Source organism: Salvelinus namaycush, chromosome 6 (assembly GCF_016432855.1).
Source record: "Salvelinus namaycush isolate Seneca chromosome 6, SaNama_1.0, whole genome shotgun sequence".
NCBI lineage: Eukaryota > Metazoa > Chordata > Actinopteri > Salmoniformes > Salmonidae > Salvelinus > Salvelinus namaycush.
Genome location: NC_052312.1, coordinates 15732932 through 15804792, shown reverse-complemented (window position 1 = coordinate 15804792; position 71861 = coordinate 15732932). Strand labels below are relative to the sequence as shown.

General features: G+C 43.8%; 4 protein-coding genes and 1 pseudogene across 5 annotated transcripts in view; 1 reads left to right on the top strand and 4 right to left on the bottom strand.

Annotated features, from left to right (window-relative positions):
- Positions 1-42, bottom strand: part of LOC120048974 (thyroid receptor-interacting protein 6-like) — a 3966-nt gene extending 3924 nt beyond the window's left edge. Inside the window, exon 1 of the mRNA XM_038995236.1 lies at positions 1-42. This exon is cut by the window's left edge and continues 163 nt beyond it. Within this exon, the coding sequence (XP_038851164.1) occupies positions 1-42 (42 nt within the window).
- A 13233-nt stretch (positions 43-13275) lies between these two features.
- Positions 13276-25080, bottom strand: LOC120048973 (thyroid receptor-interacting protein 6-like). The gene is made up of 9 exons (XM_038995235.1): positions 24873-25080; positions 24450-24583; positions 24073-24186; positions 23413-23988; positions 23151-23247; positions 22831-23000; positions 22449-22627; positions 13763-13883; positions 13276-13401 (listed from the first exon to the last, which is right to left on the bottom strand). The coding sequence occupies exons 1-9, from the start codon at positions 25078-25080 to the stop codon at positions 13276-13278; spliced, it is 1725 nt and encodes a 574-aa protein (XP_038851163.1).
- Positions 25081-30069: 4989 nt separating this feature from the next.
- On the bottom strand, positions 30070-33838 carry LOC120048972 (thyroid receptor-interacting protein 6-like). The gene is made up of 9 exons (XM_038995234.1): positions 33634-33838; positions 33198-33331; positions 32815-32928; positions 32086-32610; positions 31816-31906; positions 31492-31661; positions 31141-31319; positions 30348-30468; positions 30070-30201 (listed from the first exon to the last, which is right to left on the bottom strand). The coding sequence occupies exons 1-9, from the start codon at positions 33836-33838 to the stop codon at positions 30070-30072; spliced, it is 1671 nt and encodes a 556-aa protein (XP_038851162.1).
- Positions 33839-40625: 6787 nt separating this feature from the next.
- LOC120049693 lies at positions 40626-47822 on the bottom strand (annotated as a pseudogene).
- Positions 47823-52188: 4366 nt separating this feature from the next.
- LOC120049691 (B-cell CLL/lymphoma 6 member B protein-like) lies at positions 52189-57560 on the top strand. Of its 2 annotated transcripts, none has more exons than XM_038996043.1 (11): positions 52189-52296; positions 52674-52760; positions 52892-53118; positions 53220-53465; positions 53773-53964; positions 54107-54499; positions 54637-54758; positions 54925-55062; positions 55271-55413; positions 55684-55821; positions 56125-57560. In XM_038996043.1, exons 2-11 carry the CDS (start codon positions 52728-52730, stop codon positions 56263-56265), a joined length of 1773 nt encoding a protein of 590 aa, XP_038851971.1. In that variant the 5' UTR covers positions 52189-52296; positions 52674-52727; the 3' UTR covers positions 56266-57560. The 2 variants fall into 2 exon arrangements, with proteins under 2 accessions (XP_038851971.1, XP_038851970.1); XM_038996042.1 differs by having other exon boundaries at positions 54925-55071.
- The last annotated feature ends 14301 nt before the right edge of the window (positions 57561-71861 follow it).

Below are 71861 nucleotides of genomic sequence, written 5' to 3'. Positions count from 1 at the left end.
GCTACCCAGAGTCTTCGGAGGCGGCCTGGTAGGACCAGACATGTCAGGGTTCTAAAAAAAGGTTGTCGTGATTAAACTGTTACAATTTAAAACTATAACAAAACACTTACATGTTGGTATTAATACGGTTCTTATAATAAAAAGAAAACAGCTGCACTGTCCTATTTTGGCAAGAAGATTTGTCACTGCCACACCAACTTGCTGTTTGCATATTTATGTCACAGGTAAGCACTGGAACCCAGAGATGCTTCAACCTGGATGTCTTATGTCAACACACATACGCAGTTTAACAATAGACTTATAGTTGAGAAGCAGGAAGACAGCACCATTCCCAACCATCAGGGAATTCCAGGAGACAGAGACAAAAGAGGGGTATACTAGAAAGCAGGATCAATGAGTTTGCCAGCTAACTTGCCTAAATAGTCAGAAAGAACTGTATTCTTGGGAAAGAAACTTTAAAAAGGTATGGCCTGATTCAGGGCTTCCCAAACTCTGTCCTGAGGCCCCCTGGGTGCACGTTTTTCTTTTTTGCCATAGCAATACACAGCTGATTCAAATAATCAAAGCTTGATGAGTCGGTTATTTGAATCAGCTGTGTTGTGCTAGGGCAAAAGCCAAAACATGCACCTGGGGAAGGGGCCATGACTGAGTTTGGGAAACACTTATCTATTTGACTTAACAACCGAAAAAACATATCTAATTTTAATTTTCTTAATGAACCAGAAAATCAAGTTATTTCTGGTTGTTTATCAAAGTTAGCTGGCTAACTCATTGATCCAGCTATGTAGTATACCACTCTGTTACACAGAGTGCGCCAACACACACACACTCAAAAAACAAAATCCCACAGGTGCGAGACTTGTGGCTTTTGGGTCACTATTACCCATGGGTCTGTATTCACTACAATAGTTACTGTCTCTGACGTTTACACTCAACTCTAAATGATACCAAATGTAGTTGTAGCGTATAGTATATGAAGGCACTGTGAGATGTTAAGTCTTTCAGTCTGACAAACCTGTTGTTGGTAGCAGCAGGCTAAACATTTTAAAAGTGTATATGGTTTTCCTTTAATTAATGAGAAAATGTAGCCAAACAATGGTTATTTTGCCACTGTCAGCTGCTGTTCCCATTGTTTCCTTTTGGAGATAGAGGAACAAGATCAAGTAATATAGTCTATAATAAACAACAGTAATCTTGTCAAATCAATCAAATTGTATTTGTCACATGCGCCGAATACAACAGACCTTACAGTGAAATGCTTACTTACAAGCCCTTAACCAACAATGCAGTTTTAAGAAAATAGCTAAAAAAAAAAGAGATAAGAATAACAAATAATTGAAGAGCAGCAGTGCATGACAATATCGGGACTATACACAGGTGGTACCGGTACAAAGTCAATGTGTGGGGGCACCGGTGTCGAGGTAATTGAGGTAATTCGTACATGTAGGTAGATTTATTAATGTGACTATGCATAGATAATAACAGAGTAGCAGCAGCGTAGAAGAGGGGGGTGGGGCAATGCAAATAGTCTTGGTAGCCCTTTCATTAGCTGTTCAGGAGTCTTATGGGTTAGGGGATAGAAGCTGTTTAGAAGCCTCTTGGACCTAGACATGGCGCTCCGGTACCGCTTGCAGTGCGGTAGCAGACAGAACAGTCTATGACTAGGGTTGCTGGAGGCTTTGACAATTTTTAGGGCATTCCTATGACACTGCCTGGTATAGATGTCCTGGATGGCAGGAAGCTTGGCCCCAGTGATGTACTGGGCCGTACGCACTACCCTCTGTAGTGCCTTGCGGTCGGAGGCCGAGCAGTTGACACACCAGGCAGTGATGCAACCTGTCAGAATGCTCTCGATGGTGCAGCTGTAAAACCTTTTGAGGATCTGAGGACCCATGCCAAATCTTTTCAGTCTCCTGAGGGGGAATAGGTATTGGCGTGCCCTCTTCACAACTGTCTTGGTGTGCTTGGACAATGTTAGTTTGTTGGGGATGTGGACGCCAAGGAACTTGAAACTCTCAACCTGCTTCACTACAGCCCCGTCGATGAGAATGGGGGTGTCCTCAGTCCTCCTTTTCCTGTAGTCCACAATCATCTCCTTTGTCTTGATTACATTGAGGGAGAGGTTGTTGTCCTTGCACCACACGGTCAGGTCTCTGACTTCCTCCCTATAGGCTGTCTCATCGTTGTCGGTGATCAGGCCTACCACTGTGTCATCGGCAAACATAATGATGATGTTGGAGTCGTGCCTGGCCGTGCAGTCATGAGTGAACATGGAGTACAGGAGGGGACTGAGCACTCAGCCCTGAGGGGCACCAATGTTGAGGATCAGCGTGGCGGATGTGGTGTTCCCTACCCTTACCACCTGGGGGCGGCCCATCAGGAAGTCCAGGATCCAGTTGCAGAGGGAGGTGTTTAGTCCCAGGGTCCTTATCTTGGTGTTGAGCTTTGAGGGCACTATGGTGTTGAACGCTGAGCTGTAGTCAATGAATAGCATTCTCACATAGGTGTTCCTTATGTCCAGGTGTGAAAGGGCAGTGTGGAGTGCAATAGAGATTGCATCATCTGTGGATCTGTTGGTGCGGTATGCAAATTAGAGTGGGTCTAGGGTTTCTGGGATAATGGTGTTGATGTGAGCCATGACCAGAATTTCAAAGAATTTCATGGCTACAGATGTGCTACAGGCACAGGGACTATGTTGATCTGCTTGAAACATGTTGGTATTACAGACTCAGACAGGGAGAGTTTGAAAATGTCAGTGAACGCACTTGCCAGGTTGTCACCACATGCTCGGTGTACATGTCCTGGTAATCCGTCTTGCCCTGCAGCCTTGTGAATGTTGACCTGTTTAAAGGTCTTACTCACATCGGCTGCGGAGAGCGTGATCACACAGTTGTCCCGAACAGCTGATGCTCTCATGCAGTGTTATTTCAGTGTTATTTGCCTCGAAGCGAGCATAGACGTTTTTAGCTCTTCTGATAGGCTCGTGTCACTGGGCAGCTCTCGGCTGTGCTTCCCTTTGTAGTCTGTAATAGTTTGCAAGTCCTGCCACATCCGACGAGCGTCAGAGCCCGTGAAGTACAATTCGATCTTAGTCCGGTACTGACGCTATGCCTGTTTGATGGTTCGTTGGAGGGCATTGCAGGATATCTTATAAGCTTCCCGGGATCTTTGAAAGCGGCAGCTCAACCCTTTAGCCCAGTGCGAATGTTGCATGTTATCCATGGCTTCTGGTTGGGATATGTACGTACAGTCACTGCGGGTACGGCGTCCTCGATGCACTTATTGATAAATCCAGTGACTGATGTGGTGTACTTCTCAATGCCATCGGAAGAATCCCGGAACATATTCCAGTCTGTGCTAGCAAAACAGTCCTGTAGATTAGCATCTGCTTCATCAGACAACTTTTTTAATAGACCGAGACACTGGTGCTCCTGATTAAATTTTTGCTTGTAAGCAGGAATCAGGAGGATAAAAGTATGGTCAGATTTGCCAAATGGAGGGTTAGGGAGAGCTTTGTACACGTCTCTGTGTGTAGGGTAAAGATTGGTCTTCAGTTTTTTCCCCACTGGTTGCACATTTAACATGCTGATAGAAGTTAGGTAAAACTGATTTAAGTTTCCCTGCATTAAAGTCCACTAGGAGTGTATTTATACCTGCGTTTTCTGTTAGCATGTTGCCAGTTTGTCTTGTCCCGTGAAGTCCTACCCTTGTGTTTTCCCATTTTTGAGTTGCTGTAGTTGCTGTTTTCTAGTCCTCCCGGTTTTGACCATTCTGCCTGCCCTGACCCTGAGGTTGCCTGCCGTTCTCTACCTTTTTTTTTTTTTTAAATGGGGGGGAGGGGGGTAAATATGCGCAAATATATTGATAAAAGTCACCTTGTCCTAGAGAGATTTACACGGTTATCAAAACGTCACACCAGGGTAAGCCTAAATGTTTCTAAACATTCTAAAAAATATATGGTGGGAAAACTATTGGAACCATTTCCTTGTTTGACCACTAGGTTTTATGGGTATTATGATTCATACTGTGTTACTCCATTTAGAATCTAGAATCGGCTTCCTATTTTGCAACAAAGCCTCCTTCACTCATGCTGCTAAACATACCCTCGTAAAACGAACTATCCTACCGATCCTCGACAATGTCATTTACAAAATAGCCTCCAACACTCTACTCAGCAAACTGGATGTAGTCCATCACAGTGCCATCCAATTTGTCACCAAATCCCCATATATTACCCACCACTGCGACCTGTATGCTCTCGTTGGCTGGCCCTCACTACATATTCGTCGCCAAATTCACTGGCTCCAGGTCATCTATAAGTCTTCGCTAGGTAAAGCTTCACCTTATCTCAGCTCACTGGTCACCATAGCAACACCCACCCGTAGCACGTGCTCCAGCAGGAATATTTCACTGGTCATTACCAAAGCCAACACTTCCTTTGGCCGCCTTTCCGTCCAGTTCTCTGCTGCCAATGACTGGAACGAATTACAAAAATCACTGAAGCTGGAGTCTTATATCTTCCTCTCTAACTTTAAGCATCAGCTGTCAGAGCAGCTTACCGATCACTGTACCTGTACACAGCCCATCCATAAATAGCACACCCAACTACCTCATCCCCATATCATTTATCCTTTTGCACCTCAGTATCTCTACTTTTATTTATTTATTTTTATTTTACCTTTATTTAACTAGGCAAGTCAGTTAAGAACAAATTCTTATTTTCAATGATGGCCTAGGAACAGTGGGTTAACTGCCTTGTTCAAGGGCAGAATGACAGATTTTTACCTTCTCAGCTCGGGGATTTGATTTTGCAACCTTTCGGTTACAAGTCCAATTCTCTAACCACTAGGCTACTTGCACATCATCATCTTCACATGTATCACTCCAGTGTTATTGCTAAATTGTAATTATTTTGCCTCTACGGCCTATTTATTGCCTTACCTCCCTACTCTTCAACATATGCACACACTGTACATAGATTTTTATATTGTGTTATATACTGTACGTTTGTTTATGTGTAACTCTGTGTTGTTTTTGTCGCACTGCATTGCTTTATCTTGGCCAGGTCGCAGTTGTAAATGAGAACTTGTTCTCAACTGGCCTACCTGGTTAAATAAAGGAGAAATTAAAAATGTAACCATTTTTTTTTTTTTTTGAAAAGACAATAGCAGTGGTCAAAAATTTAGAGCCAACACTTGTTGGCAGCAACACTAGTTGGCAGCAAAAAAGGACTACACAGTAGATAAAACATAGCAGAGGACAACAGGGAAATATGTTCACTAGACGACAGCAAAGGGACCACTAAGACTCTACAGGAATGGTGAGAAATCAATTTATTCATTTAAAATAGGGTAAGCTACCTAGTGGCCAGGAGTTTGTAAATCCAAAAACTTTCCCTTTGGGAAACAAGGACTACCAGATGGCAAGACACAACAAGTCCTTACACCGTGGCGACCCTGCCTACCTACAGGATATGGGTGTTGATCATGTTCCGGCCTCAATTAGAAAAACAGTATGTGATTGTACTGCATTGTAATGTCAGACATAGTGGAGTCCTACAGACTGAAAAATAACATTTCCATGTAAAATTTATCACAGACATCCAAAAGATACATATAATTAAATTTCTTGATATTATTTCTTAATTATCCACAGAAGTGGAGAAAGTGGACAGTTTTAAGTTCCTCGGCGTACACATCAACAACAAACTGAAATGGTCCACCCACACAGGTGAAGAAGGCGCAACAGACACTGGAGATCTAGGACTTACAGTCAGCTTGTAGTCATTGTTAACTGAGTATACCCTGATTATTAACACTTCACTTGCCTGCCAAGCCAAAGCCTACAGGCATCGACTACAAAACAACTCTTCAGGTCTCAGGCAAGGTTACGCATCACACAAGCGTGGTCAGTCACCAAACCACCTCAGTTACAGTAACACAGTCATACGGCCGGTAGATGGAGTCTCCACGGGCCTGTTCAGGAGGATGTTACATTACAAGAATGTTCAGATAGAAATGTATTGTGTAGATCAAATATGAGTGTCTGTGAGATATAATAGGGAATTGTGTCTGTTCTATACATTATACTGGATTTATAGGTGCAGTGGGGATATTAATCATTCTCAATCAACTTGCGCCACTTAGTTCATAGAACCGTGTGACGCGAGTAACCTCCGATAGACGCTAAATGCAGTTGTGTCAAACTGAGCGGGTCCAGTTTTCTTTGGCTCTAACTATTGGACGGTTGGAGCTATCATTTGCTATTATGGCCCCATCCCTGAATACCCATGTCTTCTGTTTCCCTCTACAACACTCACAAGCCGCGCATGACAGGTTAGAAAGGACTGTGGCAAAAACGCATTTAAAAGCATTATGCACACACACAGAATGTCAATTTGGCCATGTAAATCAAATGTTACTGGTCACATACACATAGTTAGCAGATGTTATTGAAAGTGTAGCGAAGTGCCTGTGCTTCTAGTTCCGACAGTGCAGAAATATCTAACAAGTAATCTACCAATTCCACAACAACTACCTAATACACACAAATCGAAGTAAAGGAAAGGAATAAGAATATGTACAGATAAATACATGGATGAACAATGACAGAGCGGCATAGGCAAGATACAATAGATGGTATAAAATACAGTATATAGATAGGAGATGAGTGATGCAAGATATGTAAACATTATTAAAGTGGCATTATTAAAGTGACTAGTGACCCATTTATTAAAGCGGCCAATGATTTCAAGTATGTATGTAGGCAGCAGCCTCACTGTGTTAGTGATGTCTGTTTACCAGTCTGATGGCCTTGAGATAGAAGTTTTTTTTCAGTCTCTTGGTCCCAGCGTTGATGGACCTGTACTGACCTCGCCTCCTGGATGGTGGCAGGGTGAACAGGCAGTGGGTCGTGTGGTTGTTGTCCTTGTTGATCTTTTTGGCCTTCCTGTGACATCGGGTGCTGTAGGTGTCCTGGAGGGCAGGTAGTTTGCCCCCGGTGATATGTTGTGCAGACCGCACCACCTTCTGGAGAGCCCTGCGGTTATGGGCGGTGCAATTGCCGTACCAGGCAGTGATGCAGCCCGACAGGATGCTCTCAATTGTGCATCTGTAAAAGTTTGTGAGGATTTTGGGTGACAAGCCACATTTCTTCAGCCTCCTGAGCTTGAAGAGGCGCTGTTCACCACACTGTCTGTGTGGGTGGACCATTTCAGTTTGTCCATGATGTGTACAGAGGAACTTAACTTTCCACCTTCTCTACTGCTGTCCCATCGATGTGGATAGGGGGGTGCTCCATCTGCTGTTTTCTTTAGACCACGATCATCTCCTAAAATGCTTTCAAATAACTTATAGAAATGGATAAAAATATTTTACAGTTTGAAATTTGACACATACAAGACACCTGGAACCAACACAATGGCCGTGTCATTAAAGGTTGGGAGTTCGATCCCCTGAGTCCTACCAAAGACTCTATAAATGTAATCTGATGCCTCTGTTTGGCACTCAGCATGAAGGAGATAGATTGGGGGTAAGAGCCTGCGACAGACTAGCGTCCTGGCCAATGGGTGTACTTGTACATCAAGTGGCTTCATGCCACAGAAACAGAAGACAGACTCCTGCCACTATGGACTGTTCTGTCTACAACAAGGCTTACTTAATGGAAGCCTAGGCCATGATATGGATGAGAGCAACTACAAACAGATTGGTGTAAGATATCTGCTTGATAAGATGACAGGGAGTCATCAAAGGGGAATATTGACCAACAGAGCATCTTTGAATAGTTCTCTTCTTTTACAACTCAAAAAACAAGGTTTTTATGTTTTAATTTACTGTGTTGTATATAACGTGCAATATTGGGATGTAAACAGAAACTTAAAACATTTCAACTAAATATCTGACATGGTACAGGGGTCTTCTTCAATTTGAGCCAATAACCATATATGTATGAGGGGTATACTTTTGATACCATGAAGATTTGTAAGACTACCAAAATAAAAACCTGTGTGACCCTGTTTTAGTTCATTGTGACGCAGGGGGGAAACACTATTTGGAAGTGAGCACTATTTGGCATGACAGGAAACTGCCAGTTTCCAAATCTGTTGGTGACAAGTCAACCCAATGAAGGCTCCTTTAAAGGCTCTCTGAAATGTAATTGGTAAACATTTTCAAACCCATTGTCTTTCCTATACTGTCCTTAAAAGTAGACTTCTTACTTATGAACTGCTTTGGCTATTGAAATGAATGAGTAAGTAACTTTAAGGTTACCTTGACTGAACAAGGCATCCTCTCAGCCATTGTTACAACAGGCCTTTCACAAAGCACTTTGAAAAGTGATCTACATTTGTTTTTGTATAGCTGTCCCCTAGCCCCCAATTACACTGTGCCAATGGCTTGAGAGCAGGCTAGCAGCAGGCAGAACGTTGTCATCATGGTGTCTCGCAATCCATGCCATCTGTGGCTGTAATGAAGCCGCTATGAGACGAGAAGCAGGTGAAACGTTTACTAAAACAACAAACAAATACCGAGCCGGGAATACAAGAACACAGGGATAATACAAACAGAGGAAGGAATAAAGGGAGGGACCTATAAAGTGGAGGTACTCAAGTCCAGGTGTGAATCATGATGAGTGTCACGTGTGCGTAATGATGAATCCTCGGGACCGGTAGTTAGTATTCCGGCGACGTCGCACCCCGGAGGGGAGGAGCCGGAGTAGACGTGACAGTGGCTTCGTAGTAGGACTCAGTCAGATGAAGTTACAGTTCCGTACTAGCCACTGGACTAGCTAGCTAGCTACTCTTCCCTAATACCAAAATGTAGCACCACCAGGCGCCAGAAAGCACACCACACAATAGTAATTCAGGAGTAGCCTTATAATTTATTCCATGATTCCATACGGTAATAGTCATCTGTCATCTCTTTACACCTCTGCCTTCAGGCTTCTCTCCTCTCCATCCTCAACCTCCGGACAGTTGGCATAATCAAATCAAAACGATGCTAGCCAGCTAACATTAGCTAGCTAGCAATTCAAAAATTATATTATATTAGAAAATGTACAGCAGCACTCTGCCTTAGACGACCTCACGGTGCCATGGCAACCACAGAACTCATTACGCTCCTCTGGTGGGTTGATCCACAATCTAACATTGTAATTATTAAACGCCATATATGCTATCGTAAAAATAATAACTTGGCTGTGTTTATGAAGGTCTTCGATAACATTAGAATATTGAAAAAATACATATTTCAAATAACAAAATAGCATTTTCATTAGTTTATGTAGGCTAGATGCAAAAACCAAAAAACACAAATTTAAATAAAAAAGTGTTCAATCAATTTTATTTCTGGAGTGTTTAAGTTACAACTATGAAACAGAAAGCATGTGTGTTGAAACAAGGTAACGACTTCCACATTTATTTGTTTGAATATGCACCTGTATCTTTGCCCTCTAGAGAGATGAATGCTTACTTCTTCTGAGAACATGATGGGTGGTTGGGAAGAAGAAGCTAGAGAGTAAGGGGGGAGGGGGTGTTGAGCAGACAGTAGGCAGACCTTCCAATCAACATTTGAGTCACTTCATATAATTAGCAGCTCTGTGTGCAGCTTCAGAACCCCACATCATTCCAGATACACCTGGGCTGGTGGGGCTAATCTCAACTGACGCACACCACCACTGGGACTGGCTGAGAAGGACATCAACCTTCAAACTCCTCTGTTAACACCTTACACTTGATCAACACTACACTGTGAATTAGTCGCAGATGGAACCTTTACTATTCCTAATAGGGTGCCATTTCAGACAGGGCCCTGGTCAAAAGTAGTGCACTGTACAGGGAACCAATCACATCCCTGTATTGGTCCGAGGGAAGATGATCCAAGGATGAAGAAACGTATATATTGGTTGCGCCAATGTTACGTACAACTTCAACGGGGCTGTGTTTTGTATGTGGACCTAACAACCTTCTTCCTTCTCTCAGATCCAGCCATTTGTTTTGTTCTCCACTCTAGGCTGGTTATTGTTGGACATCCAGTCTAAGATTATTGCTGCTGAATATAGCATTGAAGGATACAATCGATATACATTTGAATCAATAGCCAAACATACTGACAGGGTAGATGCTGTGTTCCCAGATACAGGTGTTACTGGTGGCTCTGCTTCAGTGTTGCTAGCGAGGGTCAGCATCGCTCCACACGGAGATGTGCTAAACGGACTACAGAGAGCAGACATAACCAAGGACAACAAGGCGAGTGGTTGACTAACTTGTCAATAGCCTCATTTATACCTAGTTCTTACATGAGTCCTTTGTCATTTCTTATCCACATTCTGATAGTGCCCACATTGTAGCCGTTCCAACGACACATGGTGGTAAAATGTGTCTCTTATCCATCCATTATGTCCGCATTGTGAACAAATGTCCATGTCCCTCCCTGCATTCAAATTATTTGACATTCTTTCAAATCAATAATAATTTATTTTAAGTCAAATATTGATGCCAAGACTCAATGGTTTCATTGTCAAAATCCATCTACACTTATAACATATCCAGATACAGTGGGTGCCTACTTTCTCTGAAGGTGATCAGGAAGATCTCAACACAATCAGATATTGCATCTTTTAAGCATCTACTCTGTAAAAACGTGAAGAAAATCAGGAATAACAATTCATGTTAGAACCAGGTATAAAAAGGGCAATTGTGAATAGTGTTATTTTTCATTCTTGAAAGATATTGTCATATTGTCAACTCAAAACATTTCTAGAGGACTGATCAGATTACATGATCATAACTTCTACTAGTATGTTAAATTCTTTCATGAAGCTTCTAATGTTTAGGTACTTGAATTACTGACAGAATAAGTGGTCCCATGAAAACCCATCATGTTATGGAGTCTAGCAACAAAGATCAAATATACATGGCCATATCCATGGTGCCAGTCAGGTAGTGGTTTCTGTAGTGTTATTTTATTGTTTTCTACTCCATTCATTCCCTATAGGACCTCTCCCGCATCCTCCTGCTAAAGATGTTGGACCTGCTGACCACAGCAGCGGGGGAAAACGAGGCACTCGGGGTGAGGTCGGAGGTGGTGCACCAGCTACCCCTCACCCAACGAGAACACAAGGCAGGATGCCGAAACTTCTTTTGAATGACTTTCACATCATGTTAGCGTGCCAGCACCAAGCAGTCCCTCTTCTTGGATCATTTAAAGACCCATTTCTTACAATGTCACACAGGTACTGTAAATGACAGCTACTTTATTTGTTGCATTAATTAAGGTTTAGAATGTTGGTTATGCTGGACCTCAAATCAAATAAACGTATTTTAAAGTTCTACTAAGTACGTCGCTTTTCCATAGGTCTAGTACAGCGGTCTATCAAAAGACATACACATGGTGTAGTTTGCTGGGAAAAGAGGATGGTTTATTGTCTTTGATCATACTACAAACGGCATTAGAGGGGGGGGAAAAGCTAATCATTCACACACCTACTTCAAACTCGAGTCAAATTGTACGAACCACCTGCTCAGTCTATTCCTCTCATAGACAAATCTGATTATTCTGCAGTACTTATCAATAGGATGCTGTGGAACGTAAAGCATTTACACAGTGAAAACAGTGATGACCATTAATCTCAATATCACAGATTAACATCGACTTAGTGACAATAGCAGTACAAGATGAGTTGAAATAAGTGAAAAATGTAACTCATAGGACTTAAAACAGACCTTCATATAATTGTGCTCATTGACCGATACTATGAGAAGAATCACATACCTAATCAAAACATGATTCTGGACATATTTTAAGGGTCTTGTAGTTAGAGAAGCTTCAAACCCATTAAACCATACTAGCAGTTGTTATATTACAAGACAAAATGAGGACAGCAAGACAAACTAAATGGCCAAACATTTGGGAATAACTCCAACGTCAGAGTTACTTAAACATTGCCAACAAATGTTTAACTCCTAACTCCTAAGGCTAAGCTTAAACAAAAACCCATAAGAGGATGTTCTCAGCCCATGTGGCAAGCATGGAGATCCCAGATTCTCAGTGATTTAAGGGCAAACACTTCATTGCACCTTATTCATCTTCATTGTAACGTATCAAATCAACCTACATGTTAAAAAGCAAAAACATCTGAAAACCACATTAACATTTTAAAAGAGGGGGTTTGGACTGGTATACAAGTAACATTATCTAAAAAGCAGTACACAAATTGCTGTCCAGTGGAATAAAATATTAATGTTATGTTCTGACAAACGGTGCAAGATGTCATTATGACAGCCTACATATTGTATTAACATCCAATGATAAAGCATCGACTTTAGTGATCTCCTTCTCTAACCAATTTCTTTACGTCTACTTTCTAAAAACTCTCCAAACACATTCACTCCACAACCAAAACCACCTGCAATATAAACCCAGTCACAGAAATACCTTGCATATGTGCACTTTGCTTATGAGGCAGTTCAGCACGGTTATTGACTTTAGTGGTATACAAAATATATATGTTCCATTATCTGGACTGGTCAGTTACCCCACAGCCAGGAAGACATTGTATTCCTCATTATCCTCCTCTTCCTTAATATCACCTAATTTTCCTACTTATGATCCTCCACATCGTCAATATATATAGTGTGTGTGTGTGTGTGTGTGTGAGAGAGAGCAGCATGCAGGATAGTGTGTGTGAGACAGTGTGCAATAAGAAGGATAGTGTGAGTGTGCAACAAGAAGGATAGTGTGTGAGTTGAGCAGTCAAGGGTTTGGGAGGGGGTGGGTGCAGATCAGGGGCTCTATCCAGTACTGGTATGGGACTGAGGGGTAGGGAATAGGGTGTAGTGGGAAGGGAGTAGGAATAGAGAATATGTGATAGTATGATGCTGAGGATAAGGCATAGGGGTTAAACTTGTCAATCCATGTTTCAATACCCTGTAATCCTGTACCAATAAACCTGGTCAAGTGAAATTAAATAATGACTTCATATTGAAGACTGTCAATTTCAGGTTCAATAGTAGGCCTACTACTACAGAGTCCTCAGCTTCGGGCATCTGAAGAATAAAGAAAGGCTATAAAAGGATGAAAGTGAAGGGGGATGAAGTTGCCCTTAGACAGTGATCAATTCAGGTTAACATTTCCCCCTTGTGGTTAAGGTTATGAATCAGAGGAGTAGGACTGATTCCAGATCTATTACTTAGGGCAACTTTTACCCCAGAGCAGGTGAAAGTAATGGAAGGGTTGAGGGGTCATAGGTTAAAGGTAAAAGGTGACTTCCTATAGTTGGTTACCAGTCAGTGGAGATATTGGCAGAGAGGTCCTGGATGCGCCGGGCGCTGCAGCCCCTACACAGGATGTGACCATCGAAGGGGTAACAGCCTCGCCCCTCACCCAACAGGAGCAGACCACACTCCTGGGGGGGACAGAGAAAACACACGGTCAATCCAGGAACACTGGATTAGGTTCAACGAGGGGGCTGTGTACATTTGATGTGATGGCCTGCCAAACTGTAAACATCATTCAACTTGAGTGACCTGTTTAACTAACACACACACACACACACACACACACACACACACACACACACACACACACACACACACACACACACACACACACACACACACACACACACACACACACACACACACACACACACACACACACACACACACACACACACACACACACACACACACACACACACACACACACACACACACACACACACACACACACACACACACACACACACAGAGAGAGTGACCACTCACCTCACACACATAGCAATTGACGTGGAAGCTGCGGTCCAGTGCCACTACACGGACCGCAGCATCCTGGCCCGGCTCAGGCATGATGGCCTGGCCACACACTGAGCAGCAAGGGGCAAACGTCCTGTGTGGAACAGGAAGCAGAACGCACCAGCGTCAACACTAGAGCTCAGAGGGTGGAAAACTAACAGATATAATAATCTGTCCTATAGACTAATGTCTAGAACTTGTAAACTCAAATGTAATTCAAAGTTTAATTGATCAAAAGTCTCCCATTGATCAATTAATCTCTAAATTACACTTTACGAGTTTAAGTTTTAGACATGGGTCTATTGGACAGATAATTATATCTGACTGTTGTGCTAGTGTTCCAGTTGATTGCATGCCTAAAGTATAGTCAGTGTTCTCCCAAGTAGCGCAGAGGTCTAAGGCACAGCTTGAGGCGTCACTATAGACCCGGGTTCGAGACCCGTGAGGCGGCACACAATTGGCCCAGCGTCTTCCGGGTTTTTTTATTTAACCTGGTAGGCCAGTTGAGGACATGTTCTCATTTACAACTGCGACCTGAACAAGATAAAGGAAAGGAGTGAGGAAAACACCCCATGTGTAACTCTGTTGGTAACAAACGTACAGTCAATAACGCAATAGAAAAATCTGTATACAGTGTGCGCAAATGGAGGTAAGCCAATAAATAGGCCATAATGGCGAAGTCATTACAATTTAGCAATTTACACTGGAGTGATTGATGCGCAGATGAGGATGTGCAAGTAGAGCAGAAAAACAAAAACAAATGTGGGGATGAGGTAGGTAGTTGGATGGGCTATTTACAGATGGGCTGTGTAAAGCTGCAGCGATCGCCAAGCGGCTCTGACAGCTGACGCTTGAAGTTAGTGAGGAAGATATGAGTCTCCAGCTTCAGTGATTTTTGACAATTCATTCCAGTCATTGGCAGCAGAGAACTGGACGGAAAGGCAGCCAAAGGAAGTGTTGGCTTTGGGGATGACCAGTGCAATAATCCTGCTGGAGCACGTGCTACGGGTGAGTTGGTATGGTGACCAGTGAACTGAGATAAGGTGGGGCTTTACCTAGCGAAGACTTATAGATGACTTGGAGTCAGTCGATTTGGAGACAAATATGAAGCGAGGGCCAGCCAACGAGAGCATACAGGTCGCAGTGGTGGCTAGTATGAGGCTTTGGCGACAAAACGGACGGCACTGTGATAGACTGCATCCAATGTGCTTAGTAGGTTGTTGGAGGCTATTTTGTAAATGACGTCGCCGAAGTCAAGGATCGGTAGGATAGTCAGTTTTACGAGAGAATGTTTGGCAGCATGAGTGAAGGAGGCTTTGTTGCGAAATAGGAAGTCGATTCTAGATTTAATTTTGGATTGGAGATGATTAATACGAGTTTGGAAGGAAAGTTCAGTCTAGCCAGACACCTAGGTATTTATAGTTGTCCACAGTCTAAGTCAGAACGGTGTCTGCATAGAGGTGGATCAAAGAATCACCAGCAGCAAGAGTGACATCATTGATGTATACAGATGAGCCCGCAAGAGAATTGAACCCTGTGGCACCCCCATAGAGACTGCCAGAGGTCCGGAAAACAAACCCTCCGATTTGACACACTGAACTCTGAGAAGTAGTTGGTGAACCAGGCGAGGCAGTCATTAGAGAAACCAAGGCTGTTGAGTCTGCCGATAAGAATGCTGTGATTGACAGTCGAAAGCCTTGGCCAGGTCGATGAAGACGGCTGCACAGTACTGTCTTATCGATGGCGGTTATGATATTGTTTAGGACCTTGAGCGTGGCTGAGGTGCACCCGTGACCAGCTCGGATATCGGATTGCATAGCAGAGAATGTCCGGTGGGATTCGAAATGGTCGGTGATCTGTTTGTTCACTTGGCTTCCGAAGACTAGGAAGGCAGGGCAGGATGATATAGGTCTGTAGCAGTTTGGGCCTAGAGTGTCTCCCCCTTTGAAGAGGGGGATGACCGTGGCCACTTTCCAATCTTTAGGCATCTCAGACGATACGAAAGAGACATTGAACAGACTAATAGGGGTTGCAACAATGGCGGAGGATACAGCACAGCTGATTTGTAGGGGTCCAGATTTTGCAGGTCTTCAGAACATCAGCTGTCTGGATTTCGGTGAAGGAGAAGCAGGGGTGGGGGGCTTCGGCTGCTGCGGGGGATGCAGAGCTGTTGGTTGAGGTTGGGGTAGTGAGGTGGAAAGCATGGCGAGCCGTAGAGATATGCTTATTGAAATGATCGATTATCGTGGATTTATTGGTGGTGACAGTGTTTCCTAGCCTCAGTGCAGTGGGCAGCTGGGAGGTGCTCTTATTCTCCATAGACTGGTGTCCCAACATTTTGGTGAATTAGTGCTACAGGATGGATTTCTGTTTGAAAATCAAGCCTTTGCTTTCCTATCTGACTGTACATATTGGTTCCTGACTTCTCTGAAAAGTAGCATATCGCGGGGACTATTCGATGCTAGTGCAGTACGCCACAGGATGTTTTTGTGCTGGTCAAGGGCAGTCAAGTCTGGAGTGAACCAAGGGCTTTATCTGTTCTTAGTTTTAAAAAAATTGAAAGGGGCATGCTTATTTAAGATGGTGAGGAAAGCACTTCTAAAGAACAACCAGGCATCCTCTACTGATGGGATGAGGTCAAAATCCTTCCAGGATACCCGGGCCAGGTCGATTAGAAAGGCCTGATCACAGAAGTGTTTTAGGGAGCGTTTGACAGTGATGAGGGGTGGTCATTTGACCGCGGACCCATAACAGTGAGGCAGTGATCGCTGAGATCCTGGTTGAAAACAGCAGAGCTGTATTTAGAGGCCAAGTTGGTCATGATGATATCTATGAGGGTGCCCATGTTTACATATTTGGGGTTGTATCTGGTAGGTTCCTTGATAATTTGTGAGAGATTGAGGGCATCTAGCTAAGATTGTAGGACAGACGGGGTGTTAACTTCTCTAGGGTAGGGGGCAGCATTTTCACGTTTGGATGAAAAGCATACCCAAATTCAACTGCCAGCTACTCATCCCCAGGAGATAAGAAATGCATATTATTAGTAGATTTGGATAGCAAACACTGACGTTTCTAAAACTGTTTTAATCATGTCTGAGTATAACAGAACTTATTTAGCAGGCGAAACAGAGGACAAACCATTCAGAATGTTTTTGTTTGTTGAGGTCACTGTCTTTTCAATTACTTTAATGAGGTTTCATTGGGAAACAAATTTCTAAGCGAATTGCTTGCAGTTCCTACGGCTTCCACTGGATGTCAACAGTCCTGAGAAATAGGTTAATGTTATTCCTTTGTGTAATGAAGAAATACAGCCATCTTGAAGTCGAGTCACTCCAGGTGTCCTGGACATGCACTTCAATCAAACAGAAGGCATGCTACATTTTGTTTTAATCCTGTATTGAACACAGATCCCGTCTTCAATTTGATCGATTATTAATGTTAAAAAATACCTAAAGTTGTATTACAAAAGTAGTTCGACATTTTTTGGCAAAGTTTGCAGGTAACCTTTGAGATATTTTGTTGTCACGTTTGAGCAAGTTGGAACCTGTGTTTTTCTGGATCAAACGCACCAAATAACTGGACATTTTGGATATACACTGCTCCAAAAAATAAAGGGAACACTTAAACAACACAATGTAACTCCAAGTCAATCACACTTCTGTGAAATCAAACTGTCCACTTAGGAAGCAACACTGATTGACAATAAATTTCACATGCTGTTGTGCAAATGGAATAAACAGGTGGAAATTATAGGCAATTAGCAAGACACCCCCAATAAAGGAGTGATTCTGCAGGTGGTGACCACAGACCACTTCTCAGTTCCTATGCTTCCTGGCTGATGTTTTGGTCACTTTTGAATGCTGGCGGTGCTTTCACTCTAGTGGTAGCATGAGACGGAGTCTACAACCCACACAAGTGGCTCAGGTAGTGCAGCTCATCCAGGATGGCACATCAATGCGAGCTGTGGCAAGAAGGTTTGCTGTGTCTGTCAGGGTAGTGTCCAGAGCATGGAGGCGCTACCAGGAGACAGGCCAGTACATCAGGAGACGTGGAGGAGGCCGTAGGAGGGCAACAACCCAGCAGCAGGACCGCTACCTCTGCCTTTGTGCAAGGAGGAGCAGGAGGAGCACTGCCAGAGCCCTGCAAAATGACTTCCAGCAGGCCACAAATGTGCATGTGTCTGCTCAAACGGTCAGAAACAGACTCCATGAGGGAGGTATGAGGGCCCGACGTCCACAGGTGGGGGTTGTGCTTACAGCCCAACACCGTGCAGGACGTTTGGCATTTGCCAGAGAACACCAAGATTGGCAAATTCGCCACTGGCGCCCTGTGCTCTTCACAGATGAAAGCAGGTTCACACTGAGCACATGAGCACATGTGACAGACGTGACAGAGTCTGGAGACGCCGTGGAGAACATTCTGCTGCCTGCAACATCGTCCAGCATGACCGGTTTGGCGATGGGTCAGTCATGGTGTGGGGTGGCATTTCTTTGGGGGGCCGCACAGCCCTCCATGTGCTCGCCAGAGGTAGCCTGACTGCCATTAGATACCGAGATGAGATCCTCAGACCCCTTGTGAGACCATATGCTGGTGCGGTTGGCCCTGGGTTCCTCCTAATGCAAGACAATGCTAGACCTCATGTGGCTGGAGTGTGTCAGCAGTTCCTGCAAGAGGAAGGCATTGATGCTATGGACTGGACCGCCCGTTCCCCAGACCTGAATCCAATTGAGCACATCTGGGACATCATGTCTCGCTCCATCCACCAACGCCACGTTGCACCACAGACTGTCCAGGAGTTGGCGGATGCTTTACTCCAGGTCTGGGAGGAGATCCCTCAGGAGACCATCCGCCATCTCATCAGGAGCATGCCCAGGCGTTGTAGGGAGGTCATACAGGCACGTGGAGGACACACACTACTGAGCCTCATTTTGACTTGTTTTAAGGACATTACATCAAAGTTGGATCAGCCTGTAGTGTGGTTTTCCACTTTAATTTTGAGTGTGACTCCAAATCCAGACCTCCATGGGTTGATAAATTTGATTTCCATTGATAACTTGTGATTGTTGTCAGCACATTCAACTATGTAAAGAAAAAAGTATTTAATAAGAATATTTCATTCATTCAGATCTAGGATGTGTTATTTTAGTGTTCCCTTTATTTTTTTGAGCAGTGTATATCGACGGAATTAATCGAAAAAAAGGACCATTTGTGATGTTTATGGGACATATCGGAGTGCCAACAGAAGCTCGTCAACGGTAAGGCATGAATTATATTTTTATTTCTGCGTTTTGTGACGCGCCTGCAGGGTTGAAATATGCTTTGTTTACTATTGTGCTATACTCAGATAATAGCATCATATGTTTTCGCCGAAAAGCCTATTTAAATTCTGACATGTTGGCTGGATTCACAACCAGTGTAGCTTTAATTTGGTATCTTTCATGTGTGATTTAATGAAAGTTTGATTTTATAGTAATTTTAATAGTAATTAATTTGAATATGGCGCTCTGCTATTTCTCAGGCTTTTTGCCAAGTGAGACAGTAGAGTCTTGCCTAAACTCAGATTTTTTAATTTAAATATGAACTTTACCGAACAAAAAATACATGTATTGTGTAACATGAAGTCCTATGAGTGTCATCTGATGAAGATCAAAAGTTAGTGATTAATTTTATCTCTATTTCTGCTTTTTGTTACTGCTCTCTTTAGCTGGAAAAATGGCTGTCTTTCTGTGACTTGGCTCATACCTAACATAATCGTTTGGTGTGCTTTCGTCGTAAAACCTTTGAGAATCGGACACTTTGGCTGGATTTACAACAAGTGTAGCTTTAAAATGGTGTAAAATACTTGTATGTTTGAGGAATTTAAATTATGGGATTTCTGTTTTGAATTTGGCGCCCTGCAGTTTCACTGGCTGTTGACGAGGTGGGACGCTACCGTCCCACATACCCTAGAGAAGTTAAGCATATCCCAATTTAGGTCACCTAGCAGTACGAACTCTGACGCTAGATGGGGGGCAATCATTCCACAGCTTGGAGCTAAGGGGGGGGGGGGGTCTATAACAAGTGGCAACAGTGTGGGACTTATTTCTGGAGAGATGGATCTTCAAAAGTAGAAGCTGCTTGGGCATAGACCTGGATAGAATGACAGAACTCTGCATCGCTAATGTAGATTGCAATTCCGCCCCCTTTAGCAGTTCTATCTTAACGGAAAATTTTGTAATTGGGGATGGAATTTTCAGAAGTTTGTGGCCTTCCTAAGCCAGGATTCAGACAAGGCTAGGACATCAGGGTTGGAGGAGTGTGCTAAAAAAGCAGTGAATTAAGCAAACTTAGGGAGGAGGCTTCTGATGAAAAACATTAATACACCCGAATTACCCCATGGCTTTTATGGTTACAGAAGTCAACAAATGAGAGCGCCTGGGGACACAGGGCCTGGGTTAACCTCTACATCACCAGAGGAACAGAGGAGTAAGATTTGGGTACGGCTAAAGGCTATAAGAACTGGTCGTCTAGTGCTTTGGGAACAGAGAATTAAAAGGAGCAGATTTCTGGGCGTGGTAGGATAGAGTCAGGGCATAGTGTACAGGCAAGGGTATGGTAGGGTGCGAGTACAGTGGAGGTAAACCTAGGCATTGAGTGAAGATGAGGTTGCAGGCGCCAGTGAAGCTAGGTGCGGTCTCCGCTTGTGTGGGTGGTGGGACAAAAGGGCTATCTGACGCATGTTGAGCGGGAATAGGGGCTCCGCAGTAATGGGCTAGGCATCCCTCTAGCGGGACAACTTCCGGTGAAACTGGAGGGCGTGCAATTCAAATAAATAATCAGAATTACGGATATTAAACATTTAGGTACATACAAGTGTCTTATATCGGTTGAAAGCTTAAATTCTTGGTAATCTAACTGCACTGTCCGATTTACAGCGAAAGCATTCCATGCGATTGCTTGAGGACAGCGCCCCACCAATATTTTTACACCGGCATAGGTTTCATAAATTCACAAAGTGATTAAATATTCACTTACTTTTTGAAAATCTTCCTCTAATTTGTCATCCAAAGGGTCCCAGATATAACATGTAGTGTCGTTTTGTTAGATAAAATCCTTTATATCCCAAAAAGTCAGTTTAGCTGGCGCCATCGATTTGCGTAATCCACTCCAACTGCAGAGAAACTAATCTGAAAATCTACCCCTAAACTTTGTTTCAACAAGTCAAAATAAATGTATTTACTCCTCAGGTACCTTAAAATGTAATCAAACTAATATTTCTTACGGAAAGTACTATGTCCAAAACGATTTTAGCAGGTGCGTCTTGTCTTCATGGCGTGCCAAAACACAAATTTCCAAGACTGTCCCTGTAGTACAACTGATATTTCTTATTCATTTTGGAAGTTACAAATCTGAATCCTTGAACAGACTGCTGACACCCTGTGGAAGCCATAGCAATTGAATCCTGGGAGCTAGAATTGAGTATGCCCTTACACTTGACATTGTAAGAGCATGGCCTCAAAAACAAATTCCGGAAGGTTTTTCTTTGAATTTTCTCCTACCATATCTTCTGTGTTATATTTTCCTACATTATTTTAACATTTCTACAAACTTCAAAGTGTTTTCTTTCCAATGGTACCAATTATATGCATTTCCTGGCTTCAGGGTCTGAGCAACAGGCAGTTTAATTTGGGCATGTCATTCAGGCGGAAATGGAGCATAGCCCTAAGATGATAAAACAATGAGAGCTGCCCTTAACAGTATACAAGGCATATTGACATGAGAGACAAAGCAATCACAGGTGTTGATTAGGAGAGCAAAGACAACGGGTAAGACAAAGGGTAAATGGCGATGAAGGGGCAAAGAGGGTCAGTTAGCTACACACAGGGCCTGAGTTCGAGGCTGGTAAACAAAATGAAGTACCGTGTTAATGAACAGTCCAGCAGACATCAGCTGTGTAGCCGAGTGATCATAGGGTCCAATGAGCAGCAATAGATGAAACAGGGAGCCGTTAGGTAGTCGTTACTACGCTAGGCGAGCGGGAGACAAGGTGTAGAGGAAGCTAGCGGGCCGGGGCTAGCAGATGGGTCTTCAACATCCACAACGGAGAGGCACATCGGCCGAATTACTTCAGTAGACCAGCCGTGATGGATCGGCGGGGCTCCGTGTCGACAAAGGGTCCAGGCCAATTGGCAAGAGGTATTGTAGTTGTGTACTTCGTTTGCTAGCCGGGAGATGGGCCTAGCTCGTGCAACTTCTGGACAAGTGCGTTAGCCACAATAACCAATCAGTATTAGCTAGCTAGCTGTGATGATCCGGTGTAATGGTCCAGAGCTTGCAGTAGGAATCCGATGATGTAGTGAGGGTAAAAAATAAGTCCGATATGCTCAGGGCTGATATCGCGCTGTGCAGACTGGCAGTTATGTTCAGCGCTATCCTGGCTGAAGCGGCTGGTGTCTGAGCTAAAAAGGTAAAGACCGCTAGCAGTAGCTAACAATGACTAAATAGCTAGTAGCTAATTAGCTGGCTAGCTTCTGATGGAGGTTCCAGTTATAAGGCCTAAAAAAATCTGTATGGGAGCTGCAGCGATGGGACAAGACTAACTACCAATTGGATATCATGAAATAAATAAGAGTCAAGTCAGTATCCGGCACCGAGTAAGTGTTAAATCCGTGTTGCTGACCTGTGGAAGTCGTCTGGGCAGTAAATCTGGTAGGTGGCATCCACGGTGAAGGGCACGCCAGCCAGGCAGCAGCCACAGACCACGCAGTTGAAGCAGCTCGGGTGGTAGGACCTGCCCATGAAAGACAGGATTTGGTCCCGGAAGGTCTTGGAGCACTTGGAGCAGCGCTCTAGGGTAATCTGAGGGGGAGGGAGAGGGGCAGCACAGGTTCAGACAGAATAGTGTGTGTGTGTGAGAGAATCTAATCGATGGAGATAAACGGTGAAAAAGAGCGAAAGAGATCAACTGAGGAATTGAGAGAATGCTAAAAAGAAATGTAGAACGAAAGAGGGAGAAGAGACTTCTCAATACAGAAAGAGGACAGTCAGTGACAGCCACTCACAATGTAACAGCTCTCGCAGTAGCTCTGCTTGTCCAGGGCATAGAACAGTTGCCACCTGAGATGGGCGTGGCAGGTGACACAAGTGAGACACTTCACGTGGAACACCTGCTCCATGGCGATACAGCTGTTAACGTCGGCAAGGACGTTGTCACCGCAACGCGCACAGCGATCTGGTAGTATGGAGGGAAAGGGGAGATGAGACATGGGAGGGACTTATTGTGGCATTGAAATGAACTGTGTCGCCCAAGGCGAAATTCACGTGTTGACTGGACTGTTATTTACAAAGGACACCATTTTATTAGAAAGAAAGCGGAATGTACCAAAGTATTCTTCTGTAGTGGGATGATTCATGTCATACACCAACTTCTTAGTGAGCTGGTCCAACTCCTCCTCTGGTCTCAAAGCTGCTGACCCCTGCTGGACAAATGCACATTTTCCAGAATAATCAGCATAGAGATTTTACTTTCCCATTTACATCAGTGAAACCAAGAGACAGAAGATACAAGTACTCAAAAAGGACCATAGTTTATCTTAAAGAGGCACCACAAACAGTTGACGTTTGAACTCCACACAGACACTCACCTTACTGGGCTGACAGGCGGAGCTTGGTGCCGAGCGTGACCCTGATTTTTTTGTGTCTGGGCCTCTATTGGACGTGGGGCACTGGGTGACTCCCCCTCCAGACCCTGCGGCACTCCCCTTGTAACCCCTCTCAGAGTGCAGCTCCTGGGCTTGGGAAGCGGGGTTGGAAGGGTACCAGCCATGGGGGACAGTCTGATTCTGGGGCGAGGGCTGCAAAGCGTGCTGGTGGTGCAGGGGAGGGGTGTAACCCTGCTCAGCTTGCCTACCCGTCTGGGAGTAGGTTACAGGCTGGGCTGTTTTGTCCTGAACGCTAAACCTCGGGCCAGTAGCGGTGGAGGCTGTAGTGTAGGAGGAAGGGACAGGCTGGGGGTAGGGTTTTGAGACCTGGGCGTCAGCGTAGTTTGGCTGGGTGATGTACAGGGGACCTCTGGGGAATGGGGGTGTAGGACGGTACTGGGGTTGGGGGTGAGGGGGGAGACCCCTGAACAACCTGCCCTGAGAAGATGCTCCTGGCTGGGCTGAGCGTTTGTAGCGGTCCCCTGTGATGTGTTTGTTGTAAGGCACGTTCTCATACAGCTGCGAAAGAAAGGAAAGGGACCATTAATATATTTTTTCTTTATGCATTCCTCACAGTCCCATGTAGTTAGTCAGGTAGCCTACCTGTGTGCTTTTTTGTGAAATGCTGTCCAGATCGGCCAGCATGCAGGTGAGCAAGGCAATCTCTTCATCGATGACGGAATGGTATAAAATTGGCTTCTCAGGAGGTCCCTGGTGCTGAATTGTTTTTAGCAAGATCACATAAAGATGGGTGACTTTATATAATGTCACAACAGGAAGATATGGATAGGTAGAAAATGTAGAAATCTGAAAATGTGTTTGTCACAATACATTTGAATATTGGATATTATGAGCGATTTCTGGCTTCATAACAAAATTCCATTACTACAAATCTTTGCCTAGAAACTACAATAAACACTATGGTGAAATGGACCAATAGTCAGTGGGAAATCCAGGCTACAGAAGCAATTACAACCTACCATCAGCTGGTAGCGGTCCATGTGAGGGTTCAAGGATTGGTCTTTGAGCCCTTGGGGAGGTGGTTGGTAGTAGTGGTCATTAGATTTAGGGTGAAACCCTGGGTCCTCTTGGTGGTGCTGCTGCATGGGCCCAGCTGTAGAACACATACAAAACAGTGCACTTTACATTTACAAACAAGACTTAATAACCACAGTGTACACACTTAACATTAACCACATGACAAACATTTATTTACGTCAAGAACTAATCACCAAAGGTGTAGGTGTACTCAGTAGTGTCAGGTCCAACGCGCTACTCCAAGGCTTGAGTTACAGATTAACCAACTTCAGATTTTTACAATAGTTCATTACAAGTTCTCGTAATAGCAAGGTTTCACACAAGACAAGCCTAATGTAATGTAAGGCCCGCCACCATGTTCTTACCTGTGGTACCGGTAGCCATGTACCTAGTGGCCATTCCTCCTCCTCCTCCTCTCCTGTTCTGGTCATGGACCACATACTTGGGCCGGGTGTCCAAGGAGACCTTCTTTGGCGGCTGTCTGTAGACAGCTGGTCCAGAGTCGGACATCTGGGGAACAGGTCTCTCTGGGCTACCCAGAGTCTTCGGCGGCGGCCAGGTAGGACCAGACATGTCAGGGTTGTGAAAAAAAGGTTATCAAGATTAAACTTATACTTTAAAACTATAACAAAACTTTAAAACTATTTAAAAAATATTGGTATTAATAAGGTTCTTGTTAAAAAAAAGTTTTTTTAAAACAGCTACACTGTCCTATTTTGGCGAGAAGATTTGTCACTGCCACCCCAACATACATCATTTTTTTTGTTATTTTTTCTCTAGCAATACACAGCTGATACAAATAATCAAAGCTTGATGAGTTGGTTATTTGAATCAGCTGTGTAGTGCTAGGGCAAAAGCCAAAACATGCACCTGGGGGCGGGGCATGACCGAGTTTGGGAAACCCTGGTCTAATTGACTCAAGAACCGAAGAAACATATCTAAGTTTAAGTTCCTTAATTTTAATGAACCAGAAAATCTAGTTATTTCTGGTTGTTTATCAAGGTTAGCTGGCTAACTCATTGATCCAGCTATGTAGTATACCACTCTGTTCCACAGAGTGCGCCAACACACACTCTCAAAAAACAAAACACACGCACAAATCCCACATACGGAGACCTATGGCTTGTCCCACAAGGACAAAGGATGCATGTTAGAACCAGGTATAAACAATGCTAATGTGTATAGCGTTTGTATTCATTCCATTCTTGAAAGATATTCTGTAATATATATATATATTTTTTCACCTTTATTTAACCAGGTAGGCCAGTTGAGAACAAGTTCTCATTTACAACTGCGAACTGGCCAAGATAAAGCAAAGCATTAAGACAAAAACAACCCAGAGTTTCACATGGGATAAACAAACATACAGTCAATAACACAATAGAAAAATCTGTATACGGTGTGTGCAAATGAAGTAAGGAGGTAAGGCAATAAATAGGCCAAAAGTGGCGAAGTAATTACAATTTAGCAATTTACACTGGATTTATGTGTAGATGAGGATGTGCAAGTAGAAATATTGGGGTGGAAAGAGCAGAAAAACAAAAACAAATATGGGGATGAGGTAGGTAGTTGGCTGGATGGGCTATTTCCTCAAAAGTTATACAATTTCAAGAGGACTGTTCAGATTAAATGACCATAACTTCTACTTGTATGTTAAATGATTTGATGAAGCTTCTAATGTTTTGGTCCTTGAATAACTGATAGAATTAGGGGTCCCATGAAAAACATGTTATGGATTCTAGCAACAAAGAAGTTCAACTATCCACGGTAATTGCCATGGTACCAGTCAGGTAGTTGTTTCTGTAGTTTTATTTTACATTCTATTGTTTTCTACTCTATTCGTTCCCTACAGGACCTCTCCCTCATCCTCCTGCTGAAGATGTTGGACCTGATGAGCACAGCCGCGGGGGAGAATGAGGTACTACCGGACCTGGAGGAGGCACTCGGGGTGAGGTGAGGTGGTGCGGCCGTTACCCCTCACCCAACGGGAACGCAAGGCAGGATGCCGGAACTTCTATTGGAAGACCTTCACATCATGTTAGGATACCTCCTCACCATCACCAAGCAGCCCCTCTTCTTCCTGTTGGATCACTTAAAGACCTATTTCTTACAGTGTCACACAGGTACTGTAAATGACAGCTACTTAATTTGTTGCGTTAAGGTCTAGATTGTTGGTGAATGCTTGACGTCAAATCAAATAAACTTAATGTTCTACTAAGTATCCTGCTTTTCAAATCAAACTATTTTTTTTTGTCACGTGCCAAATACAAGTGTAGACCTTGAAGTGAAATGCTTACTTACAAGCCCTTAACCAATAATGCTTTATTAAGAAAAGTTAAATAAAAAATAAAATGAACAAATAACTCAACAGCAGCAGTAAAATAACAACCAAGGCTGTGTACAGGTAGTACCGGTACAGAGTTAATGTGCGGGGGCACTGGCTAAGATAATTTGTACATGTAGGTAGAGTTAAAGTGACTTTGCATAGATTATAAACAGAGAGTAGCAGCAGCGTAAAAGAGGAGTCTGGGTAGCCCTTTGATTAGCTGTTTAGAAGCCTTTTGGACCTCGACTTGGCGCTCCGGTACCGCTCACCGTGCGGTAGCAGAGAGAACAGTCTATGACTAGGGTGGCTGGAATCTTTGACAATTTTTAGGGCATTCCTCTGACACTGCCTGGTATAGAGGTCCTGGATGGCAGGCATTTTGGCCCCAGTGATATCCTGGGTCGTACGCACTACCCTCTGTAGTGCCTTACGGCCGGAGGCCGAGCAGTTGTCATACCAGGCAGTGATGCAACCGGTCAGGATGTTATCGATGGTGCAGCTGTAGAACATTTTGAGGATCTGAGGACCCATGCCAAATCTCAAGTCTCTTGAGGGGGAATAGGCTTTGCCCTCTTCACGACTGTGTTGTTTGGACCATGACAGTTCGTTGGTGATGTGGACACCAAGGAACTTGAAGCTCTCAACCTGTTCCACTAAAGCCCGTCGATGAGAATGGAGGCGTGCTCGGTCCTCCTTTTCCTGTAGTCCACAATCATCTCCTTTGTCTTGATCACATTGAGGGAGAGGTTGTCCTTGCACCACACGGTCAGGTCTCTGACCTCCTCCCTATAGGCGGTCTCATCGTTGTCGGTGAACAGGCCTACCACTGTCATTGGCAAACTTGGTTTTGGAGATGTGCCTGGCCATACAGTCATGAGTGAACACGGAGTACAGGATGGGACTGAGCAGTGTTGAGGATCAGCGTGGCGGATGTGGTGTTCCCTACCCTTACCACCCGGAAGCGGCCCATGAGGAAGTTCAGGATCCAGTTGCAGAGGGAGGTGTTTAGTCCCAGGGTCCCCATCTTGGTGTTGAGCTTTGAGGGCACTATGGTGTTGAACGCTGAGCTGTAGTCAATGAACAGCATTCTCACATAAGTGTTCCTCTTGTTCTGGTGGGAAAGGGCAGCTTTGAGTGCAATAAGGATTGCATCATCTGTGGATCTGTTGGTGTGGTATGCAAATTAGGAGTGGGTCTAGGGTGTCTGGGATAATGGTGTTGATGTGAGCCATGACCAGCCTTTCACGGCTACAGATGTGAGTTCTGTCAGTAGTCAATTAGGCAGGTTACCTTAGTGTTCTTGGGAACAGGGTATATGGTCTGCTTGAAACATGTTGGTATTACACACTCAGACAAAGACAGTTTGAAAATATCAGTGAGGACACTTCCCAGTTGGTCAGCGCATGCTCGGAGCACACATCCTGGTAAGCCATCTGACCCTGCAGCCTTGTGAATGTTGACCTGTTTAAAGGTTTTACTCACATCAGCTACGGCGAACGTGATCAAAATTGTCCTGAACAGCTGGTGCTCTCATGCATGTTTCAGTGTTACTCGCCTCGAAGCAATCATAGAAGTAATTTAGCTCATCTGGTAGGTTTGACAGGTTGTCCTGTGTAATAATACTAAATAGGTACAGCGGTCTATCAAAAGACATACACATGGTGTAGTTTGCTGGCAAAAAAAGAATGTTTTATTGTATAATCACATACTACAATTGGTATTAAGGAAGAAAAATAGCTAATCATTTACACACGTCACCCTCAAAATCAAATTGTGCAAACCACCTGCTCTGTCTATTCCTCGGCATGGGCAAATACAATTATGCTGCAGTACTTTTCAATAGGATGCTGTGGAACACAAAACAATTACACAGTGAAAACATTGATGAACCTTAACCTCAATATCACAGATTAACAGACTTAGTGACAATAGCAAGCAGTACAACAGGAGTTGAAATTAATAAGTGGAAAATTCAACTCACAGGGCTCAAAACAGGGACCTTCACATCATTGTGCTCATTGACCTATACTCCGAGAAGAATCAAATTCTGAAACAAAACATGATTCTGGACAAAGTAAACTAACAAAAATCATACTCCTAAGGCTAAGCTTAAACCAAAACCCATAATGAATAAAAGAGGACGTTCTCAGCCCACGTGGCCAGCATGGAGAACCCGGTTTCTCAGTAAGACAAAAGCAAGCATACTTCATTGTGCCTTATTCATCTTCATTGTAAAGCATCCAATCAACCCAAATGTTAAGAGAAAATACCTAATTAGCACATTCACATTTTAAGAGGGGGTTTGGACTGGCATACAAGTAACATATTCTCTAAAACGCAGTACCAATTATCATTATGCAAATCACTGTCCTGTGGAATAAAATATTGATGTTCTGTTCTGACATGTGGTGCAAGATATTATAAGACAGCCTAAATACTGTATTAACATCCAATAAGATAAAAGCATTGACTTTACTGAACTCGTTCTCTACCCAATCTTTCTTTCCATCTACTTTCTAAAAACTATTCACTGCACAACATTGACTACACCTACTTGGTCTCCATATATTTTCAATTATCTGGACTGGTCAGTTACCTCACAGCCAGGAAGACTTTGTATTTCTCATCATTATCCTCTTCAATATCACCTCATTTTCCTTCTCATCATCCTCCACATTGTCTATATATCAATCATTATTTTCCATAGAGCTCCTTCCATGTCCCACCTTTGTTGGGCAGGATAGTGTGTGAAACAAGCAGTGGTGCAGCCCCTGCTGCCTGCAGGTCAGGGGCTCTATACAGTACTCGTATGGGACTGAGGGGAAGTAGGTGGAGTGGAAAGGTTAGTGGAAAGGGAATAGGGGTAGAGGATAGTGTAAAGCAGAAGATAAGGAATACGGGTTGAACTTATGTCCATCCACGTTTCAATACCCTGTACCAATATACCTTGTCAAGTGATATTAAGTAAAATTAAATAATGTCTTCATATTGAAGACTGTCAGGTTGAGGTTCAATAGTAGGCCTACTACCAATTCCTCAGCTTTGGGCATCTGAAGAATAAAGAACGGCTATGAGGATAAAGTTGACCTTCAAGACTGATCTCAAGACAGGTCTTGAGGGGGTAGAAATGATCCCAGATCTGTTCATTAGGGCAACTTTTACCCCAGAGCAGGTTAAAGTAATGAAAGCGTTGACGGGTCATCGGTTAAAGGTAAGAGGTGATTTCCCCTAGTTGGTTAGCAGTCAGTGGAGATTTTGGCAGAGGGGTTCTGGATGTGCTGGGCACTGCAGCCCTTACAGAGGATGTGACCATCCAGGGGGTAACAGCCTCGCTCCTCATCCTCAGAGGACAGGAGCAGACCACACTCCTGGAGGAGACAGAAATCACACAGGGTCAATCCAGGAACACTGGATTAGGTTCAACTGAGGGGGCTGTGAACATTTAACATGGCCTGCCAAACTGTAAATATCATTCAACTTGAGTGACCGTTTTACTAACACAGTGACCACTCACCTCACATACATAGCAGTTGACGTGGAAGTTGCGGCCCAGCGCCACTATACTGACAGTCTCCTCCTGGCCCGGCTCGGGCATGATGGCCTGGCCACACACTGAGCAGCGAGGGGCAAACTTCCTGTGTGGGACAGAAAGCAGGAAGTACCAGCGTCAATGCTAACAGAGCTCAGAGGGTGGAAAAATAACAATCAGATATAATAATCTGTCCAATAGACCCATGTCTAAAACTTAAACTCGTAAAGTGTAATTCAGAGATCGATCAATTAAACTTGGAATTACACTTTGAGGTTAAGTTTTAGACATCAGTTGATTGCATGCCTAAAGTACAGTCAGTGGCCTCCCGAGTAACGCAGCAGTCTAAGGCACTGCTTTAGACGTCACTACAGCCCCGGGTTCGAGATCCATGAGGCGGTGCACAATTGGCCCAGCGTCATCCGGGTTAGGGGAGGGTTTGTCTGGCCGGGATGTCCTTATCCCATCGCGCTCTAACGACTTCTGTGGCAGACCGGGAGCATACACGCCAACACCCTCGCCAGTTCTACAGTGTCTCCTCTGACACATTGGTGCGGCTTGCTTCAGGGTCACATGAGCAGTGAGTCAAGAAGCAGTGCGGCTTGGCGGGTTGCGATTGAGGACGCACGGCTCTCGACAGTCGCCTCTCGCGAGTCCGTACGGGAGTTGCAGCGATGGGACAAAACTACCAATTGGATATCATGAAATTTGGTTAAAAAAAAATGATATAAGTAGTCAGTATCTGGCGCCGAGTAAGTGTCCTATCCATGTTGCTGACCTGTGGAAGTCGTCTGGGCAGTAAATCTGGTAGGTGGCGTCCACGGTGAAGGGCACGCCGTCCAGGCAGCAGCCACACACCACGCAGTTGAAGCAGCGCGGGTGGTAGGCATTGCCCATGGACCGCAGGATACGGTCCAGGATGGGCTTGGAGCACATGGAGCAGCGCTCTAGGACACTCTGATGGGGGAGGGAGAGGGGCAGCGCAGGTTCAGACAGAATAGTGTGTGAGTGAGAGAATCCAATAGATACAGAGAAAGAAAGCAACTGATGAATATAGAGAAACGTAGAACAAAAGAGGGAGAAGAGACTTCTCAATACAGAAAGAGGACAGTCAGTGACAGCCACTCACAATGTAACAGCTCTTGCAGTAGCTCTGCTTGTCCAGGTCGTAGTACTGTTGCCCCCGGAAAGGGACATGGCAGGTGACGCAAGTGAAACACTCCACGTGGAACACCTGCTCCATGGCGATACCGCCGCTAACGTCACCAACGACGTTGCCACCGCAACGTGCACAGCGACCTGGTAGTATGGAGGGAAATGGGAGAAGAGACAAATAGGAGGGACATATTGTTGAAATGAAATTAACGGTGTCACCCAAGGGGAAATTAAGATGTGTTGACTGGACTGTTATTTACAAAGGACACCATTTCATTAGAAAGAAAGTGGAACATACCAACGTACTTCTCTGTAGGGGGATGATTCATGTCATACACCAACTTCTTTGTGAGCCCGTCCAACTCCTCTTGTCTCAGAGACGCTGTCCCCTGCTGGACAAATAGATGAACATTTCCCAGGAAAATAAATAAAATCAGCATAGAGATTTTACTTTCCCCATTTAGATCAGTGAAACCAAGAGACTGGCGATACAAATATTCAAAAAGGACCATAGTTTACCTTAGAGGCACCACAAACAGGAGTAGATGTTTGAACTCCAGACACTCACCTTACTGGGCTGATAGGCGGAGCCTAGTTCTGAGCTTGCCCCTGATTGGTGAGTCTCTGGGCCTCTTTTGGGAGTGGGACTCTGGGAGGCTCTCACGCCAGACCCGGCAGCACTCCCCTTGTAGCTCCCGTCAGAGTCCAGTGCCTGGGCTTGGGAAGCGAGATTCTGGGGCAGGGTCCGCAACGTGTGCTGGCTGTGTGGGGGAGGGGTGTAACCCTGCTCAGCTTGCCTACCAGTCTGGGAGTAGGTGACAGGCTGGGCTGTTTTGACCTGGACACTGAACCTCGGGCCAGTAGCGATGGCGGAGTTAGTGAAGGAGGCAGGGACAGGCTGGGGGTAGGGTTTGGAGACCTGGGCGTCGGTGTCGTCTGGCTGGGGGAAGTACTGGAGACCCTGGTGGGGATCACTGGGGTTTAGGGGTGTAGGATCGTCCGTGGACTGAGGTGGGAAACCCATAGACAGCTCTCCCTGAAATGGGGCTCCTGGCTGGGCAGAGGGTTTGTTGTAAAGCACGTTGTCGTACAGCTGCAAAAGAATGAAAAGGGACCATAAATATATTTTTATATCCATTACTTACAATGTAACAAACCACCAAGGCCTAAATATCCAGAGGAACCAGTGATACTGCTTTCATATGTCTGAAAGTGTAAACAAAGTCTTATGTTCCTGTATTAAGTCTCAAAAGAATCCTTTATTCCTCAGTCCCATGTAGTCAGTCAGGTAGCCTACCTGTGTGCTGTTTAGTGAATAGCTGTCCATATCAGCCAGCATGCAGGTGAGCGAGTCAATCTCTGCATCGATGTTGGAGAGGTTTCTAATCGGCTTCTCAGGAGGTGCACGGTGCTTAAAAAAAAATTAGCAGGATTTCACAATAAAGGGTGCCTTGATAAAATGTCAACACAGAAAGAGATGGATAGGTATAAAAAAATTGAATTAATGTGCAAATGTGTTTGTCCTTTTCCCCCATACATTTATTTGAATATTGGATATTATGAGCAATTTATGGCTTCATAACAATATTACATCTTTGCCTAGAAACTACACTAAACACCATGGAGAAATGGACCAATAGTCAGTGGGAATTCTAGGCTACAGAAGCAATTACAACATACCATCAGCTGGTAGCGGTCCATGTGAGGGTTCCAGGATTGGTCTTCTTTGAGCCCTTGGGGAGGTGGTTGGTAGTAGTGGTCATTAGATTTAGGGTGAAACCCTGGGTCCTCTTGGTGGTGCTGAATGGGCCCAGCTGTAGAACACATACAAAACAGTGCACTTTACATTTACAAACAAGACTTAATAACCACAGTGTACACACTTAACATTAACCACATGACAAACATTTATTTACATCAAAACGTTTATTTACATCAAGTGCTAATCACCAAAGGTGTAGGTGTACTCAGTAGTGTCAGGTCCAACGCTCTACTCCAAGGCTTGAGCTACAGAACGGACTTCTGATTTTCACAATAGTCCATCACAAGTTCATTATAGCAAGGTTTCACACAAGACAAGCCCAGTGTAATAGAAGGCCCATCACCATGTTCTTACCTGTGGGACCGGTAGCCATGTACCTACTGGCCATTTCTCCTCCTCCTCTCCTGTTCTGGTCATAGACCACATACTTGGGCCGGGTGTCCGAGGAGACCTTCTTGGGCGGCTGTCTGTACACGGCTAGTCCAGAGTCGGACATCTGGGGGACGGGTCTCTCTGGGCTACCCGGAGTTTTCGGGGGCGGCCAGGTAGGACCAGACATGTCAGGGTTCTGAAAAAAAAAAGTTGTCGTGATTAAACTGTTAAGCAAGTGTTTTATAGTTTGTTGGAATTAAGTTTATCATATAAAAAAATTTATATAAAAAAAAAAAACTGCTGTACCGTCTTATTTTGGCATATTTAGGTCACAGGTAAGCACTGGAAACCCAATGATACTTCAACCTGGATTTCCTGTGTCAACTCACATACGCAGATTAACAATAGTCTTATAGTTGAGAAGAAGCAAGAAAATACCATTACCAACCATAAGGGAATTCCAGCAGACAAAGACACAAGAGGGGTATACCACAAAGCAGGATCAATGAGTTAGCCAGCTACCTTGAATAATTATTCAGAAAGAACTATATTCTTCGGGAAAGAAACTTAAAATGCGCGTGTCCTGATTCAGGGTTGCCCTGGGAGCACGTTGTTATTTTTTCCTTAGCAATACACAGCTGATTCAAATAATCAAAGCTTGATGAGTTGGTTATTTGAATCAGCTGTGTAGTGCTAGGGCAAAAGCCAAAACATGCACCCGGCCTTGACTGAGTTTGGGAAACCCTGGTCTAGTTGACTCAGCAACCGGAAAAACACATCAAAGTTTAACTTCCTTAATGAACCAAGAAATCAATAGTTATTTCTGGATGTTCATTACATTTGGCTGGCTAACTCATTGATCCAGCTAAGTAGTATACCACTATGTTCCACATAGCGTACACACACTCAAAAAACAAAACTCGCGCACAATCCCACAGGTGCGAGATCTATGGCTGGTCCCACAACAAAAAAGGACGCATGTAAGAACCAGGTATAAACAGGGTAAATGTGCATAGTGTTTTTATTCATTCTTGAAAGATATTCTGTAATATTGGCAACTCAAAAGTTACACAATTTCAACATGACTGGTCAGATTAAATGACCATAACTTCTACTTGTTAAATGATTTGATGAAGCTTCTGAAAATGTTTTTGTCCTTGAACAACTGACAGAAGTAGTCCCATGAAAACCCTTGTGTTAACAAAGAAGTTCAAATTCCATGGTACCTGTCAGGTAGCTCTGTTTCTGTAGTTGTATTTTATTCTATTGTTTTCTACTCCATTAATTCCCTATAGGACCCCTCCTGCTGAAGATGTTGGACCTGATGACCACAGCCGCGGGGGAGAACGAGGTATTATCGGACCTTGAGGAGGCACTCGGGGTGAGGTCGGAGGTGGTGCACCAGCTACCCTTCACCCAACGGGAACGCAAGGCAGGATGCCGGAACCTCCTCACCATCACCAAGCAGCCCCTCTTCTTCATGTTAGATCATTTAAAGACATATTTCTTACAATGTCACACATGTACTGTAAAATGATAGCTACTTAATTTTTTGCATTCATTACGGTCTGGAATGTTGGTGTATGACTGACATCAAACATCAAATAAACTTAATGTTCTAAGTATGTCACTTTCTCATAGGTTGTCATGTGAAATAATACTGAACAGGTTAAAGGTTAGGGTCGAGTACAGCAGTCTATCAAAAGACATACAGTTGAAGTCGGACATTTACATACACCTTGGCCAAATACATTTAAATTCAGTTTTTCACAATTCCTGACATTTAATCCAAGTAAAAATTCCCCATCTTAGGTCAGTTAGGATCACCACTTTATTTTAAGAATGTGAAACGTGCAGAATAATAGTAGAGAGAATGATTTATTTCAGCTTTTAACTCTTTCATCACATTCCCAGTGGGTCATAAGTTTACATACAGTACACTCAATTAGTATTTGGTAGCATTGCCTTTAAATTGGTTAACTTGGGTCAAACATTTACATTTACATTACATTTAAGTCATTTAGCAGACGCTCTTATCCAGAGCGACTTACAAATTGGAAAGTTCATACATATTCATCCTGGTCCCCCCCGTGGGAATTGAACCCTGGTCCCCCCGTGGGAATTTAACCCACAACCCTGGCGTTGCAAGCGCCATGCTCTACCAACTGAGCCACACAGGACCAAACGTTTCGGGTAGCCTTCCACCAGCTTCCCACAATAAATTGGGTGAATTTTGGCCCACTCCTCCTGACAGAGCTGGTGTAACTGAGTCAGGTTTGTAGGCCTCCTTGCTCACACACACTTTTTCAGTTCTGCCCACAAATTTTCTATAGGACTGAGGTCAGAGCTTTGTGATGGCCACTCCAATACCTTGACTTTGTTGTCCTTAAGCCATTTTGCCACATCTTTGGAAGTATGCTTGGGGTTATTGTCCATTTGGAAGACCCAATGCTAATGATGTCTTGAGATGTTGCTTCAATATATCCACATAATTTTCCATCCTCATGATGTCATCTATTTTGTGAAGTGTACCAGTCCCACCTGCAGCAAAGCACCCCCACAACATGATAGTGCCACCCCCATGCTTCACGGTTGGGATGGTGTTCTTCGGCTTGCAAGCGTCCCCCATTTTCCTCCAAATATAACGATGGTCATTATGGCCAAACAGTTCTAATTTTGTTTCATCAGACCAGAGGACATTTCTCCAAAAAGTACAATCTTTGTCCCCATGTGCAATTGCAATCCGTAGTCTGGCTTTTTTAATGGCGGTTTTGGAGCAGTGGCTTCTTCCTTGCAGAGCAGCCATTCAGGTTATGTTGATATAGGACTCGTTTTACTGTGGATATACTTTTGTACCCGTTTCCTCCAGCATCTTCACAAGGTCATTTGCTGCTGTTCTGGGATTGATTTGCACTTTTCGCACCAAAGTACGTTCATCTCTAGGAGACAGAACGTGTCTCCTTCCTGAGCGGTATGACGGCTGCATGGTCTCATGGCGTTTATACTTGCGTGCTATTGTTTGTACAGATGAACGTGGTACCTTCAGGCGTTTGGAAATTGCTCCCAAGGATGAACCAGCCTTGTGGAGGTCTTGGCTGATTTCTTTTGATTTTCCCATGATGTCAAGCAAAGAGACACTGAGTTTGAAGGTAGGCCTTGAAATACATGTACAATACAGGTACACCTCCAATTGATTGAAATAATGTAAATTAGCCTATCCGAAGCTTCTAAAGCCATGACATCATTTTCTGGAATTTTCCAAGCTGTTTGAAGGCAGTCAACTTAGTGTTTGTAATCTTCTGACCCACTGGAATTGTGATACAGTGAGTTATAAGTGAAATAATCTGTCTGTAAACAATTGTTGGAAAAATAACTTGTGTCATGCACAAAGTAGATGTCCTAACCGACTTGCCAAAACTATAGTTTGTTAACAAGAAATGTGTGGAGTGGTTGAAAACGAGTTTTAATGACTTCAACCTAAGTGTATGTAAACTTCCAACTTCAACTGTACACATGGCATAGTTTGCTGGAAAAAAGGATGGCTTATTGAATTGATCACATACTACAATCAGCATTAGAGAAGAAAGCTAATAATTCACACACACCTACTTCAAACTCGAGTCAAATTGTACAAACACCTGCTCCAGTCTATTCCGCTCATGGACAAATGAGATTATTCTGCACTTATCTGTACGACGCTGTGGAACATAAAACAATTACACACAGTGAAAACAGTGATGACCCTTAACCTCAATATCACAGGTAAACATTGTCTTTGTGACAATAGCAGTACAACATGAGTTGAAATAAATAAAAAGTGGAAAATGCAACTCACAGGGCTCAACACAGGGACCTTCGTATCATTGTGCTCAATGACCAATACTCTGAGAAGAATCAAATACTGAAACAAAACATGATTCTGGACAAATGAAACAATTGTTATTTTAAGGGTCATGTACTTGGAAGAGAAGCTTCAAAATCGTCAAATCATACTACCAGTTTTTACGTTACAAAATGAAGACAGCGGGACGAAGAATCTTAAGGACAAATTACATCAACACAATGTGTGAATAATTCCAATGTCGCAGAGTTACTTAAACATGGTCGATAGTGCTATGAGGGCAGGGATTAGCAACACAAATCAAAGTCCTAAGGCTAAACTTAAACAAAAACCCATAATGAACACAAGAGGATGTTCTCAGCCCAAGTGGCCAGCATGGAGATGCCGGTTTCTCATTAACCTCCAAGTGAATTGTATCAAGAATATGCATATCCTTGCTACAGGCAGTTAGATTTGGGTATGTCATTTTAGGCGAAAATTGAAAAAAAGGGTTGGAGCCTTAAGAGGTTTTTAAGACAACGGCAAGCATACCTCATTGCACCTTATTCATCTTCATTGTAACATATCAAATCAACCCAAATTTTAAAAAGGAAAAACATCTGAAAAGCACATTCACATTTTAAAAGAGGGGGTTTGGACTGGTATACAAGTAAGATACTCTCTGAAATGCAGTACCAATTATCATTATACAAAACGTTGTCCTGGGGAAAACAATATTGATGTTATGTTCTGACATGTGGTGCCAGATACCATTATATGACAGGCTACAGTGCATAAGGGCTTCCGAGTGGCGCAGCGGTCTAAGGCACTGCATGAGGCGTCACTACAGTCCCTGGTTCGATTTCAGGCTGTATCAGATCCGGCCATGATCGGGAGTCCCATAGGGCGGCGCACAATTGGCCCGGCGTTGTCCGGTTCGGCTGGGGTAGGCCGTCATTGTAAATAAGAATTTGTTCTAAACCGACTTGCCTAGTTATAAAAAAGGTTGAATTTAAAAAAATAAAATACTGTATTAACATCCAATGAGATCAAAGCATTGACTTTACTGATCATGTTCTCTGTAACCAATCTTGCTTTCCGTCTACTTTCTAAAAACTCTATTCTTATTCACTGCACAACACACTGACTACACCCACTTGCTCTCAAATGAAAGGTCTCCAAACACATTCACTCCACAACCAAAACCACCTGCAATATAAACTCAGTCACAGAAATACCTTGCATATGTGAACTTTGTTTATGAGGCAGTTCAGCACGGTTATTGACTTTAGTAGAATACAAAATATATATGTTCCATTATCTGGACTGGTCAGTTACCCCACAGCAAGGAAGACATTGTATTCCTCATCATTATCCTGCTCTTCCTCAATATCACCTAATGTACCTACTTATCATCCTCCACAGAGCTCCTTTCATGTCCCACCTGTGTCTGGCAGGATAGTGTGTGAGACAGTGTGCAACATATGCAGGATCGTGTGTATGAGACATGATCTGTGTTCGAAATACCCATACTAACATACTGTATAGTACATACTTAATGAGTACTACAAACGATTAGTTAATTTCAGTATACTGTAAACGAAATAGGATCCTTACAGTTGAGGGTACTAGCTCTTCGCCTTTCTACCGGAAGTTGTGAATGTTAATATACAACCTCTTACTAGCTAGTTAGCGTAAATGACTAGTTAGACATTTTACGACTTCGGGTGTGTTCTTAAACTCAATCTGGAGTGCCAGCCTGCGCTCGTAAATTCAGAGCATTGCGCTCTCGGAGCGCACACTGGACGCTCGGGCAGAGGAGTAAGGTTTATTTCAGCGTTCTGACCCTTACAACGGCACTGAAGCACCCAAGCTAATGTTGGCTACTTCCAGACAAATGAGACCACTGACCATTTACTCGCCCTAGCAGATCTGATTATGCAGTGTTCATGTTATTGTTGGTGTTTCATTTACTGGAGAGTGAGACCAAATCATGGACACTGGACAGAGTGGATTTCAGTTGTAGCAAAAGGCAGGTTTATTGAGTCAAAGATATCTTGTCCTGTAGTTTAACGTGACACGGACCTATTCATATGGCTCTTAAGGAGTCAGCTGAAAAAGGGTCCTAAACAAAGATTACAGCAGATTTTATACATGGAACAATGTAGGTAGAATCTCTTCGTGTCGGTCTTCTGACTGGTCCTGAAGAGTTGGAGGCGGGTCTGCTCTGGCCTTAGCAGTAGCCCCATTGGTGCACAGCAGAGTCCTCTGCTCTTGGCACCCGACCAGTAGAGATGGGAGTGAGGTGTGTGTGTTCGTGCGAGATGAAATATTTGTGTGTGTCCAGGAGTCATGAGATAAGGGGAACTGTGACTGGCCGTTACTATCTGGGGCTAGGGGGTTTCCTGATTAGAGGGATGTGAGCAATTACTTAAGTCAGGCGGTTTAGTTTTGGCGCTCTAGCATCCTTGAGACACTGAAGAACCATTGTGTCAATGGGGAACCTTGTGTTGTGCAAGATCAGTCTTGTGCCTTGTCATGGGGTGTGTTGTGCAAGCTTTTAATCCTATGGTCACAAGCAGGCTCTAGAACCCTAAAGCCTCCTAATTAATGCTTAATATATGTGCTTGATATATGAGCTAGGTATATGAATATATGTATATATGACATTATCCAGAGCGTTAGTGACTAACTGTGCTGCTGGCAACAATTTAAGTACGTTTTTTTGCTGACGTTTACTAACACTGGCCATATTCAACGGGTGTTGAGCGCTAGTAAATTCATTATTCTGCGCTCTGGTACACTCAGACGAGAGAAATTAAGAAAGCGCCCATTTAGCTAAGCTAAGAATGACGGGAATAATCAAGTCAATAAACGTTGGGTAGTTAGCCTATAGTTAACATACTGGCAAGTTTTATGTTTTAGTAGGCAACGACTGTATAAGTAACCTAGCTAACATACCGCCTGAATATACTGCTGTAATGGAAATTTTTCAATTTAACTAGGCAAGTCAGATAAGAACAAATTATTATTTACAATGATGGCCTACAGGGGAACAGTGGGTTACCTGCCTTGTTCAGGTGCAGACAGACAGATTTTTACATTGTCAGCTCGGGGATTCGATCCAGCAACCTTTCGGTTATTGGCCCAACACTAACCACTAGGCTACCTGATGCCCATATGCTATGTGGGCCAGCGTAGCTAACAAATTGTCGGCCAATATAACGTGTAAGGTAACTATTTAAAAAGTAATTATATTGATCAACATTTTCTTAACATTATTCATAATTAGTTACAGCAATGAATTTGTATCCGCTGTCATTGTACTTCAGCTGCATATTTTCAATTTGCAATTTTCTTCAAATCTGAAAACGATGTGAAGCCACGCCCATTTCATGAAGAACTGCATTATGGGCCTTAAAGTACAGACACCGTGTCCTCTGCATGTATACTTCTTATTTTGGTGCAAGATACCATTGAGTATTTAGTCACGTTTGGCATACTAACTATATCCATACAACGACCAATAAGCATACTATATAGACAATTCACGTCCCAAATAGTATGGTTAAGTATGAGTATTCAAACACAGCTATAGTGTGCAACATGCAGGATAGTGTGTGAGATGAGCAGTGGTGCAGTCAAGGGTTTGGGGTAGTGCAGCCCCTGCTGCCTGCAGGTCAGGGGACCTATACAGTACTGGTATGGGACTGATGGGTAGGGTGTAGTGGAAAGGGAGCAGGGCTAGAGAATGTAGAGGATAGGTGATGGTGTAAAGCAGAGGATAAGGAAAGGGGTCGAACTATTTGTCAAGCCATGTTTCAATACCCTGTCTTGAACCTGTACAAATAAACCTGGTCAAGTGAAATAAAATAATGACTTCATATTGAAGACTGTCAGTTTGAGGTTCAATAGTAGGCCTACTACTACTGATTCCTCAGCTTTGGGCATTTGAAGAATAAAGAAAGGCTATGAGAGGATGAAAGTGAAGGGGGGTGAAGTTGCCCTTAGACACAGTCAGGATAACATTTTCCCCTTGTGGTTAAGATTATGAGTCAGAGGGGTAGAACTGATTCCAGATCTATTACTTTGGGCAACTTCTACCGCAGAGCAGATTAAAGTAATGGAAGGGTTGAGGGGTCATTGGTTAAAGGTCAGAGGTGACTTCCTAGTTGGTTATCAGTCAGTGGAGATTTTGGGTGAGAGGATCTGTGCCGGGTGCGGCAGCCCTTACATAGGATGTGACCATCCAAGGGGTAACAGCCTCGCATCTCACCCTCAGACGACAGGAGCAGACCACACTCCTGGAGGGGACAGAGAAAACACACACAGAGTCAATCCAGGAACACTGGATTGGGATCAACTGATTGGGCTGTAAACATTTGACGTGATGGCCTGCCAAACTGTAAACATCACTCAACTTGAGTGACCTATTCTACTAACACACACACAGTGACCACTCACCTCACACACATAGCAGTTGACGTGGAAGCTGCGGTCCAGCGCCACTATCCTGACCGTCTCCTCCTGGCCCGGCTCGGGCATGATGGCCTGGCCACACACTGAGCAGCGTGGGGCAAACTTCCTGTGTGGGACAGGAGGCTGGAAGTTTCAGCGTCAACACTAACAGAGTTCAGAGGGTGGAAAACTAACAATCAGATATAATAATCTGTCCAATAGACTCATGTCTAAAACTTAAACTCAAAGCGCAATTCAAAGTTTAATTGATCAAGTCTCCCATTGATGAATTAATCTCTGAATTACACTTTACGAGTGTAAGTTTTAGACATGCGTCTATTGGACAGATTATTATGCTAGTGTTCTATTTGATTACATGCCTAATTTACAGTCAGTGGCCTCCTGAGTGGTGCAGTGGTCTAAGGCACTGCTTGAGGCAACACTACAGACCCGGGTTCGAGACCCGTAAGATGGCGCACAATTGGTCCAGCGGACTCCAGTGGCAGACTGGGAGCATGCACGCTGACACGGTTGCCAGTTCTACGGTGTTTCTTCCGACACATTGGTGCGGCGGGCTTCCGGGATACGTGAGCAGTGTGTCAAGAAGCAGGGAGTCTTAGCGGGGTCGTGTTTTGGAGGACGCATGGCTCTCGACCTTCACCTCTCCCGAGTCCGTACAGGAATTGCAGCGATGGGACAAGACTAACTACCAATCGGATATCATGAAATTGGGAGTAAAAATAAATAAATACAGTCAGTATCAGGAGTGTGTTCTATCCGTGTTGCTGACCTGTGGAAGTCGTCTATGCAGTAGATCTGGTAGGTGGCGTCCACGGTGAAGGGCACACCTTCCAGGCAGCAGCCACACACCACGCAGTTGAAGCAGCGCGGGTGGTAGGCATTGCCCATGGACCGCAGGATACAGTCCAGGATGGGCTTGGAGCACTTGGAGCAGCGCTCTAGGACACTCTGAGGGGGAGGGAGAGGGGCAGCACAGGTTCAGACAGAATAGTGTGTGAGTGAGAGAGAAGCCAATAGTTATGGAGATAGACGCCGAGAAAGAGCGAAAGAGAAGGCGAGATCAACTGATGAATTGAGAGAATACTGCTAAAAAGAAATGTAGAACAAAAGAGAGGAAGAAGAGACTTCTCAATACAGAAAGAGGACAGTCAGTGACAGCCACTCACAACGTAACAGCTCTCGCAGTAGCTCTGCTTGTCCAGGGCGTAGAACGGTTGCCCCCAGAGACAAGCGTGGCAGGTGACAAGTGAAACACTCCACGTGGAACACCTGCTCCATGGCAATACAGCCATTGCCAAGGACGTTGTCACCGCAACGTGCACAGCAACCTGGTAGTATGGATGGAAAGGGGAGAAGAGATGAGACAAATGGGAGGGACATATTGTTGTAATGAAATTAACTGTGTCACCCAAGGGGAAATTAAGATGTAAATAACAGTCCAGTCAACACAAAGGACATACAATTTTATTAGAAAGAAAGTGGAACGTACCAAAGTATTCTTCTGTAGGGGGATGATTCATGTCATACACCAACTTCTTAGTGAGCTGGTCCAACTCCTCCTCTGGCCTCGGAGCTGCTGTTCCCTGCTGGACAAATATATTAACTTTTTCCATAAAGATCAACAGAGATTTTACTTTCCCATTTAGGTCAGTGAAACCAAGAGACTGAAGATACGTATTCAAAAAGGATCATAGTTTACCTTAAAAAAGAGGCACCACAAACAGTAGTAGATGTTTGAACTCCACAGACACTCACCTTACTGGGCTGACAGGCGGAGCTTGGTGCTGAGCCTGACCCTGATTGGTGAGTCTCTGGGCCTCTATTGGATATGGGGCACTGGGTAGCTCTCTCTCCACACCCTGCGGCACTCTCCTTGTAACCCCTCTCAGAGTGCAGCTCCTGGGCTTGGGAAGCGGGTTGTGGAGGGTACCAGCCCTGGGGGCCAGTCTGATTCTGGGACGGGGGCCACAACACGTGCTGGCGTTGTGGGGGAGGAGTGTAAGACTGTTCGGCTTGCTTGCCTACCAGTCTGGAAGTAGGTGACAATTTGGGCTGTTTTGACCTGGACACTGAACATCGGGCCAGTAGGAGTGGAGGCGGTAGTGTAGGAGGCAGGAACAGGCTGGGGGTAGGGTTTGGAGACCTGGGCGTCGGTGTCGTCTGGCTCTGGGAAGTACTAGAGACCCTGGTGGGGATAGCTGGGGTATGGGGGTGCAGGAGGGTACTGGGACTGGGGTTGGGGGTGAGGGGGGAATCCCGTGGACGGCCTGCCCTGAGAGGGTTCTCCTGGCTGGGCTGAGAGTTTGTAGCGGTCCCCTGAGAAGTGTTTTTTGTAAGGCACGTTGTCGTACAGCTGCGAAAGAATGAGAGGGGACCATAAATATATATTTTTAAAGCATTACGCACAGTCCCATGTAGTCAGTCAGGTAGCCTACCTGTGCTCTGTTTTGCGGATGGCTGTCCAGATCGGCCAGCATGCAGGTGAGCGAGTCAATCTCTGCATCACTGTTGGAGTGGTGTCCAATCAGCTTCTCAGGAGGTCCCCGGTGCTTTAGAAAATTGAGCAGGATCACATAATAAAGATGGGTACCTTTATAAAATGAAACAACAGAAGGAGATGGATAGGTAGAGCAAATGTAGAAATGTGCACATGTGTTTGTCCTTTGTCCCAATACATTTTTATTTGAATATTAATGAGGAATTTCTGGCTTCATAACAAAATTACATTACTACAAATCTTTGCATAGAAACTACACTAAACACCATGGAAAAATGGACCAATAATCAGTGGGAATTCCAGGCTACAGAAGCAATTACAACCTACCGTAAGCTGGTAGCGTTCCATGTGAGGGTTCAAGGATTGGTCCTCTTTGAGCCCTTGGGGAGGTGGTTGGTAGTAGTGGTCATTAGATTTAGGGTGAAACCCTGGGTCCTCTTGGTGGTGCTGAATGGGCCCAGCTGTAGAACACATACAAAACAGTGCACTTTACATTTACAAACAAGACTTAATAACCACAGGGTACACACTTAACATTAACCACATGACAAACATTTATTTACGTCAAGTGCTAATCACCAAAGGTGTAGGTGTACTCAGTAGTGTGTCAGGTCCAACGCTCTACTCCAAGGCTTGAGCTACAGAACAGACTTCTGATTTTCACAATAGTCCATCACAAGTTCATTATAGCAAAGTTTCACACAAGCCTAATGTAAGGCCCACCACTGTTCTTACCTGTGGGTCCAGTAAGCATGTACCTAGTGGCCATTCCTCCTCCTCCGCCTCCCCCTCCGTTCTGGTCATAAACCACATACTTGGGCCGGGTGTCCGAGGAGACCTTCTTGGGCAGCTGTCTGTACACGGCTGGTCCAGATTGGGACATCCGGGGAACCGGTCTCACTGGGCTACCCAGAGTCTTCGGAGGCGGCCTGGTAGGACCAGACATGTCAGGGTTCTGAAAAAGAGGTTGTCGTGATTAAACTGTTACAATTTAAAACTATAACAAAACACTTACATACTGGTATTAATACGGTTCTTATAATAAAAAGAAAACAGCTGCACTGTCCTATTTTGGCAATTAGATTTTTTTAAACTGCCACACCAACACACTTGCTGTTTGCATATTTATGTCACAGGTAAGCACTGTAAACCCAGAGATGCTTCAACCTGGATGTCTTATGTCAACTCACATACGCGGTTTAACAATAGACTTATAGTTGAGAAGCAAGAAGATCCTGACCGGTTGCATCACCGCCTGGTATGGCAACTGCTCGGCATCTGACCCTAAGGCGCTGCAGAGGGTAGTGCATACGGCCCAGTACATCACTGTGGGCAAGCTTCCTGCCATCTAGGACCTATATAATAGCCAGTGTCAGAAGAAAGCCCATAAAATTGTCAGAGACTCCAGTCACCCAAGTCATACTGTTTTCTCTGCTTCCGCACAGCAAGCGGTACCAGAGCACCAAGTCTAGGACCAATAAGGGCTCCTTAACAGCTTCTACCCCCAAGCCATAAGAATGCTTAACAATTAATAAATGGCCACCGGACTATTACATTGACACCCCCCCATTGGTTTTGTACACTGCTGCTACTCGCTGTTTATTATCTATGCATAGTCACTTCACCCCTACCTACATGTACAGATTACCTCAACTAACCTGTACCCCCGCACACTGACTCAGTACTGGTTATTGTATTACCTTTTACTTTAGTTTATTTGGTAAACTGCACTGTTGGTTAAGGGCTTGTAAGTAAGCATTTCACAGTAACGTCTACACTACACGTTGTATTCGGCGCATGTGACAAATACAGTTTGATAGTGTATTCCCAACCATAAGGGAATTCCAGCCAACAAAGACACCAGAGGGGTATTCTACAAAGCAGGATCAATGAGTTTGCCAGCTAACTTGCCTAAATATTCAGAAAACACTGCATTCTTTGGAAAGAAACTTGAAATGAGTGTAGCCTGATTCAGGGTTGCCCTGGGAGCACATTATTCTTTTTACCCTAGCAATACACAGCTGATTCAAATAATCAAAGCTTGATGAGTTGGTTATTTGAATCAGCTGTGTAGTACTAGGGCAAAAGCCAAAATTTGCACCTGGGGGGTCCAATTTACTTTTTTAATGAAGCAGAAAATCTATAGTAATTTCTGGTTGTTTATCAAAGGTAGCTGGCAAACTCATTGATTTAGCTATGTAGTATACCACTCTGTTCCACAGAGTGCGCCAACACACACACACTCAAAAACGCACACAAATCCCACAGGTGCGAGACCTATGACTTATCCCACTATTACCCATGGGTCTGTATCCACTACAATAGTTATTGTCTCTGATGTTTACACTCAACTCTAAATGATCCCAAATTACGTTGTAACAACAAAAACAAGAGAGGAAATGTTGTGTAATGATGTCTCTGCTTAGGCACCTGGACCTGGTTCATAACAAAATACACAAGGCAGTGGAAAAAAATAAAACCACTGACTGGTAGGGTACAGCTGTAAGGATGGGACTGTAATTAGGCCTACAATCTTATTAGGATACAAGACATTCTTCACCAAACTTTGACCATGACAGCCCCTATGGTGATAATTAATCTACTTTACACCTCATATTTATAAACTATAAAATATATAACGTAGTTTGCATTATGTTAACTACAAGTTAATGGCTGGAGTCATGGTCTATATGTTATGGAGTAGCTGTCCCTCCCACCGATCTGATTTAAACCTAAATCCGGCTGAGCACACACTCAAATCCGAGGATTACTGGGCCGGATAATTTATCACAGCGGCGTTACCATTCTGTGATTAAAAGCAATTTGTTTTAGTCTTACCACTGACCAACTTGATATCAGTTGCCTAATCATGATAACCGCACTTTTGATTTGAGCTAACTGTCAAACGTAAATTGGAGAGCTGGAGCGCGCTAGAGTTGATACATTGTTGCAGCAATGGCAACTTTACATTGTTGTAATTCCAGTCTACCAAAACGTCCGCAATTAAAACAATAACACGACTACTGCGATTGGGACGTAGTCTACGACGAATAGGCTGGAATTAAGCTGTCCTACCTCTTAAAATCCCAAAGCATTCGGTCTCCTCGTCTTCATACTCATTTACAAACGAAAGATATTTCAGTGAAGCGACAATGAGGCTAGATCACGTACAAGCAATGTTACATCTTATAGCCTACTTGCACCGCAACTTTATACACGATCAAATGTAGAAACTATTGCTTTGTCAAATTACGCTGAGGCAAAGACCATGTGTACGCTTGTTTGTAGGCTAACCTAATTATGTCTCGAAAATGATTCACTTTTTCAGTTTTAATCAAATTTTGGTTGCTGCAGCGTCAATTTCGCCTAGCTAGGGATATCAAATTGGTGACGTCTACATGCGAGATAATGCAGCTAAATTACAACAATTACCGTAATGATATGTTTGTTTACTTGTTTGTTTGGGCTATACATGAAGGATAGCCTACACTTGTTGAACACAAGCACGCGAAATTAAACTGAGTTATTCGGTGTAGAATAAAAGTAGCTCTTTAAAGTTAGCTACTTATTTTTTTCGTCTAGTAACCTACTTTCTCATGGATCCTGCTTTTATCACAGGCCTTCAGCTGGCTACGTCATCATAGCCTTTCAAATGTGTGACGTGCGTTAGCCTAGTGGTCGTGAACTTCGTGGTGAACCATGATTGTATTGATTTATTATTAATAAAAAATGTAAATAAAAAAAACGTGGTGGACCATGAGCACATGCCTGAAGTAGGAGAATGGGGTATGACGTGCTGCATGTTGTACATTACAGAGGGATCAGCCAGTTGTGAAGATGAAAATGTACTACTTCAAAATGGAGATTACCTCAACTGCACTGCTCATGCTGTCACAGACTGTAATGGCAGAGACTGCATGGCACAGGCACAGTCTTTGATCAGTTATGACCCAATGCATAGCCCATGTCAGACATATTTGGACATGTCCATTTTGTTAGCTGATCCTGCTTTAGGACATCCCACTCTTACTAAAAAAAACGACTTCAAAAACGTGTGAGTCGATTCAGATTCTTAGAATCTAAATTAAATTCTTAGCCTTACATCTGCACCTGATAGGCTTCTAGGAATTTGCAATTGACAAACAATGTTCTTCATGTTGCAAAGAAGCCTTTGCAAAAAAAAAATATAGATAGATAGATAGATAGATAGATAGATAGATAGATAGATAGATAGATAGATAGATAGATAGATATAGATGCAGTGCATTTGGAAAGTATCCAAACACCTTAACTTTTTTCACATTTTGTTACATATTATTCTGAAATTGATTAAGTATATGTTTTTCCTCATCAATCTACACACAATGTCCTATAAACAAAGTGAAAGCAGAAATACCTTATTTACATAAATATTCAGACCCTTTGCTATCAGACTCGAAATTGAGCTCAGGTGCATCATGCTTCCATTGATCATCTTTGAGATGTTTCTACAACTTGATTGGAGTCCACCTGTGGTAAATTTAATTGATTGGACATTATTTGGAAAGGCACACACCTGTCTATATAACGTCCCACAGTTGCAAGTGCATTTCAGAGCAAAAAACAAGCCATGAGGTCAAAGGAATTGTGTGTAGACTGATGAGGGAAAAAAAACTATTTAATACATTTTAGAATAAGGATGTAACGTAACAAAATGTGGAAAAAGTCAAGGGGTATGAATACTTTCCGAAGGCACTGTATCTCTCTCGCTTGCTCTCTGTCTCGCCCACTCGCCTATGTCCCCAGACAGTGCTTCAAAGGAAGCTCTTTTTCAATATGTTTTGCTTTGTTTTTCATGGCACCGGTTTTCTGTTATTTTTTTCTAATTCCTACCACCATTTAAACGAGACAAAATTCCTACCCCCCCCCCCCAGAGTTCCCTACCACCCCTCCCTCCCCAACCTCTACCCTTCTCTATCAGGATAGTGCTTACAGCTTGCCCTTATATGTCCAGAATGCTCGGCAAGCACAGGAAGACACAGTTTATATGTATCTGTGTTATTGTTTCAGGCGCTTGTTGTCAACACTTTTGCATCAGCTATTGAATTAGACTGTCGGTGATTGAGTATCCGCATTTGCCTTTTAAGGTATGCAGTAAAGTAGTTCCCCAAGCAACAAAGCGACAGCCCAATCAAGGGTTTCCCCGGAATTGCATTTTTTGTGCTTTAGAACCAGAAGCAAAATAGGAAATATTGTCAAACTTGAAAGAATTCATTGTCAAATGCATTATGAAAAATATGCATAATCAAAAAAGCTAAGTATTTTAGAGTGTTCTTTAAATTGTACTCTTTAACTCTGTCTTGTTTTATTTGGTAAGATTCTTGACCTTTGCCCTTGATTATATAACCACAATGTTACTGTACGGAGGTGGTTTCACCCAACCGGTCTGTACATACAGTATCAGAACGATAACCATAACACACTACAATAACCACAACCCTCCAAATTAAAGTTTTTATAAAGCTCCTATCATTTACATGGGCATAGTAGTGGACACTGACAGATTGGGTGAACAAGGGGAAGTCTCCATTAGCTAGCAGAGCCTTGCCAACTGGACAGACTGAATGGCTTCCGCTCATTGGCGAACCTGTTTAGTAATGTTCTCACTTTTCCTCAACCGCCCCCCTCTTCCGTTCCTCTCACAATGCCTGGAAGTATCTTAGACCCAGGCTACATCTTTTTCTCTGTTTTCTTAAATGTTGTTTTTCTTTCATCTTTTTCTTTTGTTCCTTTTTTATAAGACACAATTGATCTGGCCTCCATCAAAACAAATAAAAGCACAAGGACACCCACACGCACTCAACACCCCTCGCAAAACACTCTGCTTCCGACTCGCATTTACACTATGGGTTTATACCCAAACATGGCCATATTGGCTGATTTGTCGTTGTTTGCAGCTTGTACACATATATTTCAACTCCTACAAAATAATTTTTCACTGACAGAAAAATGGGATTAATATTGGTCTCCTTTTAAAGGGAAGTATTTTTCTTCTATTTGATTTGGGTTGGCTTCAACAGCCCATTAAATAAATAGAATTTGTTGTTTCATGCATAATAACTTTAACACCCTATTACAGAGATTCAATAATACGAATCAGGGAGTATTATCTGCATCATCTCGACAGATTCAAAGCTTGTTTTCCTTAAATGGTGGAAAACCTACCCTCTCTCACTGCTTATAAAACCACAAAACGATAAAAAAGAAAAACACATTCAACAGAAACTGAAATCTCAGGTTTGCAGTTCGCATCATCCCTGTGGACTCTGCTGTTTCTGCAAGGGCGGGCCTCTCTCTCTTGACTCTTATCTCCTTCTGGTCTTGACCGACCGACAGATGCCTTGAAACTCGCTCAAGGTCCTCCAGTTCCGTCAGAGTTATTTGATCTGAAGGAAATGCAAGTTCATGGTGCACTGAAGCAGCCCGTCTATTAGCTCTGTGTGTTGTAATGTCATGCACCTCTTTGTGAACCAAGGCTGTGCTTAATATGGTCACTTTTCCACTTGTTTTTAAGTTAATGCTGACCTTTGACACTTTGTCGTCGTCCCCCCCCCCCCTCTTGCATCCCTCCCTCGTCCCCTCCCCATGTCTCCTGCTTCACTTATTATTGACGGATGTCCTGCGCAGGCGTTTTCCTCCTCTTCTTGGTGCGCCTCGCAGGATGCATTCATATATGGTGTGTGTGTGTGTGTGTGTGTGTGTGTGTGTGTGTGTGTGTGTGTGTGTGTGTTCGGCAGTTCCTGCGCATCTGTCCTCTGCTTTTCTAACAGTCTTGGCGGTTGTTGTTTTGCAAGCCAGGGAGAGAGTATCTCCCATATCGCCCCCCCGCCACCCCCCCCCCCACCCCCCCCCCCCCCCCCCCCCACACTCTCCCGTTTCCTTCCTCTAAGTGCCCATAACACGTTGGCCTCCCCCCTCAGGCAGTAGGCCAGAAGCTTCCGGAAGACATTATGGAGCGCTCATAACTTTATGTTCACCTGGATCTGTCACCTCAGAAATATACTCTTTATGACTGCATGACTAGGAGGTATACATCATGTCATTTCGAGTCTCTGTCTGTAAAATAGCACAGATTTTGCTGTATGCTCACCCTAAGTTGCAGTGAGTTGAGTAAGGATACTATATGCGTCTGGTGTGAAAGAAAATGTTCCAGCCTGATGTATGTGGAAGTGCAACGTTAAATCCATCAAGTCAATGGCTTCTGCTATACAATGTTACATTTCAGGAACGATCCCTTCTCTGATATCTGAAGAGCCTCAGTTCCCGAGGGGCAGGTTTTGAGTTTGGAACCAGGTTTGTTTATCTAACATGTAGGTGTTCTTTAACTTCCTGGAGAGGGTTCATGGGGAGGAAGGCGTTGGTGATGGAGGATGGTCTTCTCTGACCCTAAGGTTCAGCTCCTGGAGAGTCTCACCCTCAGCAACATAATCCCTATTCCCTTCGGATCCTCATATATATTTGTTCTACTCACACCACTTTCCTGCCATTACTTTGTTTGCAGAGACTATGGGGTTAGGAAAACTAATAGTCCACTAAAAATACCCTGCCGGCTGGCCTTTTCCTGCAGGCAGCACAGCTTCCAGGGTACGTGTGGACCGTTGAGGAAAGAGGACATGAGTGGAGCTGGTCTGCATGCGGCTTCCTGCGCTATGTTATAAAGACTCCCCTCCCTCCGGCTAACCTCCACAGTCTTTCTCAGACAACTGTGATAGGTTATATCTTGGGCTAGCTATATTGAGGTACCTGACAGTTGAACTGAGGGTTGCGAGGTCAGCATTGTGCACATTGGTTCTCGTCCCTGCTGGTCGGGGTGAGTGGTTACCTAGATGTTTTGTTGATGTTTTTTAAGGGTTCGATCATGTTTCATGATGTTTGATAACCTTTAGGGGTTGCCTGGATTGGTGTGATTGAAACCGGCGTCAGGGATGTTAGTTCTACCGCTTTTCTGTCTAAAAGTACATTCTTTCAACATGGTTTCACCTGGAGGGTGAATTATGTTGTCGATAAGAATCTATTTTTGTGGCTACATTTTTACTACAACATGGCAGTTATTTCATCCTATAAATGGGGATGTATTGACATTTCAAAGGTATTTTTCATGATGTAATGAGATCCATGTCTTGTGCATGAAGTGTTTCATATTAAGTTGCATTATGTTTCAGTGTCGTCATGTTTTGCTTCCTGCAGGTACGAGTAGGGAGCTGGTCTCACCTAGCAGAGGCGTCCAGGAGACTGCCCTCTATGTATTCTCTAGCTGGTGCCTTCCTCAACAAGGTAGGTCAATGTGAGGGAGCTGCACTTTGACTGGGACAGTACATTGTACATTTTAGAAACTTTAATATAATACATAGTGCCATTGTAACTCTACCGTTATATATTTTTTTCCTTCCTCTCCCTAACAAAAGATGAGCAAGATCCAGGTGGTGGAGGGATACCAGGTTGGAGGAAGGCGTGCGGTGGTGGCGTCTGATGCGGTTGCTGCGGAGGGATATGTGAAGGAGTTTACGCGCCACTCCAACGACGTCCTGCTGAATCTGAATGAGCTGAGGCACCGGAACATTCTGACCGATGCCACCCTCGTGGTGGGCACTGCCCAACTGCAGGCACACTGTGCTGTGCTCATTGCCTGCAGGTCAGCTCAGAGGATAATATGTAATTTTCTTGTTCTTGTTCTTCTTGTTCTTTTTCTTCTTGTTCTTGCACTAAATTGCACATTCTGTCTCTCTCTCTCAGTGGGTTCTTCTACTCCCTGTACTGCCATCGTGTGTCCTCCCCCGTACAGAGTGGTGCTGGAGGCCAGGCCCTAACCCTGTCTCTCCCTGACTCCCTGGACCCCTCCAGCGTCTCCCTGCTCCTGGACTTCATGTACACCTCCCGGCTGCCCCTCACATCACACACCGTCCCCGGGGTGCTCGCCGTCGCCACCTACCTGCAGATGGACCACGTGGCCGACACCTGCAGAGCTTTCATGTTACACATGTGAGCCCCTTTTTTCTATAAGTCTATGGGTGAGCCTTGGGGAGTGGTGATGCTAGCTAACAGGATAAACTAAAATCACCCATGGGGAAAGGAATTTACTGAAATACCATGTCAGCTAGAGACTTTGGGGTAGACTTGAATAGGCAGTTAGCTGTAAACGTTTTAAGCTTTAAATAGGCTTCTAAATCTGTCCTACAGGCGCCATGGCTGCTGGTCGAAACTATGTTAACGAATAATTTCCCTATGGTCTATAGTTAATTGGTTTTGACTGGCGTTACCTGACAGTTCCTTTTGTTTCCCCACACAGTGAGAGGATGAGAGGGACGCCCCCTCAAGTGGAGCTGGACTCCACAGTGTCTGCAGTGTTTGAGGCACCCTCAGGGGGAATTCCTCCCAATCCCCCTATCAATGGAAGACCCCGCCCGTCTGTTCTCGCTGTCTCCACCCCCTCACAGCCCGCAGCGGAAGCTGAGGGCCGCATTTGCCCTGACTCAGCCAGGTGAGAGAGAGAGAGAGTGAGTGTGTGTGTACATGTGTCTGCTTATCTCTTTGTCAGTACCGTGTGTGTGTGTGTTTGTCTCTATGTGCCATTGTCTATGTTCAGTTTGCTCATTACATGAGTTCCTTTTTTTCTCCTGCAGGGTCCCTGGAGACATCCGGGCCTCTCTGCAGCCAGGGACTTTCCTGACCCGTAAGCCCAGGTCAAAGGAACTAAAGCTGGAGCCTGAATCCCCTCTCCCCACGCCCTCTCCAGAAAGCCCATCGTGCTCCAGCTGCCAGCCCAACTCTCCTGCTGAGTCCAAAACCTGTAACTTGGGTGAACCCAAGAGCAGCCCTGACCCTAAGGCTTGCAACTGGAAGAAATACAAGTACATCATCCTCAATCCCCTCTGTGCCATAACCACGATGAAGGAGGAGGAGCCTGAGGAGGTCCAGCAGCAGTTTAGGCACACCCCCAACTCTGATAGGATGGAGGTGACATTGAAGCCAACTATAGAGGCGTGGCCAGGGGAAGGATCTGGCCAAAATGACAGGTGTGTTGTCAATATTATGCAATACTGGTATTTTAAAACGAAAAAGTCATATTGACCAAATAAACTATCCAAGGAGATAGTTTAAGTGGGCTAACTTGGCACTGATGTTGACAATATGACTATGTTCTGTCTTCCAGGCAGGGGCACGTCTCCTGCTATGATGTTCCTGGCCGTAGCCCTCCTCTGGTGCCCCTCACAGGGCTGTCAGCACACTCTGCGGACCACCCCATGGAGCCTCCCACCCACAAGGAAGGAACAGGTACTACAACTTTACTACCTCGGCAGCAGCAGATATGACATGTAAAACACTTATTTTCTCCAGCTAAACAGTGAGAGATCATGCTTGTGTTGTATGCTTACAATGTACATACGTGTCACATGTAAATATATGAGATACGTATTGGTATATATTCTCTGCCTCTCAGCCTCGCCTTGCTATCTGGCACCGCGCCCATTGGAGCCAGAGGCTGCCCATCACCGCCAACACCCAATCAAGCGCAAGAATTACGGCTTGCCATTCCGTTACTCCGGCAACCTGAGCGTGATAAAGGCTGTCTGCACAGGTGAGGCAGGTAACCAATGACATCTGATGATGTGGTCATTTGACACACACACCTCCATGACATGATGTTTGAGTGCCATTTACCATCATAGTAACGAACGGAGGCATTGCAGCAGTTTGGACAGTTAGGCATTATGACTACAGTTGATTATCCCCACAGGTAGTTGATGTGTGTGTTTCATTGAACTTCTCTTTCCCTTCTTTTCCAGCCCCTGCTGCCGGCGACAAGCCGTACCGCTGCAACGTGTGTGGCGCCCAGTTCAACCGGCCCGCCAATTTGAAGACTCACTCCCGCATCCACTCTGGAGAGAAGCCCTACCACTGTGATACCTGCGGGACCCGATTCGTTCAGGTGAGGACCCACCACAGATGAGGCACAGGTGTTGAACAGAGGGGGTGTGTGTGTGTGTGTGTGTGTGTGTGTGTGTGTGTGTGTGTGTGTGTGTGTGTGTGTGTGTGTGTGTGTGTGTGTGTGTGTGTGTGTGTGTGTGTGTGTGTGTGTGTGTAGGAGCAAAGTGTAAGGTCGAAGTCAAAGTTGTTGGTTTATGTTTTAGCTATGTTATGTTATACGTTATTTATCAATGTTCATTTGGCTGACCCGTGCATGTGTGTTATCCTACAGGTGGCCCACCTGCGAGCCCATGTTCTGATTCACACAGGGGAGAAGCCCTATCCCTGTCACACCTGTGGCACTCGCTTCCGTCACCTGCAGACCCTGAAGAGCCACCTGCGTATTCACACTGGCGAGAAGCCTTACACTGTGAGTATATCACTCACACATTACAAAGAACTGCATTGTTGGTTAACGGCTTGAGAGTAGGTATTTCATGGTAAGGTGTAGTATTCGGCGCATGTGACGAATACAATTTGATTTGATTTGACACACATACGTGTGCAGACAGACACACATATGCACGCAGGCACGCACACCTCTTGTGTTTGACCTCTTGCAATACAAACAGTTGTTCCATGACGAAATAGATCAACAATAGATCAAATAGATCAACATCAACAACATTATGATGCCATGACATTGCCCTCTCCCCTCCCCTCTCTCTCCCAGTGTGAGAAGTGTGACCTGCACGTCCGCCACAAGAGCCAGCTGCGTCTCCACCTGAGGCAGAAGCACGGCGCCGTCACCAACAACAAGATCCACTACAAGGTCCTGGCCGACCCCTACCAGTCCATCCTGCAGGCCTGTTAAATGTCTTCCCTTTGAACCCGGACCTTTAACCCCTAACCCCAAACCCAATAGATACCAGCCATGACCCTAACATTTCTGTCAATCAAATCATGATCGTTTATCTGTTACCACCCTAGTTTCTCCTGTGTTATTATGGTCCATGGCTGAATCCCAAATGGCACTCTATACCTTATATAGGGCACTATTTTTTACCAGGGCTGGGTGCCATTCGAGACTGCCTGTCTGTATTTTTCTCAAGTATGTTTCACCCACTGGCTAGGGAGGCCATTATAACACCTAAACATATAGTTGGAAGTACATGGGTCCTGTATGTGATTAGCCAATCAAGCCATGATGTTCTAATATGATTTGGGGAAAGATGGCAGGACCAGAGATCTGAGCTGATATGTCAATAGCATGCTGATGCCTTTCCTCTACATGCTGTCAGTGAGGTATTGGGCCTGTATGAGTTAGGTCAGCATGACGTGGATCTTGTCAAGAGAGCTGACGAGAGTTACTGGGAGTAGTATGGAATGTTTTGTAGCCCATCAGTTTGAGAGAGAGAGAGAGAGAGAGAGAGAGAGAGAGAGAGAGAGAGAGAGAGAGAGAGAGAGAGAGAGAGAGAGAGAGAGAGAGAGAGAGAGAGAGAGAGAGAGAGATTTGACCGTTAAGAACATGAAATTAGGATTTGACTGTATTAGAGTGATAGAGAGAATGATGTAGTAGGTTGCTATGAGGTTGGGAGCTGTAGAAATGGATAGAGCAAGTGAAAGAAAGTTTCCTGTGCCATTGTTTTATTTATTTTCCAGTCTCACAGGTATTTTTTGGGACTGGGACACATTGGGGATCGTTGAGTATTTGGAAGGGACACTACAAAAATGTCATTGCATAACAATGTAGACAAAGATAGGTCAAAGATCATAATGCCCTCAGCACTAACATGTGAATAGACTACCCCGATTGTGACAGCTTTAAATAGCTTTTTAACTAATGTTTATTTTTTTACATACTTGGGGCCTTTGTATAATGACGTGTCATATTGGATCAGATATTTTGCCCGTTACATCCCTGCTGTGTTTTTCTAAAGCTTTTTATTTAAATGTAAGATTATAACTTGTCATCCGTGATTAATTATAATTTTATTTCGGAGTCCAAGCAGGCAAAGGACTTCCGTCTCTTGTATATGAAGGAATATGGGCTCTCAGAGCATAAAAGCTAGATAATGCTACTGTAAAAAATGGATGAGAGATGATATTGATATCTGAAATTGTATGGTGTTCTTTTGCTGGACAAAGACAAGGACTGTTTTATACGAATTAAATGAAATTGATTGCCATTAACTACAAATGAGTTGTATCTTTTTAAGTTGTACTGTATGTGTTGAACGTGTGAGGACTTGTGTATGCCTAAGTACCTGTACCACCGTTAAGGAAACAACGATATGGTACTACTGTATTGATCTGAAAAGATTCGGACATAAGATATGGATGCAATCTAAATATTCAATATCATTTTGGACTCAGCATTCTACCTGCCATACTAATATTGAGTGATTTAGGATTTAGGGATGTAGGACTTTCCAAATCCACACATACACCCACACGTTTGTTTTACTATCCTTGTGGGGAACAAACAATTGATTCCCATTTAAAATCTTATTTTCCCTAACCCTTAGGCTAAACCTAACCCTAAACCCCTAACCCTAACCCTAAACCCCTAACCCTAAACCTAACCCCTAACCTAATTGTAACCCTAAACCTAACCCCAAAGTCTACTGGTCCCCACAAGGATAGCAAAACCAAAAACACACACATCTCCTCCCTAGACTTCCTTCCTCCCATTAACTCAGCCTTCAAACCAACAATGACTCAAACCGCTCTCTGGGTCCGGCTGTTGGTGAGGGAAGGAACAATAGAGTCCTGGGCACCTGTTTCCGGCAGGGCTATAATGCGGAGTGCACACTGCCATCCACTATGTGATAGCATACTGCTTCCTGTGGTGAAGGGGGCAGTGGCCCCTGCTGAACTCTCCAACCGTCTGTCACCCTCAGTTCCTGCTCTGTGATGGGCTTGTGGCAGGCAGAAGGACCTGATGATCTCATCTGTGACACCCTATTCCTATACAGTGCACTACTTCTGACCAAGCCCTAGTCTGACCAGAGCCCTGGTCAATAGCATAGGGGATGGAGTGCTATTTCGGGTGCAAACTGTGTGAATACTATCTGTCTAATCCTTGTTTCCACCTTCCTTGATTCCTCTCAAAGCTCATTGGAGGACGAGGTCTGAGGGAGGGACCTTGGATCCACTCCACCAATGCGCTCCTTTGAGAGTCATTGAGGAAACATGGATGGAGGATGCATTACGTTTGCAGACACAGCCATTGTCTGTGAGGGAACGGCAGCAAGGAGAAGAGGCATTTGGAGAAATGTTGGAAATGAGAGGGGACTTTCCAACCCCTTCCCCCAGCCTTTCCATCAATGAGATAGTCACTGACATGACATGGCCTACCGTCTGTAAATCAACAGACATTTCATCTGCTGACCCATATTAGTTCTTGACACTGGCAGCATCCTCACACATGTCAATGCTTGTATCACACGTTACAGGCTATCTATCAATTCATCATTCATTCTATACTCCATAACCAGCGCTGACTATTCTGTTACACATTTTTTCAATCCCTTTGGCACATTTTTCAGATGTAAGTGGTATATTTTAAAAACTCTAAGTACAAAACTCTAAACCGATAATACTACCCACTGTGCAGAAACTGATTGAATCAACGTGGAAAACTGACTGGATTTGCAAGAAGTCATCAACTTAAGGGAATTTTGTCATTTTTTTCACCCAACTTTTAAACTTAATCCAATGACATGGTGACATTTATTTTTTGTTGATTAAATGTTGAATTCACGTTGACATCTCAACCAAATGTAAATCAAAACTAGATGTTGAACTGACGTCTGTGCCCAGTGGTTAGTAATGTCCCCTATCTTATGTGCAGAACCCTTTGTTGTGCGTTTATTGGGGTTTCACACATCTTTCACCCCTGAGACATTCATACAAAAGTTTTCCATTAAATACCATGGGCATGGGCCTCCCGAGTGGCGCAGTGGTCTAAGGCACTGCATCGCTGTGCCACTAGAGATCTGTGTTCGAGTCCAGGCTCTGTCTAGCCGGCCGTGACTGGGAGACCCATGGGGTGGTGCACAATTGGCTCAGCGTTGTTCGGGTTAGGGGAGGGTTTGGCCGGCAGGGATGTCCTTGTCCCATCGCGCACTAGCGACTCCTGGTGCAGTGCACGCTGACACGGTCTTCAGGTGTACGTTGTTTCCTCCGTCACATTGGTGCTGCTGGCTTCCGGGTTAAGTGGGCATTGTGTCAAGAAGCAGTGCAGTTGGGTTGTGTTTCGGAGGATGCACGGCTCTCGACCTTCTTCTCTCCCGAGTCCGTATGGGAGCTGCAGTGATGAGACAAGACTGTAACTACCAATTGGGGAGAAAAGGGAGTAATAAATAAATACCATGAGCACATTTTGTTTAGTCACCAATACATAATGTAATTATAGGCTCACCATTTAGTCATTTTAACTACCATTTAATCCCATAGCAAAAAAATACAAGACACACATGTAGTGCTGAATAGAAAGAACAGTAAATTGTCAATATAATTGTCCATACAGTATTTGACTAGAACTTGACATTGTATCCAATGGCAGGATGTGTGCATGTTGAGAAATATGTCAGTCTTACAGTTTCATTATCCTTACACAGTACATATGTAGGACAACTGTGATGTCAGGATACAGGCTACAATTTGTTGTGTTCCCCATGCTTCTGCAGCGTCATTACGCTGACGATTCCCAAGGCCTCAGTGGCCATTTTGAGGGAGGAATATCCTCCCGTATCCAGAAGCAGGCAATCCGAGTGGTTCCCATGTCGAAATCCGGGACTGCTGGATCTTCAACTTTGCCTCCCATTCTAGCAAGCACCTCAGTCTATAAACTCAGAATGCTGAAGTACCGCTGGTGGCTGCGGAGTCGAGGGGGCAAGCAGTGTTACACACATCCATACTACTGTCCCATATTCAGACTCTAGGCCTCATAAGAAACCAGAAAAAGAGCTGTCTGACTCCATCTCAGCGCATTCCGTTTCTGTGTCTCGAGCTAGACTCACTCACGTATCATGCTTTTCTATCCCCACGGAGGGTGTCCGGGTTTGGGCTCTGCCAAATTTTGTTTGGGTCACACAGTGCGTTTTTTGCCAGTGCCTGTGCCTACTGGGGATGATGGTTTCTGTGAAGGAAGTCATTCCCGTGGGGCTATTGTTGATATGACCCTTCCATCGCTGTGCTAGCCACTCACCTGGACGCATCTCACAGTCTAAGTCGGTCACTTCGGGTGTCCTTGTCAGGCCTACGGGCTATGGCCCAGTGGTGGGACCCTCTGCTATTGTCAGAGGGCTCCCATGGGCTGAGTTGTATCCTGCAAGGTGATCACGACAGACACATCCTCCCGGAGGGTGGGGTGCGCTGCACGAAGGCAACTCAATTTGGGTGGTTTGGACACTGGTGAGGAGCGCACTGTATTTCAATTACCCGGAGTATCTGGTGCTCAGGCGCTTCCCCCTGTTTTTGTCAGGCCTGCTTGTGCTGGTCAGAACCAACAATGTGTCAGTGGTGGTGGGTATCAACAGATGGGGACAGACTATCTCTATCCCGCCTAACATTGACTCGCTCCCTATCGCTGGGCAGCAGTGCACACATGCTTTCGCTTTGGGCAACGCATGGCTCCGGTTGCCTCAACTTGGATGCAGATGTTTCATCCAGGTGGGACCCTCTCTCTCAGGAGTGGAAGCTCTCCCAGGTATGTGACATTTTCGGCAGGTCCAAAGTAGATTTTATGCGTCACAAGAAAATGTGCAGTCTAGTTTTCTCGATGAGGAACCTGAGTGGCCCGTTGGGAACGGACGCACTGGCGATTCTTGTGGTTCACCATTGGCCCAGGCAGCCTTGGTTCACGCAGATCATTTGCCTTTTATGTGGGGACTCCCGTTGCACAGGGATCTGTTGTCCCAGGCACACGGCATGTTTGGCAAGCGAGGCCAGAGATTTGATTATTTTGGGCCTGGCCTCTAAGAGGGCCAAACTGATGGCTAGAGATCTACCTCTGAATGTTATTGCTACCATTCAGTCTGCAAGGGCGCCCTCCACGAGAGGGCTGTATTCGTATAAGTGGCAAGCGTTTCAGCTCTCGTGCCAAGATAAAGGACTTGTTCCTTTTCAGTGCTCTGTGCATTCTTCACTTTGAAGGTGTACATGGCCACATCTCAGCGAGTCATGTGGAAATTGATTGAACCTTACCGGTGGCTCACCCCCTGGTGGTTTGGTTCCTGAAATGTCTACGTCATCTCAGACCAGTCTCTAAACCTATTGCGCCCACATGGGACGTGGCGCTGGTTTTGGAAGCACTGTTCCCCCTTCGTCCTCTGGAATCGGTGGATATGAAAATCCTTTCCTACAAAACTTCCCTGCTCAGCGCTTTTGCATCGACTAAACGTGTTGGGAACCTCCACGAGTCATCCGTACACCCTTCCTGTACTCAATTCGCCCCGGGCGACTCTATGGTTACGTTGTGTCCAATGTGGCCTTCACCCCAAAAGTCATGGCTATGTCCTGCAGGTCCTCAGCTTTGGAGTTATTTCCCTTTTCACCTCCTCCTTTGCTTCTGAAGAACAACAGAGGATACATGCCTGTGTCCGTTGCGAGTTTTACCCACATACATTGAAATGACCCGGGATATCCGGTTACGTGACCAACTTTTTGTCTGTTTTGCTAATCCAGCTCGTGGCCGGGCGCTATATAAGCAGTGTCTCCCCCACTGGATTGTGGAGGCTCCCTGACATATAGCAGCAAGGGGAAAGGGTTACTAAGCGGTGTACGTGCCCACTCCACAAGGGATCTGGCAGCGTCTTGGGCGTTGTTTAAAGGGTTGACTATAGGAGATATTTGTGCTGTGGCGAGTTGGGCATCAACACACACTTTTGTGAGGTTTTATCGCTTGGATGTCACTTCACCCAGTGTAATACACAGTCTGCTTATGGCTGGGACAGAGAAAGTCACTAAGCAGTGCATCGTTTTCACAATACCCAGACTGCCGCATCCGTAGAGGTCAGGTCTGGGTGATCTGCCATGGGTCGTATCATGTAGTATCCTTTGGGCTCGGCTTGAGGCATGATTATATTTTCCCATAGTATATTGTACCGAAGTTGAATGACTAGAAAGGGAACGTAGCGTTATAGCTACTGTTTCTTGCAGGAGGGCAACGAGGTACTCCTGTTTGGCCCCACACCACCCATTCCTGGACTCTGTGAAGAGCGGTATTAAATGAAGGAATGAATCTGATTCTCACGCTTACAGTATCACCTGTACGGATTTCATTGGCCTTGTCAGGCGCGGTGGTGTGAAGTACTTAAGTAAAAATACTTTCAAGTACTACTTTTTGGCGTATCTGTACTTTACTATTCATATTTTTGACAACTTTTAATTTTACTTCACTACACTACACAATGAAAATTATATACTTTTTACTCCATACATTTTCCCTGATACCCCAAACTACTCATTACTTTTTAAATGCTTAGCAGGACAGGAAAATGGTCCAATTCACACACTTATCAAGAGAACATAACTGGTCATCCCTGCTGCCTCTGATCTGCTGGACTCACTAAACACAAATGCTTCATTTGTAAATTATGTCTGCGTGTTGGAGTGTGCCCCTGACTATCCATAAATAACAAAAACAAAACATATGGTTTGCTTAATGTAAGCAATTTGAAATTATTTTTACTTTTACTTTTGATACTTAAGTATATTTAAAACCAAATACTTTTAGACTTTCACTCAAGTAGTATTTTACTGGGTGACTTTCACTTTCACTTGAGTAATTTTCTATTAAGGAATCTTTACTTTTACTCAAGTATGACAAATGGGTACTTTTTCCACCACTGGTCAGGAGTGATTGTATATCCTTCAACCGAAGCCGTGAGAGTGTGACTCCCCATAATATATGGTACCTCGTTTCCCTGCGTCAGGGAACATTAGTTACAGTCATAATGCTACGTTATGAAACTATATACAGTACCAGTCAAAAGTTTGGACACACCTACTGACTTTTTCTTTATTTTTACTATTATCTACATTGTAGAATAATAGTGAAGACATCAAAACTATGAAAAAATACATATGGAATCATGTTGTAACCAAAAAAGTGTTAAACAAATCAAAATATATTTTAAATGAGATTCGTCAAAGTAGCCACCCTTTGCCTTGATGACAGCTTTGCACACTCTTGGCATTCTTTCAACCAGCTCCAATGCATTTCAAATTAACAGGTGCGCCTTGTTAAAAGTTAATTTGTGGCATTTCATTCCTTCTTAATGCGTTTGAGCCAATCACTAGTGTTCTGACAAGGTAGGGTGGTATATAGAAGATAGCCCTAAATGTTTTTTCATAGTTTTGATGTCTTCACTATTATTCTACAATGTAGAAAACTGTAAAATTAAGAAAAACCCTTGAATTAGTAGGTGTGTCCATACTTTTGACTGGTACTGTAGGTTAACTACGCACCTCATCATTTTGGTTTAGTAGCTATCAATTTTGAGCAGATTAATGAAGGGATAGTTCATTGTATTGTTAACAAATTACAAGAAAATAATTGAAAATGAATTGAATATTGCATTTTTAATAGCAGATACTTACATTGAATATCTATTCAAATTGAAAGACATTTGGTACAGTGGATTTGTGAATTTCTTTGTTGTACTCAGTAAATTGAAAATTTGCTCAGAGTTTTGAAACATGAGACATTTTGATGATCTGTTTTTATTTTTATGCTTAGAGTTGGAAATGTACCACATCCTTGCAAAAATTTAACAAAACAAAAACGGATAGAAAAAAATATAGATTTGTTTAATTGCACTGCTTATTGTATTGCCAGTCTGATAGAATTGAGGTTGGGGCCAATTGGCATAGGTGAAAATGTACATAATTTTTCTGGGAGGCAAATCCACTTGTTGGTTGTGATGTTGGAGAAGTGTGTGAGTGCGTGCGTGTGCGCGTGCGTGCACGCGTGTGTGTGTACCCAATAGTACAGGACACAATGGGTTGAGTTACCCTCAACATGAGTTAAAGTGTTCTTTACTTCCCTCTAGTGTTGGAGTCACAACTAATCTCGGTTAACCCCATAGAGAGTGATAGAGGACTGTAGTGCTCAAAAGTCTGTTTAACATGGGCAGCGTCATTGAGGAATTCCACATTTTTTCAGTAGTCAACTGGGTGGGACTTCCTATGGGTTAAGAAAGAATCACATAATTTCATCCAGGTCATCAGGAGGGACAAGCCAATGAATTATATTTGTGATCAAACATTACATAACTGCAGGTGGCAGGAAATGGCCAATCTTGGCTTTATATCTGTTCACCAACTCAGAGGTAGTAGAAAAAGGAAATGGACTACTTAAAAATGGAGATGGGCTCAATCAATAGTGCTGGCCGTGTGCTCACAGACACCATAATGGGACAGATACAATGATGAGTTCTCTATCATTCTTTACGCTTAACCCAGAACTAAAGTCTGGTTCCTCTGGTTGGTTGGCCATTCCTATGGTGGAAATTAATGGGGGGAAAAAATGGGTTTTGGGATATATGCCGAAAATAAGGTCTGAGGTTAAGGCTTAGGATATCTTATTTGTTTTGTTCTATGAGATAATATCAGTCATTTTAACATGACCTTTATGATTGATGAAGCCTTTATGTGATTTATGTGCTTGTTTTGATTGCATAAATGCTTCAACATTCACAAAAAGTTAGCTGATGAAGATTATACCATAAAAGGTATAAGAGCTAAGAGGGGATTCTTACCAACAAAAATACATTTAAAAAACTTTAACGGCACCATCTAGTGGTCAGAACCTAACCTAGTAATATCAGGGTGTAGGATAGGACATAAATCGAACAACTTCAATGACTAATTTATCCAAACAGGGGGGGAAAAAACACCACCAAATTACCTAAGAATGCATTACATAGGATGAAGAAACAATACTCCGAGCCGCAGTTCCATGCTACTTGTCAGACATAGGGAATTTATACTATATACTCATTGTTGGGGTGCGATTGGCGTAGGGTGTAGTTGGTGATTTTTTTGGCAATTTCTTTGGATTCCTCATGTCTAACTCATTGTTAGAAAAAAGTTTGGTCCAAATCAGATGTTAGGTACTATATTCATTGAATATTATATGAATCCTATAGATTAAAATGGGCAATTTGGGTGCAATCGATTTGTCTAAATTCTCAGAGATCAAATTACATTTCAACAAAATAATGTTGAAGGAACGCTAATCTTATCTGTTTCTAACAACAGAAACAATTTCAGAACAATCTGAGATGGTGGGTGTCAAAATCCTTTCTTGTTCTTTTTCAGGTGGAATGACCCTGCAGTATTTTATTTTGTGAGGGGTTAAGTGCTTGGCTCAAGGTCACAACAGCAGGAGATACAAGACGTTTGATCAGAGACCAGCAGCCCTCCGTTGTCAATACCAGTGATAATAATGAATTATATTTTGTGAAGTGGCTCCTTGCATCATACAACACAATTGGGGGGGGGGGGGGGGGGGGGGGCGGACAAGTGACCTGAGCTTTCAGACAAGTAAAAAGATCAGACCTACTTGTCTGACTAATGAGTTAATTTCAAGCCAATGTTAATGTCTCTAGCCACAGCTCGGCCACAAGCAGCGACCCAGTAGAACTTGACAGACGCCTAATTAGGGATCCTAATTGGATCCCAGCCCACCATTGGAGAAACAATCTTCTAAATCCAGCACCACAACCAGAAAAACTCACGGTAAAGAACACAACAAATTAAAATGAATATACAGACTCACACAGGAGAGAAACCCTTTAGCTGTGGTGACTGTGGAAAAAGTTTAATCAGAAGGGACACCTGAACTTGAACATATGGATTCACACAGGAGAGAAACCCTTTAGCTGTGGTGACTGTGGAAAAAGTTTAATCAGAAGGGACACCTGAACTTGAACATATGGATTCACACAGGAGAGAAACTCTTTAGCTGTGGTGACTGCGGGAAAAGCTTTAGTCAGAAAGCTTATCTGCTGAAGCATATGAATAAAGTCCACAAAGGAAAAAGAACAGAATGAAAACTGAAAGAACAAAGAAAATTAGGACAAAAAGGTCTTCTGTCAGAAGATGGGACTAAAAAGGCAGGATGTGGATTTTGATATAATTTGATTTATTAGGATCGCCATTAGCCGACGCCAATGGCAACAGCTAGTCTTACTGGGGTCCGAAACAAAACGAAAAAGACATTACAGACAAAAGACTACAATTTACATAACACGTAGTATGTGTGCACATCTATCAGTTACACATGGCAGTACATACACACAACAAGTAGGTCACATGGGGGAGAGGTGTTGTGCCGTGAGGTGTTGCTTTATTTGTTTTTTGAAACCAGGTTTGCTGTTCACTTGTGCTATATAAGGTGGAAGGGAGTTCCATCCACTAATGGCTCTGTATAGTACTGTACGTTTCCTTGAATTTGTTCTGGACCTGGGGACTGTGAAAAGCCCCTTGGTGACATGCCTGGTGAGGTAAATGTGTGTCAGTGGTGTGTGTAAGTTGACTATGCAAACAATTTGGAGTTTCCAACACATTAATCTTTCTTATAAAAACAAAAAGGGACGCAGTCAGTCTTTCCTCAACTCTTAGCCAAGAGAGACTGGCATGCATAGTATTAATTAATATTAGCCCTCTGATTACAATGCAGAGCGAGACATTCCGGCCCTGATCTAGGCCATCTGCAGCTTAACTAGGTCTTTCTTTGCAGCACTTGACCATATGACTGGACAATAATCAAGATACGATTCAACTAGAGCCTGCAGGACTTGCTTTGTGGATTGTGGTGTCAAAAAGCAGTGCATCTCTTTAGTATGGACAGACCTCTCACCATCTTTACAACCATTGAATCTATATGTTTTGACCATGACAGTTGACAATCTAAGGTAACACCAAGTCATTTAGTCCACACCATTCACACCACAGCCACACCATTCATTACCAGATTCAACTGAGGTCTAGAATTTAGGGAATTATTTGTACTAAATGCAATGCTTTTAGATTTAGAGATGTTCAGGACCAGTTTGTTACTGGCCACCCATTCCAAAACTGACTGCAACTCTTTGTTAAGGGTTTCAGTGACTTCATTAGCTGTGGTTGCTGATGCGTATGTGGTTGAATCATCAGCACACATGGACACACATGCAAAGACAACACTATTATAGGGAAGCAAAGCAACTCTGGATCATTCATAATGTGGGGTTGAAATTCATAGATGTGTGATGGATTCACTTTAGTAAAATGTTCTATGAATAACGGTTTATTTGAATGATGATGTAATGATTAAACAGTACAGAGTACTGCAGGACGCTCACAGGCCTGCGGTTTAAAGTCTGGATGTTTTCAAGTTCTTAAAAACAGGAATATCTGTTTTTTTTTGTTTTGGAATGTCTCTCAGGGTAATGAGAGAATGGTCAGACTGATGTTGTTATGGGTTGTTACGGATACAAGTGTTCTGTGTGTATCCTGTGTGTATTTCTTTTCTCTCCTTCTCCCCTACTCACAGGTGACAATAATCATTCCCCAATCAGTCATCAATCAGTCGCTAATCGGAAGACACCTGCTCCTTTTCCCTTACCCAATCACAGTCCCTTTCCCTTGGTTTAAAACCCCTGTCAGTTGTTGTCTCCCCAGCTCAGCTCAATCTCTTTGTAACATGCCTTCTGTCTGTAGATCGCTTGTGTGTTTTGCAGCTACATGTCACTTTGTCCCCACCTGTGAGTATTGTTTTGGTTATGGTGTTTGAGTGTTTGTTTGATGGTGGGAAAAGGGGGTAACCAGGTAAGTCGCCCTTGGGCTACACTACCCGTAGTTAAACCTTGTTAAAAACACTAGTTAGAACTGGGCGGACCACCCCCTGTATTTTTGGTTAGTTAGTTAGCTGTTTGTGAAGTAGGCTAGTCTACCTTAGGGGTGTTTTTGAATTATTATTCTTTCATTCCTTGGGTCCCGCTCAGCCCCTTTTCCTGCTCCCCCCCATTTACCGTGTGTTTATAAATAAACATTTAGTGTTTGACGGTAATTAAGTTGTCTGTGTTATTTGTTCTCACTGTTACGTTTTCACTACTATAATTTGCATGAGTTGTGTTACGGGTCCCATTACCATCCCCCCTAGACTGTCGGGCCAAAGGGATTCGTAACATGGGTATGTTAAGCTCCTAAAAAACAATGAGGAGATGGGAGAGGCGGGACTTGCAGCGTGTCAAGCGTCACAAATGGAACCAAGTTCTATTTTAGCGCCTGGCTACGTAGATGCTTGTTGACGTGCGCGAGCAGTGTGGGTGCAATGATTGAATAACATGTGTACATTTATTTTGCACACTCACGCATGGACATTTAAGGTACACTCGGATGTGATGTAAAACGTAATTCAAGGGCTCGGGGTTTAGGGCTGAGGGCTGTCTACTTTGAGTTTGAAACGTAGCCTTAATGATTACAAGCATACAATAACATAACATGAAGCAGTCCCACTTTGCTTGAAAAGATGGAGATTGGTACTCAGTAACGTGTTGTATTGGCTTTCTTCTTTTCACTCTGTCATTTAGGTTATTCTCAGGAGGGGGGATAAAACATAAGTTTAGGAGCCACATTAATAATTGTCAGTTCCCTGATCCACGCCTGTGTGACTGGTAGCCTATATTATGTCTGCCTCACCGCTCACAGAATGGAATTGGCAAAACAACAAGCTCCTGGGTTTGTAAAAAATATATTATCTTGATAAAACGTTTCAACCCACAATATAATTGTTCTGAAAGGCGAGCCGACATGCGGGTTGAAATAATGATTTCATTCCACCCGCCAGCGGATTTATTTGCGGTCAACTTCGGGGGAACCGTGGATATCTGACCCAATGCAGGACTCTGTGCATCATCTTTCAGGTGACTTTTTTTTTTGCTGTTGTGGGACATTAAATAAATGGCATTGTACATTCACGCATGTCTAAAGGCTGTATAGATAACCGCTGCTCCTCCTCTCCTTCCTTCCAGACTCCCTTCAGCTCTCTCCAGTTGTCTCTGAAGAGGAGGTTACCCCTGAGCAGCAGCACTGTGAGCAGGAGTAGAACCCCAGTCTGAGGCAGGAGGACCCAGAGCCCACACAGATTAAAAAGGAATAGGAGGAACTCGGGGACGAATTAGGAGGAAAAGTGGCTTCAAGGGCTCTTTGATACCAAAGACTCCATTTTCACTTCGTCCTGTCTGAAAAGTGAATGTGATCAGGAGGACCCACTTTGGTCCTTGACTCTTCCCCAAACCCAGACTGTGAAAAACAGAGAGAGTGAATCTAAACCAGTAGATCTTAAACCTTTTGGTACTGTGACTCATCTAAAGGGTCTCAACAATCCCTGTGACCCTCCAGATAATCAAAACAATGTCTCCGTCCACAACTCAGCTGTAAGCAGCGACCCAGTGGGATTTGACAACAGCCCACCATTGGATCCCAACCCACCATTGGATCCCAGCCCACCATCGCAGAAACGGTGTTCCAAAATAGGCATCATGTCTAGAAAAATGCACCGCTGCCATGACTGTGGTGAAACGCTTGATTTGAAAGCTGACACGCAGAGACATGTTACTCTCACCAAGAAGAAACTACAACTCCACCTGTAAACTGAATCCCGTGGAGAAATCATGCACCTGCCCTGTTTGTTGCAAGACATTGAATTACAAAATATATCTGTCCAAGCACATGAAGAATCACACAGGAGAGAAACGATGTAGCTGTGGTGACTGTGGGAAAAGCTTAAATCGAAGGTGGAACCTAACCATGCACAAACTGACTCACACAGGAGAGAAATCATTCAGTTGTGGTGACTGTGGGAAAGGCTTCAATCAGAAGGGGCACCTAACCAGGCATAAACTGATTCACAAAGGTGAGAAAAGTTTTAGCTGTGATGACTGTGGGATAAGCTTCAGTCTGAAGAATAACTTAACCAGGCAAAAACTGATTCACACAGAAGATAAATCATTTCGCTGAGATGACTGTGGGAAAAGCTTCAGTCTCATGAATAATCTATCCATGCATAAACTGATTCCCACAGGAGAGAACTCCTTTAGCTGTGATGACTGTGGGATTAGCTTCAGTCTCAAGAAGAACTTAATCAGGCATAAATGGAACATGAACGGATTCACACAGGAGAGAAATAATTTAGCTGTGGTGACTGTGGGAAGAGCTTCGATCAGAAGGGAAACCTAACCAATCATATTCGGATTCACACAGGAGAAAAAAACATTTAGCTGTGATGACTGTAGGAAAAGCTTCAATGTCAAGGGGAACCTAAATGCTCATAAACTGTCTCAACAACAGAAACAACATGGCTGCTCAGTCTGGTGAAAGTTTCACTAAGAAGACTAATCTGCTGAAGCGTGTAAAAAATCCACAAAGAAAGAAAACGAGACAAATAAAGACATTCAGGACACGGACACAGAGAGTGGACTAAGCAAAGAATAATTGCATTTTGAGTGCAGCTAAACACATTTTGAGACTCAGTGGTTTTACAGCAGAGGCCTTGCAAGGAATCTTGAAGAATGTTCTGCCCTCACAGGCCCCTGAGCCTGTAGGGATGTGATTTGAATTGAACTGTAAGGAGTGGAATGGTTTCTTTGTCGTTTTTTTCTATCGTTCACTACCCTGTAAAGTAGGTGGCAGCTATATACCTTATAGGTTGTAGTCTCCCAATAAACCCCAAAAGAAGACACTTGGAAAAGACTGAAATGACTGTTTTTGCATTCCTTCATGTTTCATTCCTAAAGAAAGACCTACTGAACTAACTAAATTAGCTACCCAACTCTCATTAGATTTGAAATGTCCAAACTACAGTTGTTGCGTGTGTTTTTAAAGGTTTAACATTTTCCCGGTATTTTACAAATGTTCCATTCCCGAAAATAGTGTCTGCAGGTTTTTGTTCCTCCATAATTAGTAAGGAACTCCCCTCACCTGGTTGTCTATGTCTTAATTGAAAGGAAAACCCCAAAACCCGCAGACTCTAGGCCCTCCATGGAAATAGTTTGACACCCCTGATATAAAGCATATAACTAGGTCTGGATTTGATTAGAGCTTTGATCGGCATGAAAATTCAAGCTTGATGCTATGTACTGAGCCTGATGAGCCATACATCAAATACATTTTATGAGCCATACATTAAAATACAAATGATTGTGCCGTTAATAGGCTACCTACTGCACGTTACACAAGACAGAAAAACACAAAACCCCATAGATGTAGCTATGCTCTCTTGTGTACATAAATTAAACTAGCTCCAGTAGGCTAATATTTCTGGGTGTGGATTGTATTACTGTACTGTATTGTATTATACTGTATAATATGGACTGGAATTACGCACCTCGTTCAAACCATGAAGCTGGGAGAGAACATGCGATGCTGGTGTAGGACATGCGGCCTACAATGTTACAATTATAGGATAGGGGC

Coding starts and splice junctions, on each gene's coding strand:
- LOC120048973 (XM_038995235.1), bottom strand. CDS start 25,080: ATGTCTGGTCCTACCTGGCCGCCGCCGAAGACTCTGGGTAGCCCAGAG. Junction 23,989..24,072: donor TTTCACAAAAAAGCACACAG/GTAGGCTACCTG, acceptor TTTCTTTCGCAG/CTGTATGAGAACGTGCCTTA. Junction 23,248..23,412: donor CCGCCTGTCAGCCCAGTAAG/GTGAGTGTCTGT, acceptor GCATTTGTCCAG/CAGGGGTCAGCAGCTTTGAG.
- LOC120048972 (XM_038995234.1), bottom strand. CDS start 33,838: ATGTCTGGTCCTACCTGGCCGCCCCCGAAAACTCCGGGTAGCCCAGAG. Junction 31,320..31,491: donor ACTGCAAGAGCTGTTACATT/GTGAGTGGCTGT, acceptor CTCCCCCATCAG/AGTGTCCTAGAGCGCTGCTC. Junction 30,202..30,347: donor TCAACTGCTATGTATGTGAG/GTGAGTGGTCAC, acceptor TGTCTCCTCCAG/GAGTGTGGTCTGCTCCTGTC.
- LOC120049691 (XM_038996042.1), top strand. CDS start 52,728: ATGTATTCTCTAGCTGGTGCCTTCCTCAACAAG. Junction 54,500..54,636: donor GGATCTGGCCAAAATGACAG/GTGTGTTGTCAA, acceptor TCTGTCTTCCAG/GCAGGGGCACGTCTCCTGCT. Junction 55,822..56,124: donor CTGGCGAGAAGCCTTACACT/GTGAGTATATCA, acceptor TCTCTCTCCCAG/TGTGAGAAGTGTGACCTGCA.